Below are 67,590 nucleotides of genomic sequence, written 5' to 3'. Positions count from 1 at the left end.
CCCCATCATATATGGACCCGAAACGACGCTATTCCTTATTCGTTAGGGCCTCTTTCTTCCTATCTCATTTCAAGTAACCTAATCATCTAAATCCAATCCTATTAGCTAAAAATGACGCCATCCTCCCCCACATTAAAAATTTTTTCGCAAAACTAATTCCTATTCGATCCCCGCTCCAAAAACCTAAGATTTTCCAAAGGGATCTACCCCAAAGAAAAAGTATAAAAACCCGTGTTCTGGTGGCTCCGGACACAATCACACACAGTTTTTCAAGCAGTTTGCGCAGTTATTCCGTTTAGCTCAAACAGTTTTTCGAGTAGTTTGGGGACGCGAATCAAAGAGTAAAACCAGTTGATACTTTGTCGCGACCATCTCGTGGTGCATCTCAAGTAGAGGGCCCATCACCCTGACGACACCATCCCGCAGCAGGGTGCCCCCGCGTTTACAAAAAAAAGGGTCTGACGCTCATATAACACCTTCCTTCAACGGGGCGCCTGCTCAGAATCACCGAACATAGTCAACCCGACCTGAAACTATCCTACAACAAGTAAGTTAGTTCATTTGTTTTTTTTTTCTCCTCTCTTTAGTATTCTCTTATTTCTTTTTATGTAATCCGTCCCTATTTCGGTTAAAAATTTTTTTTTGTGTTATTTGTCAGTGAGAACTAAACATTCGCCGCGACCCAACAATCGTCGGAACCTCTCGGCATTTGCTCTCTGTTTAGCTATATTTCTCCCGCCATACGTTAGATACGCTGCGAGGGTCACCGTAAGACCCATTAGAATTAGGCGACACACCCCATTTAATAACGCCCGTACAAGCACTCACACGCAAACAGACCAACCTCCTGCATTACCACCGATTCCTCAGGAATTTCCTCAACCACCTCCTCAACCCTTTCCCGTGTTCGACTTTCCTCTACTTCCTTCTCTTAAGTCTATCTCTCCGTCTCTTGAAGAGTTCCTGGAGTACAGACCCCCTTCGCCTGTCCGCTTCTATCCTCCTCCAGTAGAGGCTCAACTGGAGGAATTCCCACGAAACGATCCGGAGTTCGACAACATATCCGTCAACTCCGAAGCCACTACCATCGAATACGTCGCGGCTCCTCCCCATCTTCCAAACCCTGAATTCACAGGGTTTGATTTCCTAAACTTAGTCCTCTCCCCTGAGGAATAACACACACACACACACATACACTTGTAAAGAATACACTAATAGAAATATAAAACACGTGTGAATAAGAGTTAAGTTTTGTATCGTAATTATAAATTTAATCGAATTAAAATGTTGTCTTTAGTAAATTGAACTTTGTTCTTTTTTTTATTTAATTACACCCTCCTCGTTTGTCACCCCCTCACACCTTCCCTCTCAAATTGCGCACAAAGGTTCCGCCCCGGGTAATAGGGATTCAATTCCTTGACCCAAAAAGGGAACCACGAGCGGTTGACTTGTTGACGGAGTAAAAACGACTCTTCCAGTCGCTGACCTGTCGCAAGTCCTAAACGTGCCGCTCGGCTCGTGCGGTCAGGCCCGTTTACGTCGATCGCCGAGCCCAACGAAAAAATTCTACATCTATCAGGACGTAACAATTTAATATTGATTTATTTATTAAATCCCATTTATAATTTTTATCTTTATAATACTTTAAGTACAAAAAGAATCAATCCAACTTAGTGGAATGCTTCAATATTAACCGATTTAGCAAAACACACATATTTTATCGATTTAGTATGTAAGCTAATATATAAATTTTATAGTTAATATTTAAAAGTAACAATTACAATTATAATACATTTATTAAAGTCTATTTTACATATATACGTTCATATACATACATTTTGTATTTTATGTTTCAGCTGTCAGCTCAGCCTTTCAACACGAAGCAGTATTATCGAATGTCCGTCATAATGATGATAATGAAAATACAATGCAATATACTGTTGTACAATAAACATGTATACTATGAAATATTTAAACTTACATATGTAATAACTAATTTTGCACCTTATATCGCAATATAATTATTATTACGTATCACATATCAAATTACAACGCAATATAAAACAAAACGCAACGTGTTTTAATAAGGAAAACTATTGAAAAACTAATAAAACTTAAAAAAATAACATCCAGCAAATTAATATTCCTCTTAAAAATCGTGAAAATAACTAAAAATACTGTTGTACTATAAATATGTTATAAAGTATTTGATTGAAACCAACATACGTAATAACTAATTTTGCACTTTATATCGCAGTATGATTAGAACTATTGTGTGTATCGCATTACATATTACTACGCAATATGAAACAAAACAACGTGTAATAATAAGAAAAAGCTAAAGAAAAACTTATAAAAATAAAATGTAGCTAATTAACATTTTTTTAAACAAATCTATCATGTTAAAAGTTTCAACAAATAATTAAATCTTTTAGCTTAAAGAACAGGCTTCATAACACTAATACAACTTTATTTTGGAAAGTTTTTGGCTCATGTTGCTTTGATATTAATCCATTTCAGATATTTTCTTATTCCTCTTGTTTTTTTTTTTTTTATTTTCTTGTACATTTTTGATAATTATTTTCAATATTTAATTGATTTAGTTGGAATATTTGAGTTATTAGAACTGAAAAAAAAAATTTTAGCAATTAAAAAAATTATAGCAATTTTTTTAAATTATAAAAATGGTTCTAATTGTGACTTACTTAATAGTAAATAATGGTTTTCGTTTCTGTTTGCGTTTTGTCTCGGCTTGTATGTCTACTTTTTGAATAATAACTTGGCATTGTTGATATTCCTTTTTAGTATCTAAAAAATCAAAATTCTATAATATAAAATATATACAATGTACAATAAAAATATTAATAAAATATTATATATACAGGTTGTTCAAAATGTGTCAAGACAGCTGGATATTTCTAAAAATATACATTTTATAGAAAAATATTTTAAGCAAAAGTTACAGGATAGAAAGTAATATATTTAGTTTTAAACCCTGATAAATATTTAACAGTGTGAAACTTAAATCAAAAATTTAATTGTTAACATCATTAATTACATTACTTTATATTTTGTAACTTTTGTCTAAAACATTTTTGTATAAAATGCTTTTCGAAATATCCAGCTATCCTCATACATTTCGGATATCTTGTATATTAGATTATATACAATTAATGAATCTAAATTTGATTATTGACATTGGATAAATAATTTTCTTGTATATACAGTATCGAGTTTTTTTATCGATATTATCTATAATAAAATAAATTTACATAAAAAATTATTACAACTTGTAATGTTAATCACAATTATATTATAATTGAAAATAATTGATGTTAGTTTATAAGTTACTTATTATAGTAATTTTACCTTCCAGTTTGTTTGAATGGTCAAGATTAGTGTTTTGTTCGGAAAAATGAGTCATTTTTGTAAATATATCTTGATTACCTAAAAATCAGCTATTATTTTTTAAATACATATTTTATTATTACCTATTTTTTATGATTTTTTTATTTATTTATATTTCTATATAAATAAGATAAAAATTATATATATTACCTTCAGATTCATTCAGATTAATGTAATATTATGTAAATAATCCACAGTTTGATCCATATTTTCAACATCAGTATTTGAAACTATAAATTATATATTACTATATATAATAATTTTACCTTTAAGTTTGTTTGAATTATCAAGACTGATATTTTGTTCGGAAAAATGAATGATTTTTGTAAATATATTTCGATTATATATATGTAATTTAAAAAAATAGACGATAAATTTTTATTAAGTACTAGCTTAAATACTATCAATAATTCTTTAACGTATATTTTATTATTATCTATTTTTAAACAGTTCAAACGATTAACGGATTCAACTATGCACAATTACTATCATCAAAAGCATTTCATAAATTATATTTTATTTGTAAATAAGAAAATAATTGAACATTTAAATTTTATTAGAATCACGTATGTAATATTAAGTGCTTTTAATGTATGTAAATTTAAATGTCTAATTTTATTTCTTTATCTATAAAAAGTATATAATTTATTATAATTTATAAACTAAAAATTAATGACAATTTATTAATATATTTTGTCATTTAGAACTTAACAAATAAAATAGAAAATTGAAAATAATAGCACACTACTTTTATAATTATCTGAATTATTATTACATCCCGTATTCTTTATACATGGATAAGTATTTTGATCTTGAATAGTAATCATAACTAAAAAATAAAATTATAAATATGTTATAAAAAACTTTTTATTTAACAACTTTTATTTAAAATATGAATAAGATAAAAACTTTATATATTACCTTCAGGTTCATTTGAATTATTTTCAAAAGTAGTATTATGTAAATAATCAATAGTTTGATCCATATTTTCAACATCAGCATTTGAAACTAAAAATAAATATATATATTACTTCCTCTGTGCATGCGCGCGCGTGTGTGTGTGTTCTTTACGAAATTAAGTAGCAAAATTTCTTTTTGCCACAGTTTTAAAAATATATATAGACCGTATGGTTTCTATAGTATGTTAAAATTGAAACTTCAAGCAAATTTAGAAATAACAAAGCTCTAAGGTAAAAGCCACACACATATATATATATATATATATAAATTTAACCAAGGCAAATAAAATCCGAAATACAATATTTTATAAGATCTTCCGTACCCTCTTAAAGACTTGTAGACTAGATAAAAAGTTATCGAAGTGAAATTGTTTTAAAAACTTGATGTATCAAGAAAATTTGTGTCTTGTGCACAGCATTCAGTTTCATACAAAAATTAATTTTCTACGAAGCTCAACGCACTATCATCCGTGTTCGGCCCTCATTTGCCCCGGTTTAATTTGAACCTTTAAGCTATAAAGTGTTTTTTAAATTTTTTACCAAGATATCAAGATTATTTTTTAAAAATCTTAATATCAGGTTTAGTTTCAAAGTCGTGTATTCAGCCAAAAAACAGAAAATTTATAAAAAAAGCGTTTTGTAATATGTTGTTATGGTATTTGTGTTAAACTTTTACTTAAAAAAAATTTTTATTGAGCTGCAGAATTGCACTCAAAAGTGCAGAAAATAGACGACAAAATAAAAACACTGATAAAATATATAGTTTTCTTTATTAATATATTTTCTTTATTGAATAAATTCTAAGAAAGATACAGGCTGCATTGCAGGCAAAGAGTAACCCAACTCCATATTAATATAGAAAAGTATATTTTTCCTAGGTATTTCTATTTTTTTTGTCTATTTTCAACACTCTGCAGTTACATAAAAAAAATTTGTTTTCTCGAATAATTTAACAAGTATCATAAACTACAATATTTTTCCTACAAAACGCGCGTTTTTTTCAATATTCCTACGATTTTTTGCAACCGTGTCACACAACTTTGAAACTAAACCTGCATTTTAAAAAAAATAATGTTAATATTCGCCAAAAAATTATCACAGAAAAAAAATTTTTTTTAAATTTGAAACTTCAAGTTTTAACTGTAACGTATTATTAGTGGTTTTTAAAAATATATTATATTTCCAGTTCTAAACAAGAAAATTGTATTTGTTACAAGTGTTTCCATTTTTTTGTTTACCCCCTGTATATAGTTAAAGCTGAAAGCAAATGGTATTAAAAAAAACTTGTATATAATAAATTATTTAACAGAACTATTTTGAAATAAACTTTCTATTTTTAAATATGTTATCGGCCAATGTTTGAAAAATTATTACAAAATTAGCTGATGTTAACTCACCTGCATCGACATCTCCTTCTTTATATAAGTCAGCACAAATCTCTATTTCATTATCATTATCTAAAAAATTCAACATAATTAATATATATAAATTATTGTAGAACAAACAAACAATGAAATAGTACAAAGAAATAATAGTACAACCAAGAAGGTAATAATTCTATAAAAATAATTAAAAACAATTGTTTTTATCCAGAACTTTGTTCTTGAAGAAATTAATTTTGAAAAAAAATTGGAAAATTTGGGGATGATATACTTTTTTCAAATTAGAAAAACCTAATGTAATTTAATATAATTTTCTTACAATCTTATACCATATATTATCAAATTTATCTCGATGGAATTTACTTTGTGGATATAAAATAATTTTTTACATACTAAAAATTTAAGTTTATATAATATATTAAAGTTTGTTTTATGTACAATTTCTTTAGTGAATTATTTTAAATTTTACAAAATTAAACGTTATACTTTTTCATATTTATGTATTAACCATCACTGTGTGAAGACGAATTATATAGGTGACACATTACATTAATTAAAGATCATTTTCAGCAAGAACTCGAATAATTGATGTCGAGTCAACATAAAAAACATATAATGTCGATAAGTTCGACATCAATAAAACATCGATTTAATGGGTTATTTTTTTAAGTTGAGAGAGAGAGAGAGAGAGAGAGAGAGAGAGAGAGAGATATGCAATAATTAAAATTTGAATTAATTTAAAAAAAGTCAGTCACTTTTCTTAAAAGCAAAGCCTTACATAAAAAAAGAATTATTTATACATTTTTATATATCTTTTTCTTTATGAAGAATTACCTTTTCAAATTTTTTGTATTATCAGTTATGAAATATCTTGTAAATAATGACATAAGAATATTTTAAATTTAAAATCTACATTTTGCATTCAATTTGTATGTATAACATTTTTAAAGAAATTGTACATAAAAAATAACAAAATGTGTATTTTAACAATAACGTCATAATATATAATAAAATATACAAAAAAAATAATAATTAATTTGTAAACACTTACCTATCAATAATGCTATTTTATGTTGTTTACGTAAATTTTCCTCACTAAATAACTGCAAAAATTCTTCCAATGAATAGATACCACGGGATAAATAATATTGCGCTTTTTCAATTTTTTTGTTTTTATACTCGTTAAATGGATTACGATCCCTTGTTAATTGTAGACCATTTACTAAACGATTATAATTAATTTCTTGATCCATAATTAATTTAGAAAGATTATCTGCAAAAATAAATTATTTTGTTAATACACATAAAAATTATTTCAATGCATATGACGTTACATAAAGAAATTTTTATTTTATTGTTTAAAAAATTAATTTAAAATTTTTTTTTACATTTTTATAATTAATTTCTAAATCATTAACTAAACAAAAATAAAGTTCTCCAGTTTTATATTGTATAGCAATAAGCTTAAAGAAAGAATATCAAATTTTATAAAAGATTTTTATAAATATAATTTTTCGTATATGTTTTAAAATACTACATAAAATTATACCTAAAAATGTCCAAAAATTTGGATGAACCGTATGCATTTTTTTCAACATAATACTATAGAACGATTCCACAAGATTATTATTATTATTAGTCCTAATTGGGCATCCATATACACTTGTTTTTTTCGATATTGGAAGCCATGTATTTCTCATATATTTCATAAAGAGCAATATATTAGGGTAATTATCAGATTCTTCATCCGCAATTGTCTGCATGAGGTTTAAGCCTTCTGCAAACATTTCTGATGGTGCTAATGCTAATGTCATTGCCATGGATACTATTTTACGTGGTGCTTTTAAAAGTCCTAATCGTTTCCACTTTTTTAGAACAGCCTACCAAAGTAAACATAAAATATATAATTAATAAAATGTAAATAATAAAATATATAATAATATATTTTATAAGTGTTTAAATGTTTTTTAAATAATTTATTAATATATATAACTATTTTTTGCAATTTTTTTACATATATAAATGACTATATTTATAAAATACTACATAAATATTAGAAATAAATAATATAAGTAATCTCAACTGATAGTTTTGTTAATAATAAATATTTGACATACTTGACAGTAATGAAACCAACAGCCTCGTAGAGATACATGGGGAAATTGTTCATGGACAGCGTTCATCGATGCTTTTTCATAATCCATCATTATGAAACGCAAATTACATTGTAGACCAGGTGCCAGTTTTATAATTTCTTTCCATATGGATTTGTAAACTAATTGTGTTCTGGCTTCACACAAAATAAATACTACTGCAATACCCTAAAAAGAAAATGAGAAAACATTTTTAAAAGAGTATATATAAAATAAAAGTATATGGAATTAATAATCATTTGTCATCAAAATCAAAATACCTTATCCATGTACCGCACATGTATTGAAAATAATTGTGCAAAGTTTGGTGCTCTAGGTACAACCTAAAATAATATATATTTATATATGATTATAACAATATTTCAATTATAATTATCTACAAATAATATTCCAAAAAAGTAATACTCTTTAATCACAAATATAAAATGCTAGTGATTAATACTTACAGAAAATGTACCATCAATAAAAACTTCAGAACATTTCTCTAATATTTTTAGAAGCTTATCAGTGGTAAATATGTAGAAATATTTGTTATCTTCAGATATAACACAGCCTTTATAAATATTTTTTGTAGGTTCATAACCTTGAAGCAAATTGTCAAGCTCATACACATTCGAAGGTAATGAAGGACGCATTTTGATTTTTTCTTTTGATAACTGATTTCTCATAGCATTATATGAAATAAAAGCTGCAGCTTTTGGATTTTTTCGAGAAACAGTATCAAATATTTCTTTGTTTGTTATAGTGGTTTCTTTGCACATTTGAATCATTTCTTTTTTTAAATTTAAAATATCAGCTATATAAGGCTCACTTGAATGATTATGTTTACAATCTAAAATAAACTTTTTATTTTCTTTAATTAGCACACCTTTGCATGCTGTAGTACGTCTTTTCGCACAACGATATATGTAATTGTACTATATCTTTTATCAATATTATATGTATATCCTTCATATATATACAAATAACTGCCCTTTCTTTTCCCAAATATTATTTCCATTTTTGTATTGCAAGTATAAAAAATGTACTGTAAATAAAAAAATATAAATGTATAAAATATAATATGTATAAAAATGTTTCTTGTTTATTTGTTAATTGTTTCTTAAAATATACATTTTTAGTTATATAATAATGTTCAAGATTTTTACATCTTTTTGTTCTATTAAATTTTTTTTGTTCTATTATTAGGTCCTTGAATAAGTTCTCGCTGTTTCTTAAAAGATGGCGTAGCGGCACTCTGTGCATGGAATTTCGTACGGAAACGCATCAGCTAAGTAGTACTATATGTAACCTCAAATTCTAGTAGATACAGTTTACCACAGTGTCAACCACGTGTTTAATTACCTATTGCGAAAATGTCTACTTTTGTGCCAAATAAAGTGTTTTTGCGGGGAATTTTATTGCACTGCTTTATTCAAAAGAAATCTGCAGCTGAAGCACACAGAATTCTTGTTGAAACATATGGTGACAATGCTCTGTCGAATACGACATGCAGAGACTGGTTTAGGCGCTTTAAAAATAATGACTTTGACTTTGAAGATAAAGAACGTTCTGGAGCACCGACAAAGTTTGAAGACGAAGAATTGGAGGCATTGCTTGATCTAGATCCATGTCAGACGCTAGTAGAGCTCGGGAAAACATTGCAAGTAGATGCGTCAACAGTTTCAAAACGTTTAAAAGCGTTAGGAATGATCCAAAAGCAAGGACATTGGGTGCCGTATGAGTTGAAGCCGAGAGACGTTGAACGACGTTTTCTCATGTGTGAATTGCTGCTTCAACGGCATAAAAGAAAAGGTTTTCTGCACCGTATCATCACTGGAGATGAAAAGTGGATACACTACGATAATCCTAAGCGTAGAAAATCGTGGGGTAAGCCCGGCCATGCATCAACATCGTCGGCAAAGCCGAATATCCATGGTTCGAAACTTCTGCTCTGCATTTGGTGGGATCAGCAGGGCGTAATTTATTATGAGCTGCTTAAACCTAATGAAACTATCACGGGAGCTCGCTATCGACTTCAGATGATGCGTTTGAGTCGAGCTCTAAAAGAAAAGCGGCCACTATACGGGCAGAGACACGACAAAGTCATTTTGTTACATGACAATGCTCGGCCACATGTGGCAAAACCAGTCAAAACTTACCTGGAAACGCTTCAATGGGAAGTTCTACCTCACCCGCTGTATTCACCGGACATAGCCCCCTCGGATTACCACTTGTTTCGGTCGATGGCGCATGGTTTGAGCGAGCAGCGCTTCCATTCTTTCGAAGAAACCGAAAAATGGGTCGATTCATGGATTGCGTCAAAAGATAAATCGTTTTTTCGACGGGGGATTCAATTACTGCCAGAAAGATGGGAGAAAGTGGTCTCTAATGATGGACAATACTTTGAGTAAAGTTATTGTAAGCCTTATATTTTAAATTAATGTTTTTTTTAACAAAAAAAACAGCGAGAACTTATTCAAGGTCCTAATATGTTTACAATGTTTTTATTAAATTAGTTAAAAGGTTATATATAGGCTGCATTCTGTAATCCACTACCAGTATTTTGAAGATTTATAGTTCACGTTATATATTATAGATTTTCAATACTGGCAGCAAATTACGGAACATAACCATATAATGTATATACAATAACCTTTAATTGATTTAACAAAATTACTTGTGAACAAAAACAGAATAGAAAAGCTCAAGAAAACAAAAAGATCTTGACGCTATTGTATAACTGGAATATTTATATAATAGAAATTTAAGACGTACCGTAAGAAATTTAAGCACTTGGAAAACGATTTCTGTTCTTTTCTTCTTCTTCAATAATTACATTTTACATTGTGATCTCTGCAATCTAGGGATCTATTCAAACAAACTTGCATAGTCGCATAAACATATGCATAAGGAAATTGATTGGTCCATAGGCAAATGCATAAAGAAATGGACAAATACTACTAACAATAATTCAATAATTTTTAATAATTTGGAAAACGCTATTCAACTGCTAGTCATTTGCTGATTTTTGTATGTTTTTTTATTTTGTTTGCATATTTATTATTTTTGGCAAAAAATTGAAATTAAAATCAAGTTTAACCACCAAGTATAATCGCCATTGTTTGGATTTTTATTTTGTGATTTCATGAATATTGCGGTTAAAATGTTTGCTGGTTGTTTGCTAAATCCGTGTACACAAATATTATATTTTTATTTTATCGATAAATTGTACAATATTTTATTTATTAATAACTTATAAATTTATCTAGTAACTTTAGTTCTAGTTACTTTTAGGCGGCTTAATGCATCGTTCTTGTTTGTGCAAGCAAAATCATGTAAAAGCAGGTAAAAACATGATGAATTTCTGTCTCCTGAGTACAAATTAGTAAAAATTCACAAAAATCAGTAAAGTTGGGTATCGGAAGTTTACGATGCAAATTTTTTGTGCCCATTATATTAAATACAGTCATTATTAGGGCGCGGATGTACGTGCACGATTCCGTGTCGCGCGCAGAGAACCGCTGCGTGCGAGTGAGTCGAAGCGTTGCTGCGTCGCTGCGTGCGAGTGAGTCGAAGTAAAATCGAGTAAATACTCGACTCACTCGCACGCAGCGGTTCTCTACGCGCGACACGGGATCGTGCACGAACATCCGCACCCTAGTCATTATGAACAGTTTTATGATAGTACAAATACTAAGAAAGTGATTGTGTGGCTTAGTTTACACCGATTATTTAGGTAGTTTTCCACCAAGAGACACAAGCGACACAAAAGTATTATTCTCTCTATTGCTCATTGAATATCGAACAAAGACAGAGTGATACTTGTGTCGATTTGTGTCAACTTGTGTCCTTTGCTGGAAAACATACTTAGTACGCGGACCATGTACTAAATCAGCTTCTTTGATTGGTGTAAATTTTACACTAAACGATTTATACCTATCGGAGAAGCAGATTTAGTATTTGGTACGCGTACTAAACAATCAGTGTAAACTAGGCCATTATTAACATAACATCTCTATTCTCTCAAAATTAAAGTGGGAACTGATTACTACGATCAATATTGACCATAATATTGAATGTATTATCAATGTTAGCAATATTGTTCGGTAAGCACAAGAAATGTATTCTCTCTCTCTTTAAGGTGTTATATAGATATAGATTAAATATGTATTTTGTATATATACTTATGTGTCAAACATATTCATAATGACTGTATTTAATATGATGGGACAAAAAAATTTAATCGTAAACTTCTTAGAATACCCAACTTCACTGATTTCTGTAAATTTTTACTAATTTGTACTCAGGAAACGGAAATTCATCATGTTTTTACCTGCTTTTACATGATTTTGCTTGCACAAACAAGAACGATGCATTAAGCCGCCGAAAAGTAACTAAGACTAAAGCTACTAGATAAATTTACAAATTATTAATAAATAAAATATATTGTACAATTTATCGGTAAAATAAAAATATAATACTTGTATACACGGATTTAGCAAACAACTAGCAAACATTTTAACCGCAATATTCATGAAATCACGAAATAAAAGTCCAAACAATGGCGATTATGTTTGTCAAAATTTTAATTTCAATTTTTTACCAAAAAAAAAAAAAAAAATATGCTAACAAAATAAAGAAACATACAAAAATTAGCAAACGACTAACAGTCAAATAGCGTTTTCCAAATTATTGAAATTGTTAGTACATACGATAGCTGACTTCATGGAAATATCTTAGGTTGCGTTCTGAAAGTCATTAAAAATCTACAATATATATAAAATATAGATTTCCAGTGACAGTGAATTTCGGAAGCCCTAAAACAGAAGTCGTTGGTGTTCGCCTGCAGTTGTCGGGAACGGACGTCTTCGTACTTCGTATACGTTCATATACTAACCCTTAGATTGCAGAGGCTAATATAATTTTTGAAGAAGAAAGAGAAAAACAGAAATATCGTTTCCTAAGTGCTTAGATTTCTAGATTACGGTATTATATGTCTTAATTTTAATATTATACAAATGTTTTAATTATACAATAGCATCAAGATTTTTACATTTTTTTGTTCTCTGAGTTTTTTTTCTTCTGTTTTTGTCTACAAGTACTTTTATTAAATCAATTAAAGGTTATTGTATATACATTATATGGCTGTGTTCCGTAATTTAGTGCCAGTACTGAAAATCTATAATACATAACGTGAACTGTAGATCTTCGAAGTACTGGCAGTGGATTACGGAATGCAACTTATATATAAACATTTCATTGATTAAATAAAATTGTAAACAGAAATGGGCCAGAAAAATTCAATAGAATAAAAACATGTAAAAATCTTGAACGTCATTGTTATAACTAAAAAAATATATATTTTGAAAAAATAAATGTAGCAGGAAACATTTTATATATATTTATATTTTTTTTTATTTACAGTACATTTTTTATATTTACAATACAAAAATGGAAATAATATCTGGAAAAAGAAAAGGCAGTTATTTGTATATATATGAAGGATATACGTACAATATTGATAAAAGATGTAATAACATATACCGTTGCGCAAAAAGACGTACTGCGCTATGTAGTGGCTTATTAATAAAAGCAGAAGAAAAATATGTTATTAAAAATGAACATAATCATCCAAAGGAGTCTTACATAGTTGATATCTTAAATCTAAAACAAGAAATGATTCAAATGTGTAAAGAAATCACTATAACAAACAAAGAAATATTTGATACTGTTTCTCAAAAAAATCCAAAAGCTGCAGCTTTTATTTCATATAATGCTATGAGAAATCAGTTATCAAAAGAAAAAATCAAAATGCGTCCTTCATTACCTTCGAATGTGTATGAGCTTGACAATTTGCTTCAAGGTTATGAACCTACAAAAAATATTTATAAAGGCTGTGTTATATCTGAAGATAACAAATATTCCTACATATTTACCACTGATAAGCTTCTAAAAATATTAGAGAAATGTTCTGAAGTTTTTATTGATGGTACATTTTCTGTAAGTATTAATCACTAGCATTTTATATTTGTGATTAAAGAGTATTACTTTTTTGGAATATTATTTGTAGATAATTATAATTGAAATATTGTTATAATCATATATAAATATATATTATTTTAGGTTGTACCTAGAGCACCAAACTTTGCACAATTATTTTCAATACATGTGCGGTACATGGATAAGGTATTTTGATTTTGATGACAAATGATTATTAATTCCATATACTTTTATTTTATATATACTCTTTTAAAAATGTTTTCTCATTTTCTTTTTAGGGTATTGCAGTAGTATTTATTTTGTGTGAAGCCAGAACACAATTAGTTTACAAATCCATATGGAAAGAAATTATAAAACTGGCACCTGGTCTACAATGTAATTTGCGTTTCATAATGATGGATTATGAAAAAGCATCGATGAACGCTGTCCATGAACAATTTCCCCATGTATCTCTACGAGGCTGTTGGTTTCATTACTGTCAAGTATGTCAAATATTTATTATTAACAAAACTATCAGTTGAGATTACTTATATTATTTATTTCTAATATTTATGTAGTATTTTATAAATATAGTCATTTATATATGTAAAAAAATTGCAAAAAATAGTTATATATATTAATAAATTATTTAAAAAACATTTAAACACTTATAAAATATATTATTATATATTTTATTATTTACATTTTATTAATTATATATTTTATGTTTACTTTGGTAGGCTGTTCTAAAAAAGTGGAAACGATTAGGACTTTTAAAAGCACCACGTAAAATAGTATCCATGGCAATGACATTAGCATTAGCACCATCAGAAATGTTTGCAGAAGGCTTAAACCTCATGCAGACAATTGCGGATGAAGAATCTGATAATTACCCTAATATATTGCTCTTTATGAAATATATGAGAAATACATGGCTTCCAATATCGAAAAAAACAAGTGTATATGGATGCCCAATTAGGACTAATAATAATAATAATCTTGTGGAATCGTTCTATAGTATTATGTTGAAAAAAATGCATACGGTTCATCCAAATTTTTGGACATTTTTAGGTATAATTTTATGTAGTATTTTAAAACATATACGAAAAATTATATTTATAAAAATCTTTTATAAAATTTGATATTCTTTCTTTAAGCTTATTGCTATACAATATAAAACTGGAGAACTTTATTTTTGTTTAGTTAATGATTTAGAAATTAATTATAAAAATGTAAAAAAAAATTTTAAATTAATTTTTTAAACAATAAAATAAAAATTTCTTTATGTAACGTCATATGCATTGAAATAATTTTTATGTGTATTAACAAAATAATTTATTTTTGCAGATAATCTTTCTAAATTAATTATGGATCAAGAAATTAATTATAATCGTTTAGTAAATGGTCTACAATTAACAAGGGATCGTAATCCATTTAACGAGTATAAAAACAAAAAAATTGAAAAAGCGCAATATTATTTATCCCGTGGTATCTATTCATTGGAAGAATTTTTGCAGTTATTTAGTGAGGAAAATTTACGTAAACAACATAAAATAGCATTATTGATAGGTAAGTGTTTACAAATTAATTATTATTTTTTTTGTATATTTTATTATATATTATGACGTTATTGTTAAAATACACATTTTGTTATTTTTTATGTACAATTTCTTTAAAAATGTTATACATACAAATTGAATGCAAAATGTAGATTTTAAATTTAAAATATTCTTATGTCATTATTTACAAGATATTTCATAACTGATAATACAAAAAATTTGAAAAGGTAATTCTTCATAAAGAAAAAGATATATAAAAATGTATAAATAATTCTTTTTTTATGTAAGGCTTTGCTTTTAAGAAAAGTGACTGACTTTTTTTAAATTAATTCAAATTTTAATTATTGCATATCTCTCTCTCTCTCTCTCTCTCTCTCTCTCTCTCTCTCAACTTAAAAAAATAACCCATTAAATCGATGTTTTATTGATGTCGAACTTATCGACATTATATGTTTTTTATGTTGACTCGACATCAATTATTCGAGTTCTTGCTGAAAATGATCTTTAATTAATGTAATGTGTCACCTATATAATTCGTCTTCACACAGTGATGGTTAATACATAAATATGAAAAAGTATAACGTTTAATTTTGTAAAATTTAAAATAATTCACTAAAGAAATTGTACATAAAACAAACTTTAATATATTATATAAACTTAAATTTTTAGTATGTAAAAAATTATTTTATATCCACAAAGTAAATTCCATCGAGATAAATTTGATAATATATGGTATAAGATTGTAAGAAAATTATATTAAATTACATTAGGTTTTTCTAATTTGAAAAAAGTATATCATCCCCAAATTTTCCAATTTTTTTTCAAAATTAATTTCTTCAAGAACAAAGTTCTGGATAAAAACAATTGTTTTTAATTATTTTTATAGAATTATTACCTTCTTGGTTGTACTATTATTTCTTTGTACTATTTCATTGTTTGTTTGTTCTACAATAATTTATATATATTAATTATGTTGAATTTTTTAGATAATGATAATGAAATAGAGATTTGTGCTGACTTATATAAAGAAGGAGATGTCGATGCAGGTGAGTTAACATCAGCTAATTTTGTAATAATTTTTCAAACATTGGCCGATAACATATTTAAAAATAGAAAGTTTATTTCAAAATAGTTCTGTTAAATAATTTATTATATACAAGTTTTTTTTAATACCATTTGCTTTCAGCTTTAACTATATACAGGGGGTAAACAAAAAAATGGAAACACTTGTAACAAATACAATTTTCTTGTTTAGAACTGGAAATATAATATATTTTTAAAAACCACTAATAATACGTTACAGTTAAAACTTGAAGTTTCAAATTTAAAAAAAATTTTTTTTCTGTGATAATTTTTTGGCGAATATTAACATTATTTTTTTTAAAATGCAGGTTTAGTTTCAAAGTTGTGTGACACGGTTGCAAAAAATCGTAGGAATATTGAAAAAAACGCGCGTTTTGTAGGAAAAATATTGTAGTTTATGATACTTGTTAAATTATTCGAGAAAACAAATTTTTTTTATGTAACTGCAGAGTGTTGAAAATAGACAAAAAAAAATAGAAATACCTAGGAAAAATATACTTTTCTATATTAATATGGAGTTGGGTTACTCTTTGCCTGCAATGCAGCCTGTATCTTTCTTAGAATTTATTCAATAAAGAAAATATATTAATAAAGAAAACTATATATTTTATCAGTGTTTTTATTTTGTCGTCTATTTTCTGCACTTTTGAGTGCAATTCTGCAGCTCAATAAAAATTTTTTTTAAGTAAAAGTTTAACACAAATACCATAACAACATATTACAAAACGCTTTTTTTATAAATTTTCTGTTTTTTGGCTGAATACACGACTTTGAAACTAAACCTGATATTAAGATTTTTAAAAAATAATCTTGATATCTTGGTAAAAAATTTAAAAAACACTTTATAGCTTAAAGGTTCAAATTAAACCGGGGCAAATGAGGGCCGAACACGGATGATAGTGCGTTGAGCTTCGTAGAAAATTAATTTTTGTATGAAACTGAATGCTGTGCACAAGACACAAATTTTCTTGATACATCAAGTTTTTAAAACAATTTCACTTCGATAACTTTTTATCTAGTCTACAAGTCTTTAAGAGGGTACGGAAGATCTTATAAAATATTGTATTTCGGATTTTATTTGCCTTGGTTAAATTTATATATATATATATATATATATATATATATGTGTGGCTTTTACCTTAGAGCTTTGTTATTTCTAAATTTGCTTGAAGTTTCAATTTTAACATACTATAGAAACCATACGGTCTATATATATTTTTAAAACTGTGGCAAAAAGAAATTTTGCTACTTAATTTCGTAAAGAACACACACACACGCGCGCGCATGCACAGAGGAAGTAATATATATATTTATTTTTAGTTTCAAATACTGATGTTGAAAATATGGATCAAACTATTGATTATTTACATAATACTACTTTTGAAAATAATTCAAATGAACCTGAAGGTAATATATAAAGTTTTTATCTTATTCATATTTTAAATAAAAGTTGCTAAATAAAAAGTTTTTTATAACATATTTATAATTTTATTTTTTAGTTATGATTACTATTCAAGATCAAAATACTTATCCATGTATAAAGAATACGGGATGTAATAATAATTCAGATAATTATAAAAGTAGTGTGCTATTATTTTCAATTTTCTATTTTATTTGTTAAGTTCTAAATGACAAAATATATTAATAAATTGTCATTAATTTTTAGTTTATAAATTATAATAAATTATATACTTTTTATAGATAAAGAAATAAAATTAGACATTTAAATTTACATACATTAAAAGCACTTAATATTACATACGTGATTCTAATAAAATTTAAATGTTCAATTATTTTCTTATTTACAAATAAAATATAATTTATGAAATGCTTTTGATGATAGTAATTGTGCATAGTCGAATCCGTTAATCGTTTGAACTGTTTAAAAATAGATAATAATAAAATATACGTTAAAGAATTATTGATAGTATTTAAGCTAGTACTTAATAAAAATTTATCGTCTATTTTTTTAAATTACATATATATAATCGAAATATGTTTACAAAAATCATTCATTTTTCCGAACAAAATATCAGTCTTGATAATTCAAACAAACTTAAAGGTAAAATTATTATATATAGTAATATATAATTTATAGTTTCAAATACTGATGTTGAAAATATGGATCAAACTGTGGATTATTTACATAATATTACATTTGAAAATAATCTGAATGAATCTGAAGGTAATATATATAATTTTTATCTTATTTATATAGAAATATAAATAAATAAAAAAATCATAAAAAATAGGTAATAATAAAATATGTATTTAAAAAATATTGATAGCATTTTAGAAACAAAAATTTATCACCTATTTATTTTTAGTTATATATAATCAAGATATATTTACAAAAATGACTCATTTTTCCGAACAAAACACTAATCTTGACCATTCAAACAAACTGGAAGGTAAAATTACTATAATAAGTAACTTATAAACTAACATCAATTATTTTCAATTATAATATAATTGTGATTAACATTACAAGTTGTAATAATTTTTTATGTAAATTTATTTTATTATAGATAATATCGATAAAAAAACTCGATACTGTATATACAAGAAAATTATTTATCCAATGTCAATAATCAAATTTAGATTCATTAATTGTATATAATCTAATATACAAGATATCCGAAATGTATGAGGATAGCTGGATATTTCGAAAAGCATTTTATACAAAAATGTTTTAGACAAAAGTTACAAAATATAAAGTAATGTAATTAATGATGTTAACAATTAAATTTTTGATTTAAGTTTCACACTGTTAAATATTTATCAGGGTTTAAAACTAAATATATTACTTTCTATCCTGTAACTTTTGCTTAAAATATTTTTCTATAAAATGTATATTTTTAGAAATATCCAGCTGTCTTGACACATTTTGAACAACCTGTATATATAATATTTTATTAATATTTTTATTGTACATTGTATATATTTTATATTATAGAATTTTGATTTTTTAGATACTAAAAAGGAATATCAACAATGCCAAGTTATTATTCAAAAAGTAGACATACAAGCCGAGACAAAACGCAAACAGAAACGAAAACCATTATTTACTATTAAGTAAGTCACAATTAGAACCATTTTTATAATTTAAAAAAATTGCTATAATTTTTTTAATTGCTAAAATTTTTTTTTTCAGTTCTAATAACTCAAATATTCCAACTAAATCAATTAAATATTGAAAATAATTATCAAAAATGTACAAGAAAATAAAAAAAAAAAAAAACAAGAGGAATAAGAAAATATCTGAAATGGATTAATATCAAAGCAACATGAGCCAAAAACTTTCCAAAATAAAGTTGTATTAGTGTTATGAAGCCTGTTCTTTAAGCTAAAAGATTTAATTATTTGTTGAAACTTTTAACATGATAGATTTGTTTAAAAAAATGTTAATTAGCTACATTTTATTTTTATAAGTTTTTCTTTAGCTTTTTCTTATTATTACACGTTGTTTTGTTTCATATTGCGTAGTAATATGTAATGCGATACACACAATAGTTCTAATCATACTGCGATATAAAGTGCAAAATTAGTTATTACGTATGTTGGTTTCAATCAAATACTTTATAACATATTTATAGTACAACAGTATTTTTAGTTATTTTCACGATTTTTAAGAGGAATATTAATTTGCTGGATGTTATTTTTTTAAGTTTTATTAGTTTTTCAATAGTTTTCCTTATTAAAACACGTTGCGTTTTGTTTTATATTGCGTTGTAATTTGATATGTGATACGTAATAATAATTATATTGCGATATAAGGTGCAAAATTAGTTATTACATATGTAAGTTTAAATATTTCATAGTATACATGTTTATTGTACAACAGTATATTGCATTGTATTTTCATTATCATCATTATGACGGACATTCGATAATACTGCTTCGTGTTGAAAGGCTGAGCTGACAGCTGAAACATAAAATACAAAATGTATGTATATGAACGTATATATGTAAAATAGACTTTAATAAATGTATTATAATTGTAATTGTTACTTTTAAATATTAACTATAAAATTTATATATTAGCTTACATACTAAATCGATAAAATATGTGTGTTTTGCTAAATCGGTTAATATTGAAGCATTCCACTAAGTTGGATTGATTCTTTTTGTACTTAAAGTATTATAAAGATAAAAATTATAAATGGGATTTAATAAATAAATCAATATTAAATTGTTACGTCCTGATAGATGTAGAATTTTTTCGTTGGGCTCGGCGATCGACGTAAACGGGCCTGACCGCACGAGCCGAGCGGCACGTTTAGGACTTGCGACAGGTCAGCGACTGGAAGAGTCGTTTTTACTCCGTCAACAAGTCAACCGCTCGTGGTTCCCTTTTTGGGTCAAGGAATTGAATCCCTATTACCCGGGGCGGAACCTTTGTGCGCAATTTGAGAGGGAAGGTGTGAGGGGGTGACAAACGAGGAGGGTGTAATTAAATAAAAAAAAGAACAAAGTTCAATTTACTAAAGACAACATTTTAATTCGATTAAATTTATAATTACGATACAAAACTTAACTCTTATTCACACGTGTTTTATATTTCTATTAGTGTATTCTTTACAAGTGTATGTGTGTGTGTGTGTGTTATTCCTCAGGGGAGAGGACTAAGTTTAGGAAATCAAACCCTGTGAATTCAGGGTTTGGAAGATGGGGAGGAGCCGCGACGTATTCGATGGTAGTGGCTTCGGAGTTGACGGATATGTTGTCGAACTCCGGATCGTTTCGTGGGAATTCCTCCAGTTGAGCCTCTACTGGAGGAGGATAGAAGCGGACAGGCGAAGGGGGTCTGTACTCCAGGAACTCTTCAAGAGACGGAGAGATAGACTTAGGAGAAGGAAGTAGAGGAAAGTCGAACACGGGAAAGGGTTGAGGAGGTGGTTGAGGAAATTCCTGAGGAATCGGTGGTAATGCAGGAGGTTGGTCTGTTTGCGTGTGAGTGCTTGTACGGGCGTTATTAAATGGGGTGTGTCGCCTAATTCTAATGGGTCTTACGGTGACCCTCGCAGCGTATCTAACGTATGGCGGGAGAAATATAGCTAAACAGAGAGCAAATGCCGAGAGGTTCCGACGATTGTTGGGTCGCGGCGAATGTTTAGTTCTCACTGACAAATAACACAAAAAAAATTTTTAACCGAAATAGGGACGGATTACATAAAAAGAAATAAGAGAATACTAAAGAGAGGAGAAAAAAAAAACAAATGAACTAACTTACTTGTTGTAGGATAGTTTCAGGTCGGGTTGACTATGTTCGGTGATTCTGAGCAGGCGCCCCGTTGAAGGAAGGTGTTATATGAGCGTCGGACCCTTTTTTTTGTAAACGCGGGGGCACCCTGCTGCGGGATGGTGTCGTCAGGGTGATGGGCCCTCTACTTGAGATGCACCACGAGATGGTCGCGACAAAGTATCAACTGGTTTTACTCTTTGATTCGCGTCCCCAAACTACTCGAAAAACTGTTTGAGCTAAACGGAATAACTGCGCAAACTGCTTGAAAAACTGTGTGTGATTGTGTCCGGAGCCACCAGAACACGGGTTTTTATACTTTTTCTTTGGGGTAGATCCCTTTGGAAAATCTTAGGTTTTTGGAGCGGGGATCGAATAGGAATTAGTTTTGCGAGAAAATTTTTAATGTGGGGGAGGATGGCGTCATTTTTAGCTAATAGGATTGGGTTTAGATGATTAGGTTACTTGAAATGAGATAGGAAGAAAGAGGCCCTAACGAATAAGGAATAGCGTCGTTTCGGGTCCATATATGATGGGGGTAGGTTTTTGAGGTGGCGTAACCCGGTTGGTGTTAATTAGTATAGGTGGGGTGCATCTCAGCGTCTTAAGATCTGGGTGGGCGTAGTCTTTAGACCATACGATGGAACGATGGGTGGTCTATAGAAGTGCTTACCCCGATTCTCGGCTTTCGGATTGGATGGTTAAGAATTGGTATATAAGTTCGCAAAGCCTTGGGTCACTGATCTAATAAATTTGACAGTTTACGACTGTCGCGTGCCCTTGGTGTCGCGTGGAGAGTGCGACTAATGCATCTCGGTTTCCCAGACCTACTAAACACGTGCGCCGTATCAGGTGTCGCGCCTTCTCGGCATGCGACTGCGGTCATTCCCCGATCGTTACTCGGTAAAACCCTATCTACTAGCTAGAGTTCCCGTAGGTGGAATCCAAGAATATGACTAGTTGGTGCCAGTTTTTCTTTTTATCTCTTACTCTAACCGTCTGGAGTCGGTTAAGGACTCCAGCTACCGCGAAGTTTTGACTTTTACGGTTTTTCTGGCGACGATAGGCACGCTGAGCGGCCAAGGTATTTTGAAATATCCATGCTATTTTTCTCTGTGAGAAGATTCGAGCTTCTGGTGTCTCATGAGAAAAACAGCTCTGACGTTATAATATTTCTTAAGAGTTTTTGTTGGTTCCGCGTTTATTAGGTCTGGTATTTAATGAAAAGAAAAGAATCGTGTAGTCTGATCAGGACGTAACAAAATTTAAACGTTAATTACTTGATTTGGCGAACAGTTTCCTCAACACATAATCGTCATCCGCGATCGAAACCGATTCTTCTCTCTCACGAGAACGTAATATGCAATATAATTTATGTGATACATAATAGTCATAATCATTACGGAGCTCGCAGTGACAATTTGAAGTGTTGTAACTTTAAAGAATATGTGCAAACAATTTTCTCAGCAAGCATATTTCTACTTTTTACATAGTGTGTGTATGTTATGTTCAAATAATTAAAAATTATACTATTCCTTGCATAACGTGTTATATTTTGTTATATTTTTTAACCTTTCTTATTGTATTGCCCTGTAATAAGTTATATTATTGTTTTCAGAGCGTCTCAGTGTAAATTCTCTCCATATCCTCATTTCTGCAAAATAACATTGCGCTTGTATGCCTTTGTAAAAAGAGGAAATAAAATAATCAGGAAGACATGTATCAGAAGTTAAAATAATTATATTTAATATTTGTAACAAATTCTTTGATTTTTAATTAGTTATATCACTATTTTAAGCAAGTGTTGTATGTTTATCTAAATACTTTTTAATAAGAAAAGTTTAGTGATAGATAGATAGATAGATAGATAGATATATTTATTTGTTCCCCTCAGGGTTACAATCTCCCTCTCCTTCTCCTCTTCCATTTACATCCAACTTACTTCTAACTTATTCTAACTTACTCTAACTTACTCTAACTTATTCTATTTATACTCTATCCTTAACCCTAAATCTACATCATGAGTATTCACGATCGTCTCGTGCCTACCCCTTGTACACACACACACACGCTTTGTGGACTTCCGTTTCCTATTGCATCTTTTAAATCATTATATACTCTCTCCCCGCCTTCCCCTCGCTCCCCCCTCTCTCTCTCTCCCTCCCCCTCTCTCTCTCTCTCTCTCTCTCCCTCCTTCTCCCCCTCTCTCTCTCCTTCTCTTCTCCTCTCCTCCCTCCTCTCCTCCCTTTTCCCTTCCATCTCTCCCTCTCTCCCTTTCCATCTCTCTCATCCACCATTCCCCTTCCCCTTCCTCTCCCAGTATTCTTTCCACTACTTCCTGCCAACTTTTCCCTCCTTCCTCCCATTCTCTACATTCCTCCCAAATGTGCTCCCACGATTCTATCCCTCCTTCACACAGCCTACACCTCCTTTTTTCCTCCTCCTCCCAATACCTCCCCTCTCTCACCTCACTTCCTAATCTAAACCTCGCCACTCTCTTCCACCTACTTTCTCCCCACCCTTTTTTTAAATACCCCGGTATCCCCTCCCTTTTCACCATTCCATACCACTTATTATACCTCGATTTTTCTATTCTTTCCCATCTTTCCTGTCTGTCCCTCCTTTTCCCTTCCTCTACTATCTCCTTCTCCCATTCCTCTCCCATCTCTCTCTTCCTCTCCACCTCTTTCATTTCTATCCCTCTTTTCTCAAAATATTCCTTTCTTTCCCCCTCCCAATTCGATCCTATTTTTCCTTCCTTACTTCTCTGCCTTATTTCCTCCCAACATCTTCTCACCAACTCCCCTCCCTTACCCTCCCTCAATCTTTTCTCATACCTCCACGCTCTTATCCCTGCTCTTTCCCTCAATTTCTCCCTTTGCATCTCCTCCCTCACCATATACCCCGGCGTCCTACTCTCCACTCCTAATATCCATCTCAAATATCTTTCCCCTACTTTCTCCACTTCCTCTCTCTCCTTCCATCCCCAGATCTCCACCCCATATCCCATCACCGTCCACACTAACTTATCAAAAAGCCATATCCTTCTTCCCCAGTCCCTTCCAAATCTTCTTTTCCCTATCCCCCACACCTGTCTCATAACCACCGCTGCTCTTCTCACCCTTTCTCTTATTTGCGCTTCCTGCCCCCCATTTCTCTGTATCATATATCCCAAGTATCTATATTCTTTTACCTCTCCTAGCTTTTTCCCTTTCCACCTCCAATCCTTTTTCCCTATCCTCCCTCCCCTCCTCCTAAACCTTAGGATTTTCGTCTTTTCCGTGTTCAGCACCAAATTTTTTCCATCCAGATAACTTTCCAACCTCCCTATCATGCTTCTCATTTCATCTTCACTCTCCGCCAATAACACCATATCGTCCGCGTACGACATTGTATATACCCTACCATCTCCTAACTTTACCCCACCCCATTTCACCTTTCTCATCTCCTCCTCTAAATCCGCCATCAATATATTAAATAACAAGGGACTTAGCGGGCACCCCTGCCTCACCCCTCTCGTCGTCCAAAAACATTCCCCTGTCCTCTCTCCTACTCTTACTCTGCTTTTAGTTTCTTCCATACTTTCCATACTTCTCTCTATAATCCCCTTTTCAATCCTTCTTTTTTCCATATCTCCTCTCAATACTTCCCTATCTACCATATCAAATGCCGCTTTCAAATCCACAAACAATGCTACCATTTTCCCTCCTTTCCTTTCCAGCTGCCTATTTATCAAATAATTCAGTACATATATATTATCTATCGTTCCCATTCCCTTCCTAAAACCCGCTTGATTCGGTGATAAACTTTCCTTTTCTCTCATTTCCTCCTTTAACCTTTCCGCCAATATCATCATATATACTTTATATGCTGTCGGCATTAACGTTACTCCCCTATAATCCTCTACCTTCCCTCCCTCCCCTTTCTTAATTATCGGAATTACTTCTCCTTCTCTCCACACCTCCGGCCATCCTTCCCCTTTCCATACTCTCCTGCATACACCCCATAGCCACTCCTCCACCTCCACACCTCCATATTTCCACACCTCTCCTGGTATTCCGTCTTTTCCTACTGCCTTTTTCTCCTTCAGATTTCTTATCGCCCTTTTCACCTCCCCTCTACTCAACTCTTCTCCTCCTCCCTCCTCTGTTTCTTCCCTCTTCCTACCTCTTCCTTTCACCCTGTTTTCCACTCCTCCCAACATATCTTTGAAATATTCTTCCCATTCCTCCATTTCTATCTCCTCATTCACTCCCTTCCTTCTCTTTCTCTCTCTATTTATTATCTCCCATACATCCCCCTCTTTTTTTGCCTCCATCGCTCTTCTCTCCCACCTCTTATTCTCCTCTCTCTTTTTCTCCTCACACAATTCTTTGTAGTTCCTTTTCTTTTCTCTATATCTCTTCCCCTCCCCTCCCTCTCTCCTCCACCTCCTCATCTCCCTTCTTAACTCTCTTTTCACTTCCTTACATTCTTCATCCCACCACCCTCTTCTCTCCTCATTCCCCCTTTCTCTATCTTCCCTCCCCATTTCTCCCAATACCCCTCTTATCCTCTCCTCTCCTTTTCTCCATACCTCCTCAATTTCTCCATCTCCTACCTCCAAACTTGCTAATCTCTCTTTGAATCTCTTTCTCCCTTCCTCATCCCATTTCCCTCTCCATGCCTTCTCCCCTCTTTTGCCTACCTTTCTCCACTTTACCTTCCCTTTTATCTTTATCTCAATCGGCTGATGATCCGACTCTACCCTGCTCCCTATTCTCATTTCTCTCACCCTTTCCTTAGTCCTACTACTGCCCAATATGTAATCAATTACCGTATTTCCCTTCCCTCCCGTGAATGTATATTCTCCTCCTTCATCCCCCTTTACCCCTCCATTAAAAATTTCCCACCCTTTCTCCCTTATACATCTTAACAATTTTTTTCCCTCTTTATCCACCTTCTTATCTCTCGACATCCTCCATCCATCCTCCTCTCCCCTCTCCACACTTCCCTCTATTCCCCCACCTTCTCTCCCCGTTCTCGCATTAAAATCCCCTCCCATCAATATTCCCTCCTCCTCCTCTTCCCTCTCCATCCATCCCTCCAACTCCTCCAATGTCCTATCTATCCCTTCCCTCCTAACGTATACTCCTATTATCTTCCATCTCTTCTCCCCTATTTTTATATTCCCCACCATTATCCCCTCTTTCTCCTTCTCAATTCCCGTCCCATTCTCCAATATATCCTTCCTTATCCCCATAATCATTCCCCCCATATCTCTTCCTTTCTTATTTACTTTCTTTGCTTCCTGCATCCCCCATATAAATCCTCTCGGTAACCACCTCTTTATCTTCTCCCATCCCTTTTCCCCCACCCACGTTTCTGATAATACCATCACATCCCAGCTCTTCAGATAATTCCAAAATTCTTTATCCTTGTTTCCCATTCCCGCCACATTCCAAAATAATATCCTCCATTCTCTCTCCTTCTCTCTACCTTCCCCTCCCTCTCTTTCCCTTCCTCCACTTTCTTGTCAATCTCTCCCTTCTCCAATTCTCCCCTCCTCTTTTTTCCTTCCCTCCTCCCTCGCCGTTCCTTTCCCATTTCTCAATACTTCATTCTCCTCATCCCATATCCACCATTCCTCTTCTATTCTTACCTTCCCGTACACTCTCCATACTCTTTTTCCCTTTCTTCTTTCCTCTTTCGCTATTTCTTCCAATTTCCACTCCATTCTCCTCTCCCTCCATGTCAAGTCTTCCCTAATTATTTCTTTTCTCCCCCTTAACTCCCTCTTCCTTCTCATCACCTCCCTCTTCTGCTCTTCTTTTTTTAACTTCACCCACAGCGTCTCCGTTCCCCTTTCTATATTCCTTCCTAACCCCCTCATTTCCTCTATCTCCACCTTTGCTCCAATCTCCGCCATTAATCTCTCCACCGCCTCTCTCCTCCCCCCTTCTCCCACTTTTAACTCCTTAATTATTACATTCTTCTTCCTCTCTTCCCTTTCCCTCCTCTCCAACTTTCTCTCCAATTCCCTTACTCTACTTTCCACCTTCCCTTCCTCCCCCACCTTTCCCTTCTTTTCTCCTTCTTTCTCCTCCCATCTCTTTTCCATGTTTCCTACCCTTCCTTCCACCTTTTTAAGTCCTTCTTCCCACCTCTCTCCTTCCTTCCTCCAACTTTCCTCCCTCTCCCTCATTTCCCTCAACTCTCTCTTTAAATCCTCCACCTCCTTCCTCAACGCCTGCTCTTGCCTCCTTCCTTCTTCTATTATTTTCTCCGTTATCTTTTCCTTCAACTCTTTGTTCGCCTTTTCTCCATTTATTTTCATCTCTTTTACCTCCTCCATTAATCCTCTTATCAAATTTTCAATCCCCTCCCCTTCTCCTTTCCCTCTCTCCGGCGACCTCATTGTTTTTTTACATGTCCTGAACACTTCCTCCTCCCCCTCCCCTCCTTCTTCTCTCCTCCTTTTCCACATCTCATCTACACTCACACTCCTATCCCTCATCATTATTTTCCCCCTTGCTCCTCTCACACTCATCTTCTCCCTGTCACGCTTGCGCACTCTCTCTACCTGCCTCTCCCTAGTTACTCTCCCGCACTCTCGCTTTCCAATCTATCTCCTACCTTCTCCCTGACCGACTCGAGCCACTCGCTTACCTCTCTACCTTCCCTATGTTCCGCGCCTTTCACCTTCTTATATCACCTGTCTATTTTCCTTCCTCTCTCCTTGCCCTTATTCTTTCTATCCCTGCCTCTCCACTTTCTCTCCCCTTCACATGCACCTCCACTCACACCCCCTCCACTCTCACCTTCCCTCCTTATCTCTATACCCTTTTCTCACTTAATTTTCTCTCACTACCGAACCACGTATCTTTCTCACTACGCACCGGAAACGGAAGTCACCAAGAAAAGTTTAGTGATTTATTACATTATATTAATTTATTTATAACAATATCTTTCAATAAATAATTAATTTTTGTTTTCGATAATATAACAGGTGTCAATATGATGGTAAACATATCATTGTGCAATATCCATTAGTGCTGTGAGAGAAGTCATTTACAATGCAAGTTGCTGTTTCAGAAGTTTTAAGATTTCCTACATACTAAATCTTAATAGAGTATGTATAGTGATATGTGCTAATAAAGTTCTATTAAAATTATTGTGCTTATATGAAATTTAAATATATTGTGCTATTTAAAATCATTAAATGCCTATTTCAGATTTAAAAGAGCTTCAAGTCATATATTCTGTGCATCCAAAATAATTTACAAGGCAGCTCTCTAGCTGTTATCAAGTATTAGAAGAGAATCCATTAACAAGACATGAGATTCTTTTAAGCGAAAGTTTTTTTTAATATTTTATCCGCTATTAGAATCTTTGTGACATGTTGTGCAAATATCAGCGTTCATCCATATAATTTAAAGATTTCCTTGAAATATTAAAGTCTCTTTTATTGTTACAATATTTTAGGATGGCATACATTTATTTTCTATAGAGATAATATACATATATGAATTAAAATGTAAAGCATGTATTTTAAAGTGTTGCATTCAAAAACAAATACTATGTATTACATGGTGTATTCGTTGTTAAGTACGACAGATGTCAAATACTTGTGAGTTTCTGAACAAGAATTTCTTTTACCATTTTATAAATAAACAAATTTTTGAGTTATTAATTGACTACAAAAATAATTCAACCTACATGAAGAACATTTTAAGAAAAATAAAGATAAAAATTTAATACATGATTTAAAAATAACATTGAAGTTTCTTTTACTATTATTTCTTGGATCAAGCATGATAATTTTTTTCTTTTCTTGGCTAATTATTTATAAATTTAATTCTTAAAAAATAGATAAAAACTGACCCAAGTAAAAAATGATATAATTAATAGAAAATAAAAACTTCTCTTATTAATTTCTTTTCATGGAGAAATCCTCTCCACATGAGATTTTGATAATTTTCAATGTAGGAAAATTGGATATGGATTACTTGTTAGTAATCCATATCCAAAAGCTTTAAATTTATAATTTTATGGATCATTCTTACATTATGACTAATTAAAGAAAATGCCATGCACATAAAAGCTTCTTTAACTAATGACTTAATCCAAGTAGATTTAATAAAGTATGACAGTTGTCATATTTTATGTAGATATGCTATATATATCACATAATTCAAGGCTTAAATTGATTACATTTTCACTTACATACATGTATTTGTAAAAATACATAGATATAGCAGATACGACACATATTGTTTGAGTTTTAAGTACTGTGATGTAGATAATATATTACTCTGCATTCTATGGATAACCTACAGACTATTTTAAAGTATACACATACATGCATTTACTGGATAGGAACATTAATACTTTACATACGAACATACGTTAACTGTAGAAGCACGTTGATTCTTTAATAAACACAACTTAATTTGTTAAATGGCCTTAGGGAGCTCCGCAGGGAGGGGGATATCCCTCCCGGCGCGGTCGACCGTATGAGACGGCGGGCCCGGGCTCGGGCCGTCCGCTCTTGGGAGCAATTCCTGGAGCGGGTGGTCCGGGTGGAATACCATATTGTTAAAAACAGCAGATAATTCCATAACATTCCATAAAATTCTTAAAAACAGAGACAATAATGAAGAACTCTCACTTAATAGAATTTCATACCTTGTCAATAGATTCTCTCTTGATATTTGATCAGTTAAAAATTTCATTTGTAATTACTACAGATGCAAGGATATGTCGCTCTTAACTTTTTTAAATGTGATTAATTTTAGATGTGATAAATGAATTTGATATTTAATGATCTAAATTAAAAGCATTATGTTCAAAAGCAGAATTTCATGTACAGGTTATAATTTGATTAAAAATGTTGTATTAGCATGTATATTTTATTAAAGTTTATTAATCAACTAATGTAGAGATTAAAAATAATTATTTTAGACTATAAATACATATTTCTTACAGCACTGTTATTACGTTGACACAGTGATATATAATTTGTAGCAGTAATGTGGTAATTAGTTGTACTATTGAAAGTAAAAGAGAGTAATTAACAATTGGAACACAAAATATCGCTAATTTGTAATCTTGGATCATTATTTAATTTTAGTAAATAACACTTATAAATAACAGTGATATACTTTATGTGTAAAAAAAAAAAAAAAATTATTTGAAATTACTCAAATAAGCAACTTATCACGGTTAAAAGTATACTTATGCAAAATGACCCATAAAGATCAATGTATGTAAAAAATTTTAGTCGTAGTTATTAGGACGTTAAGGCCTGTTTTACAATGCATCGTATATCACAGTCGAATATCCCATGCAAACGAATCAATTATTATCAAATATTCTTATGAAAATGTTGTGAAAATGTTTAATTTTGATTAGTAGTTAATTTGCCTACAGACTTACGAATACAACTAAAACTTTTTCATGTATAATGGTCCTTAGCATTAGCCACAAGCAATCGTGCGGTCTCCAATCGTGCGGTGTCCAATCGTGCGGTGTCCAATCGTGCGGTTTCAAATCGTGCGGTTTCCAATCGTGCGGTTTCCAATCGTGCAGTATGCGTTTCCAATCGTGCGGTGTCCAATCGTGCAGTATGCGTTTCCAATTGTACGGTGTCTAATCATGCGGTGTCCAATCATGCAGTGTCCAATCATGCAGTGTGCGCTTCCAATCGTGCGGTGTCCAATCGTGCGGTGTCCAATCTTACAATATGCGTTTCCAATCGTGCGGTGTGCAAACGTGCGGTGTCCAAACGTGCGGTGTCTAATCGTGCGGTTTCCAATCGTGCGGTTTCCAATCGTGCGGTTTCCAATCGTGCGGTGTCCAATCGTTCCGTGTCCAATATTACGTGTCCAATCGTGCGGTGTCCAATCATTACGTGTCTAAACGGGTGTCACCCCATTCCCTCCTAGACGTAATAACTGAATTACAATTAAAAATAATTTCAATTTGCCGGAGTAATATTGCAGAAATCGCCTGGCTGGAGGTTTTTAGCTACATGCGTAAATTGTTCACCAACGAAAATCTTACTATATTAATTTGTACTAATCAGATTAAAATTCCCGACGAAAGTAAGCGAAAAGAAATTATCAAAAAAAATCATGCCTCGGCAATAGGTGGTCATAAGGGGATCACAAAAACTTATTATCGAATAAAACATAGATACTTTTGGCCGCACATGAAGCGAGAAATAGAAGCATATATCCAGAATTGTCGCGATTGCCAATTAAAAAAATTAACCAGAATTAAAACTAAACAACCCATGATTCTCATAGATACCCCGAATGCTAGTTTTGATAAAGTATCAATAGACATTATGGGGCCTCACCCAATGGATACAATTATATATTAGCAATTCAGGATTTACTCACTAAGTACTCGTTAGCGATCTCCCTGCGATCAGCCTCAGCGCTCGAAGTTGCCGACGCATTCGTACAAGAATTCATTTGCATTTACGGTGCGCCTAAAGCCCTTCTAACCGATCAGGGTTCTCACTTTTTAAACAGCCTAATGCGTGCAATTGCGCGCAAGTTTCGTATAACCCATTTCAAAGCTACCGCTTATCGACCACAGACAAGCGGTTCAATAGAAAGATCTCACCATGTGTTATGGGAATATCTTAAACAGTTTACAATAAAAAATGATTGGGATACCCATCTAAGACTCGCATCTTTCTCATATAATACCAGCTTTCATGAAAGTCTAACACATATAAAGGAATGGCTCAAATGATAACAATCAATTAATATAATAGAAAGGCATAGAGAGCCGTCGCGGGATGTTAGTGCAAAATTATAATTTTTCTTAAAGAAATTAATTTGTTAGTCTACGTGAGACAGTTAAATTTGTACACCGATCTCTGGTTCGAGATACTTAAGGCGGGAGCACAGACTTTTGCATAATGCATAAGGCATAACGCATAAGAAAATCAACTAATCAGAGTCTTCTATTTCTATCCCCACTCCTCGTTCTGCAGATCTTGCATAATGCATAAAGCATGATGCATAAGGAGTCGAAAAATCCGTAAGGATGAATTTTTATGCGTTATGCAAACGGATACGCGTCTAGATTTGTCCACCATTAATTGTGTTCGCTAATTTCAACCAGTTTCTAACCTCTTCTCTTGTTGACAATACGTGGTAAGTACACTTATCGATTCTACTATATATTCTTAATATAATAATATAATTATATATATATATATATATATATATAAATGTACATACATTTCTTGTTACAGATCCTGATTTTGCATCACGATACGTACATCGTAATGTTTTTGATTTGAAATCCTCACAATCTGTCATGGAAACTGATAATGGTAAGTAAAACAAAAGTATGTATGTAAGTTTGTATGTTAATTATGTATATATAATATTTATTTTATAATTATAATTTTTTTATTTAGAAAATTTGGATGACTATAGTTATACCGATGAGACATTACAGGATATTTCTAATAATGATATGGAAGTACAGGAGACACGGGATATTTCAAGTGAAGAAATTGGAGGTATTTTTAATAACTTTTTCTATATTAACTTTATAATTTTTTATAATAGATTTATTTTTAGTTTTTAAATGGCCACATGAAGCTATTCTTCTATTGCTAGAGGAATATAATTTGAGACAAAATGATTTTGTAACGGGAAAAACATCTCAAAAAAAAGTATGGTCTTTAATTGCGGACGAAATGGTGAAGCATGGACATAAAGTTACAGGAGCACAATGTTTATCTAAATTTTCTAGACTAAAACGAACTTATAAAGCTGTTAAAGATCACAATAATAAATCCGGCAATGGAACGCGATCATGGCCATATTTTTCTGTAAGTTATTATTTCTAAAAACAATTAATATTCTATTTGTATAATAATTTACTAATTAAAATCTTTTTCCAGCATATGGATATTTTACTAGGTTCAAAACCGTTTATGTCTCCCGTGACTACTATCTCGTCTACTGGTAAACGAACCCAATCTGATTCTAGTATATCCAGTGGAGATAGCTGCTTGGACACAGCAAATGAAAAGCCAAGTAAGTATAATAAATTGTTCATTAGTAAGGCCCTAAGCAGAATGGCTGTTTTGTAAGATTCTAGACACAAAACAGTATTATGTGTTACTTTAAGATACATAATGTATAATATTGTCTTGTGCCTGGAGCCTGGAGTTATCTTACAGCCATTTTGTTTAGTGCCTAACTTTGTGTAGTTTAATGTTTTAATTAATGATTCTAATTAACTTTTTTCCAGTTATAAACAATTAAATTTGTAATGATTATAATTTATTAAATTCTAATTTATTTTACACAAATGTTGTATAAATTTAATGGCAAATATTTGTTTATTTAGAGAAACTTCAGAAAACGTCTTACGCAGAAACATTAATGGAAAACTTAAAAGAAGAAAGAAAGATAGCCGAAGAAGCTACTGAAAAAAGACACAAAGAAAACATGGAAATACGTTTGAGATTTCTTGCTTCGTTGGAAAAAATGGTTAGCATTATGGAAAAAAAGTAATATCGATATTCATTATCAATGTGCTTAGTTTATATGGATTATTTAATAGCATATCAAACATTAAGTCTGTTTCTTTGATTGGTGAAGAGTTTATAAATTTATACTTGGAGAAGCAGATTTAGTATTTAATACGTGTATTGAATCAGTATAAACTAAGCCAATGTCATTAATATTGACTTTTTTTTACATATGCGAAATTGTTAATCCATCCACTGAAGTTGTTTGCAGTTGAAAAGTGAGATATAGTTCAGAATAAGATATTCTGTGATACTTAAAATTTATTTTTATTTATTATTCTGTGATTTACAATGTGAAAGGCAAAATAACATTACAAGTACCTATAAATCGATATAATCGATGCTGATATTTAGAGTAACACATGATATTAGAGAAAAACATAAAAATATCAGTTGATAAGCTGTATTACATGTTAATCTCCTTGTTCTAAGAAATTAATAACATTCGTGAAAAATTTTATTTTGTTATTAGTTTCCAAAATACTTTTTATTTTCTATTAATAAGCGAGTTGAGTAAAATATGTTTTATTTTGATGTTTATATTGTTCTCTTAATAATTAATATTGTTTCACACATGGATTTTATGTAAACACTAGATTTTTCTTTTACATTATGCGTTTTATTTAAACAGATGCAATACAAGTTAATATAAATATTATTATTTTTATTTTATATAAATATATGTATATGTATATATATTCTTAATAAAATAATAATAGTACATAATAGTAGATAATTGTTTAATTTTTTTTTATATAATAATTCATAAATTCATACATGTCGTAAAATTAAGTTATTACTAATTATATCACGTTTTAGTTTAGCTGCATTATTACATGTTTCATTCGTTAATTGTTCATTACTTTCAGAAACAATTTCGAAAACATTTTGTTCTGTAATTTGAAAGTCATCATTTTTCAATGAACAAATGTTATGCAAAACGCAACACGCCATAATAAAGTCTGGAATTAAATCAACGCGCTCCATATCAAGAACTGTTAATAAGCTTCGAAATCTTCCTTTTAACATTCCAAACGCTCGTTCAATCGCCATTCTAGCAGACGAATGGCAAAAATTATAATTTTTTTGTCTATTAGTTAAATGTCCATTATCACGAAATGGCACCATTAAGTGTTCGTGAATATTATAAGCTGCATCGCCCAATAAATGACTGTCATCAGGAAATTTAACTGGATCTTGTAAATAGTCATTTACTTCAGACAAGCGAAAAACACGTTGATCGTGGACAGAACCAACATGTCCAGTAGTACAGTGAGCGAATCGTCCTTCATGGTCACAAACAGCCTAATAATGTATAAGGAATTACAATGCTTAGAACACACACACATTTAAAAATTTGATTATGATAACTACTTACTTGCAAATGTATACTATAATGTTTCTTCCTATTTACATACGAATCAGGATTAACGCGTGGCGCTTTTATATTGATGTGTGTTCCGTCAATTGCTCCTATTGCTTTAGGAAAAGCACTAACTGCAGCAAATCCTCTCATTACTTCTTTTGCTCTATCTCCTTTTGGCCACACAATAAAAATTGGAGCTAATTTGACAATTGCCTTTGTTACTCTTCTTACGGCTTTTAGTGCAGTAGCTTTACCTACATGAAACTTCTCACTAATAGCCCAGATAGCACAAGTAATCGTATTGAATTCCAAAAGAATTCGCATTTTCGACTTCTTAAAGACCTCAGTATTTCTGTTTAAAAAGAACTGAAATAGAATTTATTTTTGCATGATCAAAATGATAGAATTATAATGTACTCTTTAAGACTTCAAAAACGATTTTGATCTAGACTTCTTTAAGAATTATTTTTTTTTACTTGTAAAGAGTTCCGAAAGAGTTCCTTTGCGAAAGGTCCAAATGGACGAAAAATAAGTACTCATTAAGAATTTATTAACAGTATCATTTTTTAGAGGTCTGCGCATGAGCAGTGTGATATGTTTGTTGTTATCATGGCAACGAGTTTCACGGCAGCGCTGAGTGTCATTGTTGACATTAGAATTCCGCACTTTGAGCGATCGAGATCGAGCTGCGTGTATTCTGTTTCTATAATTTCAAGTGCCGTGAAAATCGCGTTTTTCTTCGTCTCTTTTGTTCTACTTTTTCTACCTCTGTATTTCTATTGCATTTTCTTTCTTTTTTTTTTTTTTTTTTCTTTTTTTTTGTTTCTCTGTGTGTCTCTTAATTCTCTCTCTTTCTGTCTCTTTCTTCTACTATCTCCATCAGTTAATCAGACACTGACGTGCTGTAACCTACTAAACGGTAAGGACATTGTCAAATTTTTTTTAATCCTATTCTTTAATTCAATCTTCTCGTCTGTTTTTTAATGCACATGCACGAAAGAGATGATATATTTTCCCAGAATTTTTCGGAATCCGTGATCCGTGTCTCGCTATAATTCTTTTGTAGAATGAGTCTAAAACTTTCCTTGTATTCCTTTATCGATATTCGCCGTCGCGACACACATATCACAGCTACGCCTATCGCACAATCTCTTATCGCATCTCGCACGTGTGCCTCATCTTTTGTGACGGCGATGGTCGCGATACTCTTTGTGAAAATGGCCCGCTCGGTACCGATATTTACTTTATCGATGATACAAGACACAGAAATTAGATTGAGGTTGCAAGAATGATATTTATCTCTCGATATCAATAATTCTCGATGACACACGGTCTCGTCGATGAATTTATCGTGCTCGGTGTAAACACTTCGGCCCAAGAAAGGTCGTATGTATTTACATAAATTAGTGACCGATATCGAGTTACACTCGCTACTCATCACTTTTGCTTGCATCATAGAAAACAGCTCGAGATAATAATAAAATAATTTTATAGATTATTAGCAACATGCCAAAACGGAAACGCTACAATAACTTGTCGGAACGTCAAGTCTATCGTCGGCTCGCTGAACAATGGCAAGAAGATGTAATGCTTGTAGACAGTTCATCTGTCGATGACGAGTTTCTCAATAATGTACCTCGGCTTCCGATGGGCATTGAACACAAGCGAAATAAAGAGAACCTTAATCCTGCAACTGATGCAAATAACGCAGAATATGGCGTGGCTAAAAATGACCCTCAATTTATGATTAATAACTTTGCAGATGACTTTGCAGAAAATGTTATTAATATTCAGAACATTGACAAGGCTGTTGAAAACATTGCACAAGATTTCGTGTCAGAAGATTGTGACAGTGATTCAGAGGAGGATCTCGAAAAGGACTGTCCTGCAATTATTTTGGAAACTTTTGATTTCGTAGAGGAATTAGCATCCTTCGCATTGGATACTGCAATGAAACATGTTCATTTAAATCGCCTTTTAAAACTTCTGAGAAAAGCGGGTCACAAGAACTTGCCTGAAGACTCTCGTACACTGTTGCAAACACTACGTACTTCTAATATGGAAATTACCGACTGCCCGCCTGGAACATACCTCCACTACGGATTGCAAAAAGCTCTAGAAGAACGCTTGCAAAATAATACATTTTTCATCTCTGGAACAGAAATTATGTTGGATTTAAATATCGATGGGCTACCCATTGCAAAATCTTCTGGAACAAGTTTGTGGCCTATTTTAGGAAAAATTATTAATGGCCCTTTTAATACCCCGTCATTGGAATATATCACGGGGATAAAAAACCATATTCAGTTCACGACTATCTAATACCTTTTATAAACGAATATAAAAGACTGAACAGTGAAGGATTTGTTGTGGATTCAAAACAATTTATTGTCACAATAAGATGCATAATTTGTGATAGTCCCGCACGATCCTATGTGAAATGTACGAAACAATTCAATGGATATTTCAGTTGCGGAATGTGTACTGAAGAGGGAGATTTTATGAATCGGATGGTCTTTCTTTCTGAATCAGCACCACTACGGACAAATGAAACCTTTAGGCGCAGAACGAATAAAGAGCATCATACAGGTACTTCACCATTTGAGGCATTACCTATAGATATGGTTATTCAATTTCCGCTGGACTATATGCATTTAGTATGCTTAGGAGTTATGAAAATTTTGTTGACGATATGGTTCGATCGTCGTCGAATTCTAACATTACGCGCAGAGGCTGTACAACAATTATCTGACGCATTAGTGATCTCAGGACAATGGATACCCAAAGATTTCAACAGGAAACCTCGAGGATTGCAAGAATTGCATCGCTGGAAAGCCACTGAATTCCGGACTTTCTTGTTATATCTAGGACCGATTTTGCTACAACCAATTCTTTCGAAAAAATATTTGGCTCATTTCAATGCTCTAAGTTGCGCTATTCGGATATTATGCGACCCACACGATTGTTATGTCAACAATGCCTATGCTAAAGAATTGTTGGTTTATTTTGTGCAACAATTCAAAACCCTTTATGGAAAAGAGTATGTTACGAGTAACGTACATAATTTGATTCATCTGAACGAAAGTGTAAAGGCATTTGGCACGTTGGACGGATTTAGTGCTTTCGATTTTGAAAATCACATGCAAACTTTGAAACGTTTGCTCCGAAAACACGCGAAACCATTGCAGCAAATTCATCGACGATTATCGGAGATTGGTCAGGCCAAATCTTCGCAAATAACAGCAAATATAAGTGGTATGAATCTCAACTATCCTCTGGTAAAGAAACCAGTTAGGTCCAACCTTCCTATGGGTTGTCACAGAGAGCATCGAGTTTTACAATTCAAAAATTTGGAAATATCAAATAAAAGACCAGATAATTGTTGCTTCATGGCTGATGGAAGTATCGTCATGATCAATCATATCGCATTCAGAGGAAATGTTATTGTCGTTATTGGTTGTGCATTTTTAAACAGGAACGATATTCAGAATTATCCATGTGCCTCGAGCAACTTGCACATATATGAAGTAAAAAATCTGTCACCTCCACAAATATGGCCTGCAGACCAAATATGCCGCAAAGCTGTTTTACTAACGTTTCAAAACAATCAATATGTAATGCCACTTTTACATCAGTAATTATTGTCGACGTGAAATCGTTAACTTGCAGATGGTGCGATATTATGTTGTATTGTGCGAAGACTTTTGCTCTCTCGTTCCTGAGCATTGGGTGCATCTGGATCATAAGTTCATTCTTTGGCCTCCAAAAAACATGAAATTCATAAGAAAAAATATGCATGTACTTCAACCAGATGACCGATGGATCAAGTACGAATATCGTAAACTCCTGGGACCTTTCGGTTAATATTTTTTTGTAAAACAATTTATAAACATAATATTTTAAAAATGAATTATCACAATAAAATGTCTTTATAAACTTAACAGAGACCATTGAAGTTGCCAATCAAGTAGAGGAGCATTGCACGAACGCTTCCACAAATGATGATACGGATGATCTGTGTACGAAAGCGTTAATAAAACCGGCCAAGAAACGTGTCACCAAAAAACCCGCACGTCTTGAGGATACCTCGGAAGAGGAAGCAGGTACTGTTAAAGATTAAATTGATTAATAGATTATATTACAATTTACAAGTAGCCACAATAATAATCATTCTAATGATGACATCAATAATTAATTAAATATGAATTTTTCAGCTACTGACGATGATATTGGCATAGGTGCATTCGTACCACCACCTTCAAATTACCAGGCCCAACAGAAATGTGATCATTCTGCGAAAAGTGTTAGTCCTACGGTCACAGTTTCGGTATCAGAACTTTCACTAGTCGACGTATTGCAGCATAACTCTATTTTAGGTACAATTATATTTATATATAGTAATATATTTTATACTATATATGTAATTTAATTTCTAATATAATTAATTTATATGTTAAATATAACTAATATATTTAATTTCTAATATAATTAATACTAATATAATTTATAATTTATAATTTATACTAATATATTGCACAATTGATAATAATATATTTCATAACTTCTCATATTGCCATGTCATAATACACACGTATTTCATGTCGATATTTTTATAGAGAACAAAAAGTTGTTATCGCATGATGTATCCGAGGAGCTTGAAAACTTCGATGCAGTTTTTGAAAGAGAAATTGCATTCGCATCTCTTCAGGTAGAGAATTCTCCATCACGACACTGGCAAAATGTATTGGCAACCAACAAGGATGAGAAGCAATCTCAAAGTGAGTTTTTATTTTATTTGTTTGAATCTACGGAAACGTAGATAGATACTGATGTAATAATATAACACATTACACGAAACAGGTTTTTCAACAGATACATGTCAAAGAAATAAAAGTATTGTCACGACGAAGTCATTAACCAACCCTTGCAAAAAGAAACTTTTGCCTACTTCCATACGAAATGAATGTCACAAGGGAGTGTCATTACCGTTGAAGAAACAGCGAACAGGTAATATTATGTTCATAATTTGTATACATAAAAAATGATATGTACAAATAAAGGCTATGCTTTTATATTCGAAGAACAATCGATATATTTTCTTCTAAAAATTCAATTTTTTAAATGTTTTGACAATTTATCAAATTATCAAAATATAAAAAAAAAACAGGGAAATTAAAATTCTTCAATTGCCTAGTTATTTCAATGATTTACACCTTTGATGTTGCAATAATAAGACTATAGATTCATGTTATTTTCCTTTAGTTGAAGATGAGTCGTCGAACATGCAGGAGAGCGATGATGACTCCAAAGAAATGGACGAAGAGCAACTCGATGACACTGATCAGAGGCGCTTGTTTCAACAACGAGGAAATGCTCGTTCATGTGGTAATGTATAATTCGATAATATTCACGTATAAACTGACATAGGCATTGCTAATTACATTTTTAATCAGAGCACCAGGTTATAATTATAAAATGTTCCGTTTTAAATTGTAACTGAACAAATATTGTAATGAAATTGTTAACGAGGAACTATAATGAGTTTTCCCATTCTCATTTCCATTGTAATCTCATTATTCTCCACAAAAGAGTTACAAATTGGTATTTTATTTTATCGAGTAGTTTCATAGTCATGAATAATTTTCGGACTATTACTGCAGTAATTGGTAAATAAACATGTCTATCAGTCAACAATTTCATTGCAAGATTTATTTAGTTTCAATTAAAAAATGAAAGTTTACTTCAAGACTAATTGATATTTCTATTAGAAAATATAATATGTATATAACAAATGTATATATATATAAAAATTAAAAAAACACATTTCATTTGTTGATAAACAAAAATGTGCATTTGTTTCAGAACCGTTGACTGAGGAGCGGTTTTTAAAATATTATAAAACAATCATGACGAAACTCAACCACGTCATAAATCAACTCCAAGATCATGGTAGACCTGTGCTGAATGAGGAGGTTGACAACCTCCTGCCAGATTTTCCACTGGAGACAAGTGAAGATCTGGAGATTTTTAATGGCAATCTGCAATCTGCGGATGTATGCAAGCAATTTGTAAGTTTATGTACATGTACTAAATACAATAGTTACATGATGCACATTTTTTGATTACATGTACTTTGCAGATTCGCCACATACTGCTCATTGGTGGAACGGATGCAGCAAAATTGACACGCGGCATATTGAGAAACATAATGACAGACCAGCTAGCAAAAATATACTCCTGGTCGGGACAGCGAAACACTAAAAAATTCCGGGCTATGAAGGTTTGCCAAGTGATAATCGGTGAGTTGATGAAAACAATTCAAAGGTTATATTATATTACAGAAAGCTCTTATAAAACCGTTAATAATACACATTTTTATTTTAAATTTTGACTTAATATTTGAAAAAGTATATATATATAATATATATATATATATATATATATATATATATATATATATACACACACACACAACTATGTCTTATAATGCATTATTATATAATTATTTAATAAAACACTTTTCTATTGCAGAAGGGGTTTCAAGTTCCCGGCAAGTGCCAAGAACAAATGTTGAAGCCACAATCCGAATGTGGCTACAGCATGCCACTGACCGCATAAAATAATTTCAACTAAATTAATATTTTTATTTTTCTTCCTTTTTTTATAAATTTTTATTTTTAACTTTTCATATATGTTAATTAATATGCGTAAATATTATAGTAATAAAATAATATAATAAAAATAAAAAAGCTAAATTAATAATAAAAAAAACATTACCAATATTTATGTATATTTTGTGTGTCTGATGATGAAATAAATATAATTCCGTAATATAATAGTATAGTTGCGTTCAACAGGCGTCAACAGTTGCAAAGCTGCTTATAGTGTTTCTAGTGGTTCAATTTTCCAATTGAATAAGACAGTTTTTGTAATAACCCAATTGAAAAATTGAACCACTAAAAATGCTTGGCAGTTTTGCAACTATTGGCGTTTGCTGAATGCTCAATGAGATTCTTCTGAGGAGCAGAATTCTTATAGAACGTTTTTGGATTAGTACAAGAATTCTTTTTGAATCTATTTTAGTTCTTTTGTAACTCTTTTCGAACTTCTTTGGAATCTTTTTGAAACTCTTTATGAATTCTTTACGAACTCTTTCTTCCTTATTTGGAATTCATTTAGTGTCTATAAAAGAATTCACAAATATTGACATAACCCTGAATTCTTATAAAATTAATTATGAATTCTTTTGGGATGGAAATGAGACACATTAAAGAATTCATTTTGGAATCTGCGAATTCTTGAGGAATTCTTTTTGAATTCTGTTTGCTATCTGGGAGATCTATAAGTAACCAAAATATTAAGCATAAAAATATATAATGTAATTTACAAGTTACAAAAGATAATGTACTAAAAGTTTTAATGACATACTGTTTAAGATCAATATAAATGCAAGATCTTCGTAAATAAACGCAAATAGTTTAAATGAAGAAAACCGCTGCGACATAAAGCTCCGCTACACAAGCTAAGCGATCACTCGAAATTCGGCGTCTCGACAACCGCCGCAAACTCTAATGCGCAAGTCGCGACGCCGAATTTCGTCGCTCGATGAGATCGATCGCCGTCGATCGCGAGAGATCGTTTTGAAAGCTTCACTTGTTCTTAAACAGTCGAAACGTTCAGATTATTAATTCCTTCTAAAACGCATCGGAAAATCTTGAGACTAAATTGTCGAACCGCTCTCCGCGATTTCACGAATCCGAGTGCGAATTAACGTCAATTACTTTCGTTGGAATTTGTTCATTTAATTGTTAAAATTTGTGTTAATTAAATGTTATTGCCTGGTTTACTAAAAAATAGACAGTTGCTTTATTTCTCCGTAAGTTCGAACACCAGACATTTTATCTTCAACTCGCTCGTGTTTATAAGCTTTGTTTTTCGACTGTGCTTTGATCGGCTGAATAATATTTTCTGGCCTTGCTGCTACGTATGAGAAACGGTCGCACGAGTTGAACGATTTGTCGAGATAATAATTCGCATAAAGACTTTCAGCTTCAATTCAAAAAGGGATTCCACCCGCGACTCCGTTTGCTGCGCGTTTTTCGTGAAAAACGGTTCCGGTAATCCGTGTCTGCATCGCCGCTAGCATACGCGCGAATTCGACACGAACATTTTGGTCCTTCGAGCCGGATCGTAGCGACGGATCGCGATTTGGAAAATTCAAAAGTAGCACCCTTTCTGGTGCAGTTTCATCTTGATAAATTCTCGTTCAGCATGGCCGAAATCTTAACAAAACAGAGGCAGGTGTTACGCTCGCTTGATCGCTCATTAGACAATTTTAAAAAAATCGGCAAAGGCAATCTAAGTGCAGCGCGAGTACGGAATCGAATAAGCGCGTTGAAAGACTGTTGGGCCGAAATTCAAGCCGGTCATCTCGAGCTAGTGACTCGGCTTACGAAGCAGGAGCAAGCCGCTTGCAGTTACTTCTCGGAGAATCTATACGACCACGCTGAGGACACATATCACGCAACCTCCGACTTTATGGCCGAATGTCTGGAAGAATTGGAACCTCCGGTGAGCCCGAACCAATCTATTATAAATAGTAGTGTGCACCATGGCTACACGTCGTCGGTTGCTCTTCAACATTTGCCTCCCATCAAATTGCCGCCCTTTGACGGAAAATTCGAGGAGTGGGAGAGCTTTCGCGATCGTTTCACCGCGTTAATCATTGACAATCACGATCTCACGAATTTTACGCGGATGCATTATTTAACATCAAGTCTCAGAGGCCACGCCCTCGATTGCGTGAAGTGTTTAGCTGTGACCGAAAACAATTTCACAGTAGCGTGGAATTTACTAAAATCACGTTACGAGAGCGCGCGCCGTTTATTGAATGTGCATCTGAGCACGCTGTTGAATTTGAGCAGCGTAACTCGCGAGTCCGTGTCGGATCTCCAGTCCCTACGCGACAGGGTCGGGGTCGCTGTAGCAGCATTGAAAAATTTAAAACGGTCTCCGGAACAATTGTGGAACGACATGCTTGTGTGTATCGTTTCGCAAAGGCTCGATCCTGTTACACGAAAGGCGTGGAATCTAAAGTTCTGTACTGAAGACCTTCCGTCCTTCGAAGATCTTAAAACGTTCCTTGACACACGCATCCGCGCGTTAGAAGATCTCAAGCTTCCAGCCGTCAACGCGGATAAGGCAACCAAAGCATCATCTGCAAAAATTAATAGCGCCAACGCAACTACAGCTCTGCATGCTCCATGTTCCTTGTGTAACGCGAATCACAATTTACAATCCTGTTCAACATTTATAAATAAGAATCCGAGCGAACGTCGCGAAATAGTCAAAGCCGAAAATCGTTGCACGAACTGCTTAAGCAAGCGACATAATTACTACGCATGTACAAGTAAATTCACGTGCCGACATTGCAAACGTAAGCATCATTCCATGCTGCACGAAAGCTCGGATTCTTCATCAAAAAGTGCTGAAAGCGCGGCGCAGCAACAGCCAGCAAGCTCTGCCGAGACAGCTGTCTCAGAAGTAAAATCTTTGTTTGTTTCCACTAAAAAACAGACCCGATCAACGATCTTGTTGGCAACTGCTTGGCTTAACGTTGCCGCGCCGTCCGGTCGCACGATTTGCGTTCGAGCATTGCTCGATCAAGGGTCCGAAATGACCTTCATTACTGAGCGTCTCGCTCAGCAATTAAAGTTGAAGCGAATTCGTATGCCGATTTCAATATCCGCGATCGGAGGTGTAAGTGCCGGAACGCATCGCCACACCGCACTAATACTTATTTCGCCGCGAAATGCATTGACTCCGGTTTTCTCCACGACCGCACTCATTCTAAAAACATTAACGGCATACTCGCCACCTCGCGCAGCACAAGATTCAGTCTCAATTCCTTTCAAAAATCTTACGTTGGCGGATGACAATCCTTTCAGCTCTCATCCCATCGACATCCTCATCGGTGCAGATCTCTATGGGGAAACTCTGCTCGATGGAATCCAAAAATCCACGTCCGGAGAGCCGGTCGCTCAAAATACCGCGTTCGGTTGGATTATCTCCGGGCCGATCGTTCTTTCGAACTCTCCCATGAACACGTCCTCAGTTAACACGACATGTCAGAAAGCACTAAAGGTTAACGCAAATCATTGCTGCAATTCCGACTCTCTCGAGTACGAATTGCGCAAATTCTGGGAGATCGAAGAGATGCCTCACAAAAAAATATTAAGTCCCGAAGACGAACGTTGCGAGACTCATTTCCGGAATACGCACTCGCGAGATTCCACCGGAAGATACGTAGTGCGTCTTCCATTCAAACACGGTCCTCCAATTGACATTGGAGACTCTCGCGCTATAGCTGAGAAATCACTGCGTAATTTAATTCGAAGACTCGACGCTCATCCCGCGCAGGCACGCGAATATTCAGATTTTCTCTCAGAGTACGAACTCCTCGGGCACATGCAGGTCGCTCCGAAATCGTTCTCGCACAAAGGGCAATGCATTTATATTCCACACCATTCCGTCATCCGGGATAGTAGCACAACGACACGCTTACGCGTTGTCTTCGACGCTTCGAGAGCAACTTCAAACGGATCGTCTCTAAACGATCATCTCTTAGCAGGCCCGAAGCTCCAATCAGAACTTCCGGCCGTTATAATGCAATGGCGACAGTTCAAATACGTCTTCACTGCCGATATCACAAAAATGTATCGGCAAATCCGCGTTGATCCTCGCGACATGGACTATCAGAGAATTCTATGGCAGTCCGCCTCAGCACACGTCACAGAATTTCAATTACTCACGGTCACATACGGAACAGCCTGTGCACCATTCTTAGCTCTTCGTGTTCTCAAACAACTGGTGCAGGACGAAGGTCAGAAGTTTCCTCTCGCAGTTCCCGTGTTGACGAATCAGACTTATGTCGACGACGTACTCTTCGGCGAACACGACGTAACACGCATTCGTCAAGTACGCGAACAGTTGATTCGACTCTTGCGATGCGGCGGTTTCGAATTACGAAAATGGGCAAGCAACTCGCAGGATCTTCTAGCCGAGATCAACCCGGAGGATCACGGTCTCGCTTGCACAAAACCTCTCGACGAGAGCGAAACGCTCAAAGTGCTCGGCGTCGGTTGGAATCCCGTGCTCGACGTGTTCCAATTCCAATCGACATTAAAAGACCATCCGCCAGATACCAAACGCTCGATACTTGCGATCATTGCAAAAATTTTCGATCCCCTTGGTTGGGTGACACCTGCAACTATCATCGCAAAGGTTTTCATGCAAACTCTATGGCGCCTTAAATTGGAGTGGGACCAAAAGATTCCACCATCACAATTAACTACATGGCACCAAATTCATTCAAATCTTAGGTTGCTCAACGAATTCCGAGTGCCCCGTTGGACAGGGTGCGGTCCACACGTCGTCAAGCAAGAATTGCACGGCTTTGCCGATGCTTCGCTCGTTGCATACGCCGCAGTTGTTTACCTCAAGGTCACTTCATCTGACGGAAACTCAACAATATCGCTCATAGCCGGAAAATCTAGAGTAGCTCCATTAAAGCCCTTAAGCATTCCGCGTTTAGAACTGTCTGCCGCCGTTCTTCTATCACGGCTAATGAAATTCGTACAAGAATCAATCTCAGCAAATACTACTCAATGCTACTGTTGGACGGACTCCACAATCGTATTAGCGTGGATTCGTCAACATCCATCTCGGTGGAAAACATTTGTTGCAAACCGCGTCACCGAAATTCTTGCAAATCTCCCTCATCTCACTTGGCGTCATGTATCAACCGACGATAATCCAGCTGATTGCGCGTCTCGCGGATTGCTCGCACAAGATTTAATCAATCATCACTTATGGTGGTCAGGCCCACCATGGCTAAAACGCTCTTCCGAATTTTGGCCGATGGAGAATAGCACAGTGTCTCACGAAACGGAGCTCGAAGTGCGAACTACATGCGCAACGGTCGCAATGAACGATCGCGAATGGGATCTAGCGAAAAAATATTCATCCTGGCCTAAATTGATCCGCGTTACAGCTTATATATATAAATTTTTAAATAAATGTAAACGCAGGAAGCACGATCAACCGCAAGGGTCTGAAGTTCCTGCCGCAGTATCCGCTGACGAGTATCGCAGCGCTAAACTTTATTGGATCCGCTATATCCAACAAGCCTTATTTTCCACGGAAATCCAAGCGCTCACTCATAAAAGATCGCTCAACCATAAAAGTCCAATCCTTTCCTTTAATCCATTCATTGATCAGGACAATGTGTTACGAGTGGGAGGCCGATTGCAAAATTCGCCTCTCCCATTCAACAGGAAGCATCCGATTCTACTCGCGTCACATCCGCTTGTCCATCTCATTATTAAAAATGCGCACGTGCGATCCTTGCATGCTGGATTACAACTAACCTTAAATGTATTAAGACAGGAATTTTGGATCCTACGCAGTCGAAGTATGACCAAAGCCATCATTCATCGATGCGTTCCGTGCGCTCGCGAAAAGGCAGCTGTTCCGTCACAGTTAATGGGAAATCTTCCCGCGATCCGAGTCACAAAACCAGAGCGCAGCTTCCTGCATTGTGGCGTTGATTATGCCGGTCCGATCCAAATTCGCACAAGTAGCGGTCGCGGAATCAAGACTCAAAAGGCATATATCGCCTTATTCATTTGCCTTAATTCACGAGCGATTCATCTTGAGCTCGTTAGTAATTACTCGACCGACGCATTTCTCGATGCGTATTTACGATTCTGCTCTCGTAGAGGATTACCGGAGTCAATGTATTCCGATAACGGAACTACATTCTTAGGCGCTGACAGAGAGCTCGCGTCCGCATATCGGGCCGCTCTCACCGAGAGCAATTTTCAAAATAAAATCGCGACTGACAGTGTAAGCTGGAATTTTATTCCCCCATCTGCGCCGCATTTCGGCGGACTGTGGGAGGCTGGTGTAAAAAGTGTGAAACATCATCTCCGCCGCCTAGTCAAAAACGAGACGCTCACATTCGAGGAATTCACGACGCTTCTTTGTCGAATAGAGGCGTGCTTGAATTCGCGACCTATTGCGCCGCAAAGCGACCATCTCGACGATTACGAACCCTTGACTCCGGGCCATTTCCTAATCGGTTCTGCTATCACAACGACTCCTGAACCATCGTTGCTCAATCTGAAGGAAAGTCGGTTGTCACGATGGCAACGCGTGCGATTAATGACCGAAAAATTCTGGAAACTCTGGCAAAACGAATATGTCAACACACTCCAGCAACGAGTCAAATGGAAGCGCAAACAAGAAATAATAAAGGTCGGTCAGATGGTTCTCTTGCGCAAGCCAGATTTGCCTCCCTGCAAATGGGAGCTCGGGCGCATTACGCAATTACACTCTGGTTCAGATGCATTACCTCGCGTCGTGTCAATAAAAACAGCGTCGTCCGAATTCAAGCGCCCAATCACAAAATTATGTTTATTACCTCTCGATAGCGAGCCAACGAACACTCCATCGGTGTAAAAAAAAAAAAAAAAACCCCACGCCAAGAAACTCACAAGAATTTATCATCGAATTTGATTCTGTGTTTACTCGAATTTCACCAGTCATCAATTTCGCATTCGCGACGGTATTACGGCTGGAGCTTCGTTGTCGAGCGTTTTCACTAGTTCGAGAGTTCGATCATATTTCGGAATTGCCATTCCAAGGCGGGCGGTATGTTTAAGATCAATATAAATGCAAGATCTTCGTAAATAAACGCAAATAGTTTAAATGAAGAAAACCGCTGCGACATAAAGCTCCGCTACACAAGCTAAGCGATCACTCGAAATTCGGCGTCTCGACAACCGCCGCAAACTCTAATGCGCAAGTCGCGACGCCGAATTTCGTCGCTCGATGAGATCGATCGCCGTCGATCGCGAGAGATCGTTTTGAAAGCTTCACTTGTTCTTAAACAGTCGAAACGTTCAGATTATTAATTCCTTCTAAAACGCATCTGAAAATCTTGAGACTAAATTGTCGAACCGCTCTCCGCGATTTCACGAATCCGAGTGCGAATTAACGTCAATTACTTTCGTTGGAATTTGTTCATTTAATTGTTAAAATTTGTGTTAATTAAATGTTATTGCCTGGTTTACTAAAAAATAGACAGTTGCTTTATTTCTCCGTAAGTTCGAACACCAGACATTTTATCTTCAACTCGCTCGTGTTTATAAGCTTTGTTTTTCGACTGTGCTTTGATCGGCTGAATAATATTTTCTGGCCTTGCTGCTACGTATGAGAAACGGTCGCACGAGTTGAACGATTTGTCGAGATAATAATTCGCATAAAGACTTTCAGCTTCAATTCAAAAAAGGGATTCCACCCGCGACTCCGTTTGCTGCGCGTTTTTCGTGAAAAACGGTTCCGGTAATCTGTGTCTGCATCGCCGCTAGCATACGCGCGAATTCGACACGAACACATACCGATATGAATCTGGTGTGGCCATTTTCCATATTGCTATAAGAAACTGTTTTTCTGCTGATATTGTCTTATGTCCAGGCATTGATCTTAATAATGAAGGTTTTATCAAATTTAAGATAAAATAAAATGTAGCTTGTTTTATTCTAATTAAAAATAACAAATTAGATTAAAAATGAAATTGATACAATAAATAAATAAATCTCTATACCTTTTAACAAAACTTTTTGCACCTATCTTTCATCTAGCCTTTTTTCTCTTTAATTTCGGTTGTATTTCAAAATTTATGGCTAGCACTGAAAATCTATATATATTGCATGTAATGTAAACTATAGATTTTTAGCACTGGCAGTGAATTTTGAAACACTATAACAGAGAAAAAAAAGAGGAAAAATATTGTGCTGAAGTTTAGTTAAAAAGAACAGAGAGTCGATTCTGTATGATGCAATGTGGTAAAAATTACAAAAGTAAACAAATTTACTAAAGTATCTATATAATCTTATAGCACAAAAATTCATAAATGATAAGGTCTGGCCAAGTTCCAAAAAAGACATTCCAATATGTTTATATTTTAATAATTATCTAAATTTTTAATATATCACCAACATGAAAAGTAACTGATATGTTATTCAAGGTGCAAATTCAAAATAAACATACATAAAATATTCATAAAATGTATAAATAAAACTGATCAAAATTTGATTAAAAAAAATTTAATTAAAATAACAAAATATTTATTAAAAAATACAAAAACACTTGGCGCTGCCACACCGAACAACATGTTAACTTACCTAATGTCAATTAATTACATGATGTCAATTAATCATGCTATTATTACATTATTACTCATTTTCGTTGTTTCATAATACTATGGCTGCGTTCCGTAAAGCGCATATGCGCGCATCTATCTATACGTATCTATATGTATACTATAGATAGATGCGCGCATATGCGCTTTACGGAACGCAGCCAAAATGTGTAAAGAGGTAAAGGGGTGGAGGAGTGGTGGAGCCTCTTGACGGGGGGGGGGGAGGAAAGGGGTAAATGGCGTGAAGGGGTTGCGCTAAGGGGGGGGGGATGGGTGAAACCCGTTGGCAGCGCCAAGTTTTTTTGTATTTTTTAATAAATATTTTGTTATTTTAATTAAATTTTTTTTTAATCAAATTTTGATCAGTTTTATTTATACATTTTATGAATATTTTATGTATGTTTATTTTGAATTTGCACCTTGAATAACATATCAGTTACTTTTCATGTTGGTGATATATTAAAAATTTAGATAATTATTAAAATATAAACATATTGGAATGTCTTTTTTGGAACTTGGCCAGACCTTATCATTTATGAATTTTTGTGCTATATCACCTACTTTTTTATAAATGTACAAAATTAATTATGTGACAGAATTGAAATTATTTTTTAATTATTTTTGTACATTTTGAATGTAACATTTATATTAAGTTAGTTGTACATTAACTAAATTATCTTACATTTTAACACAAGTGTTTTGTATCACACTTACATTCTGTGAAACAAATGTTTTATTTCGAATATTCAAACTAAACTATTTTTCGTTGTAACATGTCTTCGGTTTGACTGCCCCATTGATATAAAGCCATGGATAGCTGATATAAAATATCTTTGGCTTCATATCACGGTTTTGTTAAAATTTTTACAAAATATGCGAAAAAAAACAATGATATCAAATTAAAGACATGTTAAACATAAAATAATATAGTTAAAATATTCGAAATGACACTTATTATGTTTCACATAACGTAACTGTGATATCAAACGCGAGACTTATGTAATTAGTTATTTTCTAATATTGCTAATAAAACATCTGTTTCATATGACTTAAATGCTATATAAAACACAAGACGTGTTATAATGTAAAATAGTTTAGTTAATATGTAATTAAGTTAACATAAAAATGTACAGAAATGTACAAAATTAATTATGTGACAAAATTTAAATTATTTTTAAATTATTTTTCTACATTTCGAATGTAACATTTATATTAACTTAATAACATATTAACTAAATGATTTTACATTATAAGTTTTGCGACTGAATCGATATCGACGTCGATGAGATGTTCTTCGTTCATTAATACTAATAAAATTCTATTACATGGCAGTTTATTTGTTAATAAAATATTAACAAGATTAAAGGATATAATAATTTTCTTTTTCATATTTTGCAGAAGTTCTTTTTAATACTCTTCGAGTTATTTTATATCTTAATCTGACATATTTCAATATAAAATTTAAATTAAAATATCTCTGAAAATATTAAGTTATGGATAATCTTACCGTAATACTTTTATGATTAGAATAATGAGAAGTAGTAAAGAAAACGCATAATTGTTAAAAAAAGTACATTGTAAATTACATATTTTTTCTTCAAAATAACAATGGGTTTTTTTACACGTATTGATTCGTTTTATTATTCTGCGCATAAAAATATTACGGTAAGATTATCGATAACTAAATATTTTAAGAAATTTTAGATTTTACATCAAAATATGTCATATCTCTCTCTCTCTCTTTCATGTTTGCGAAATTTTCGTAGTGCAACTTGGGGAAGTCGAATTCATTGACTCCTGGCACCTGGTGCAAGAAATGCACGTAGCGCAACTCGGGGTACTCGAGTTCGTCAACTCTTGGGACCTGATGCGAGGAATTCCCGTAGCGCAACTCCCGAAAATCGAATTCGTCGACCCTTGGCACCTGGTGCAAAAAATTCTCGTAGCGCAACTCGTGAAAGTTGAATTCGTCGACTCTTGACACCTGGTGCGAGGAATTCCCGTAGCGCAACTCGGGGAAGTCGAATTCGTCGACCCTTTGCACCTAGTGCGAAAAATTTCTGTAGCGCAACTCGCAAAAGTCGAATTCGTCGACCCTTGACATCTGGTGCGAGGAATTCCCGTAGCGCAACTCGGGGAAGTCGAAATCGTCGACTCTTGGCACCTGCTGCGAGAAATTCCCGTAAATTTTAATGATAATGATAATACTCTGGGCCCCGTAAATTCTTCATCCGCCCCTGCAGACAGAGGAGAAGAATAAGGAGACGACGTTTCTTAATTTTTGCATTACCAACATCACTTTTTGAACGCTTGTATCTCTGAAACGGCTGGACCAAATTAAATTTTTTTTGGCTCAAATTAGTCGTAGCGATGCCGCCTTTAAGGATATACTATGTGTTTTTATAAAATTTTTTATATTTTAGTTGCTACAAACCCCCGAAAAGTCGACTTTGTGCGCGCAGAATAAGAGACTTAGTAGTGTCATTTTCTGAACTTTGCCAGAGATTCTTTTCCTGACTTAGTAGTGTCGTTTTTTGAACTTGGCCGGAGACACTACCGCGTCTCCTGATATTATCAACAACTTATAAATTTATTCACTTTTATAATTTTCCTTACATTACATGGTACAGAATCGAAATCTATTTATAGAAAAATCATTATACATACCTAAAATGTGATTTGAATAATTTATCATCATACAATGGTATGATTTTTTCAACATAGTTTTTCAGTTTTATTATTGAACGCTTATTAGTAGAATATTTATAAAGATAAGTAATATTTTCTAGTTCTTTAGTATGATTATAATCTTCTTCGTCGAAACATACTTCAAACGCAATTAACATTTGCGACCACATAGGAATTAATCTTTCAATCTCCATCTTGGTTATTTGTCTTGACACGCTTATAATGCTTACTAATACCAAAGAGAACGCCTTTGTTAGCATTCGTGTAAGCGCATAAGCGTAAAAAAAAACGGTGAAAAATAGCGCTTATAAGCGTGAGCGCTTACAGCGCATGAGCGCCCAAAACGAACGCACCCATAGTGGGCTATCCCACTCTTTTGACTTGCGCAGTGGACATCGTATGATCGATCGCGTGATGTGTACATTCCTTTCTTATGAGATCATTGAGTCACACCTGTGTTTACATGCGTACAGTCTGAAGCAAAAGTTAGGTTGGGTGACAGGTACTGCTAAAAGTATTTCGGTCTAGTTACATTTCGTTGGTACTAGTGGCCGACCATAGACTATTCCAAAAGTGAGTTCGCACTACATGTCATTTTAAGGCTGCGGATTACCATTGTTTAAATTTATGGTTAAGACATAATAGATCGTTGTTTTAACGTTGTAGCTTACTTGTTAATAACATTAGTGGCATTTTGTATAAACAATTAACGATTAGAAACGCAATTAGTGTAATATTATAATTATTTTACGACAGAGATACTTATTTATTTTTATATTATCCATATTGTTAAACCAAGTGAATAATTGTCAATAATTATTATTAATAATAAGGTTTTAAAATTTCCCATGTATACGAGAGCGAGAAAAGAGAAAGAGTAAAGTATGGGGACCTTAGGTGGAGTCGCCATAACAGCACCCGAATATGGCATGGATTCATCACATTTGGTTCTGCCAGCGCCGGAATATTGGCCATATTCCTGATTATACGAACTGTTAAATTCATGGTTGACTCGCTTATTCGAGGATATACACTCCACTCAGTGTATGGATGGAGCATACATCTCATCGGGGCAGTTTGGAGCTCCATTACACATTTGTTGTTACAATTGGGAAGCAGACAGCAATCTACCCCTAGGAATGAAGCAGCCAGGGACGACGAGTTCAAGGAATCAGCCCCTCCGGCACCTTACGAAGACGATAGTGTCAGTGTTGCAAATAAAGACTTGAAAGAAATTCAAATGAGAAACTATGGCGAATTAAATAAGTACTTACAACCTCTGTTAGAAGATCAGTAACTCACGAGAAAAGTTCGGAACAATCACGTCCAAACTTTTTATCCCAAGGGGAGAGGTGTAACGTCCGACATCCCTTTTCTTTTAATTTTCTTTGTTAATGTAAAAACAATTTATAATAATGCGTAGAATATAAGTATAATCTGTAACGAAGCGTATTAATAAGTATAATGATGCATAGAATATAGTATAGTAATACGGAGATATAACATATAACGGTGCATAGAATATAGTGTAGCAATATGAGTCCTGTAACGCCCTTCAGCCGTCATATCTAAAAACTTCCACTTCCCAAACGTTCTCGCACTTTCCAGCATATTCCATCTCAGATTGTTCTCGAACCATCCAGAACTTTCCACCTCTAGAATGTTCTCGAACCTTCTAGAAGGATCCGTCTCAAACGCACGTACGGGACCTGTCATAACACCTTTTTTTTTTCTCGAGACCTAACAGTAAAACCCTTCGACTTTCCCCAACCCTTTTTTTTTCTTGAGACCTAACAGTAAAACCCTTCGACCTTCTCCAACCCTTTTTTTCTCGAGACCTAACAGTAAAACCCTTCGACTTTCTCCAACCCTTTTTTCTTGAGACCTAACGGTAAGACCCTTCGATCCCTAAATTCCATAACCCTGTTTTTGCTAAGGAGTAGTGGGGCTTTTTGGGTATAAAAGCACCCACGCTAGCCGTGTTCAAGCAGTTCTACTCCGGCTTCGACACAAAGCAGTTCTACTCCGGCTTCGACACGAAGCAGTTCTATCTCCGACTTAGGCGCGAACGTTACTCTAAAACTCGCACCGACTCTTGCTAAATCGTAACCTTGCTATATCACAATTCTTGCTAAATCGTAACTTGTAAGTTTACTGTAAACCAAGTGTAAGCCTTGAATGTATACTTATAGTTTGTGTTAGTATAATTTTACCATTTATAATTAAGTGTAATAATTATTGAATATACTTTTTATTTGTTAATTGAAATACTAGTGTTCGTTCATCAACCTTCATATAACCATCTCCTCATTTTACTAGAAGTGCATGCCTAGATAAATAGTGGTGCGGACCGCCGCACACTGTTAATCAAAGCATACATCCGTAATATTTGGTGCGGACCGCCGCACACTTATTACAGATCACATCGACTAGTATTTTCCTTTTTTGATAACTAATTCCCATGCCTAAATCCAAAACACGCAGGGGCGGATATAAGTATCACGCGCGTAAGTTACTTGCTAATTATCGGTTTGGACCCGCGGATACGAATTGCACTAAGCACCTTGGAGTTGACGATCACGAGGACTTTAAATACGAATTATTGTTCGCGACGCACGATCCTAGTATTTGTAATTTCGATCGACGCGAAGGATATAACCGCACGAAACCCTGGCCTTATACACTGATCCCGCTGACGCTGAATCCACTATAAAAGGTCACCGGAATTAACCCTGCAGATCCGAGGTGGACTACTTATTCTAATCGGCCGCAGGAATCAAGCAGTAAATAACAACATCTATATCCAGCACCGGTGAGTACATGTTCAATATTGTCATACTTAGTATTAAACATCCGTACTGATTTCAAATCATCTTGCTCGGGTTCTATATGGAGCATCAAACCACTGCTTGGTGCACTCTAGATTTCTTACATGTAGATAATAATAACGCTAGTCATACACCAGATGCTCTCTGTAGACGCTGTGTAGTGTTTGATCCTTTAATTTCTACTGAGTCTCGGTGCCTCTTAAGGCGACATAGTCTAGTTATTCATCCGCATCCCGAAATACAACGTTGTTGTATTTGTCGCCAGGAATTAACCATTGTCCGCGCTTCAAATAACTGTTTCACCTGTCGGATCGTACTAGTAGACTTCCTCCGTACTTGTCCTGCTTCGGAATCAGACGAATCAGGGTCAGAAGCTACTACTATAGCGTTGAGCCAAACGCGTAGTTGTATCATTCCTTAATTTCATATATAGTTACCTGTGCACATTAATCGCGCGTGTCCCCGGGTAGAGTCGCATAGGCTTAGTAACCCGAAAATTTCGCGATTGATTTCGGCTATCCGACCAATTCTTCGTGGGTATTTGTGATTTGCCGAGACGTGACACCTTTATTCGAGATATTACGTGAGACCATGGCAAGTCATCGAAGTAATCTGTTTTACTAATACTGAAGGAGTTGAGTTCTAATTCCTTGATTACATCTATGAGGGATTGTATGCAGCTATCTAATGTTTGAGATTCTATAAGAGTTCTATCATTGAACTTTATAGGCAGAAAAATTAAGGTAAATTTTTTCTTAAAAATTTTTACGTTTGCTCTTTCAAAATTAAGATTTTGATATTGTAACGTCCGACACCCCTTTTCTTTTATTTTTTTTCGTTAATGTAAGAACGATTTATAATAATGCGTAGAATATAAGTATAATCTGTAACGAAGCGTATTGATAATAATGATGCATAGAATATAGTATAGTAATACGGAGATATAACATATAACGGTGCATAGAATATAGTGTAGCAATATGAGTCCTGTAACGCCCTCCAGCCGTCATATCTAAAAATTTCCACTTCCCGAACGTTCTCGCACCTTCCAGCATATACCATCTCAGAACGTTCTCGAACCATCCAAAACCTTCCACCTCTAGAATGTTCTCGAACCTTCTAGAAGGATCCGTCTCAAACGCACGTACGGACCGTCCTTCCAAACCTTTGAACGTGCTCGGCACCCGAGGCACGTATGGGATCTGTCATAAAACCCCTTTTTTTTCTCAAGACCTAACAGTAAAACCCTTCGACTTTCTCCAACCCTTTTTTTTCTTGAGACCTAACGGTAAGACCCTTCGATCCCTAAATTCCAGAACTCTGTTTTTGCTACAAGAGTAGTGGGGCTTTTTGAGTATAAAAGCACCCACGCTAGCCACGCTGTTCAAAGCAGTTCTACTCCGGCTTCGACACGAGGCAGTTCTATCTCCGACTTAGACACGAACGTTACTCTAAACCTCGTACCGACTCTTGTTAAATCATAATCTTGCTATATCACAATTCTTGCTAAATCGTAACTTGTAAGTTTACTGTAAACCAAGTGTAAGCCTTGAATGTATACTTATAGTTTGTGTTAGTATAATTTTACCATTTATAATTAAGTGTAATAATTATTGAATATACTTTTTAATTGAAATACTAGTGTTCGTTCATCAACCTTCATATAACCATCTCCTCATTTTACTAGAAGTGAGCACATGCCTAGATAAGTAGTGGTGCGGATCGCCGCACACTGTTAATCAAAGCATACATCCGTAATATTTGGTGCGGACCGCCGCACACTTATTACAGATCACATCGACTAGTATTTTCCTTTCTCAATAACTAATTCCCATGCCTAAATCCAAAACACGCAGGGGCGGACATAAGTATCACGCGCGTAAATTACTTGCTAATTATCGGTTCGAACCCGCGGATACGAATTGCACTAAGCACCTTGGAGTCGACGATCACGAGGACTTTGTATACGAATTATTGTTCGCGACGCACAATCCTAGTATTTGTGATTTTGATCGACGCGAAGGATATAACCGCACGAAACCCTGGCCTTATACACTGATCCCGCTGACGCTGAATCCGCTACCAAAGGTCACCGGAATTAATTCTGCAGATCCGAGGTGGACTACCTACTCCAATCGACCGCAGGAATCAAGCAGTAAATAACAACATCTATATCCAGCACCGGTGAGTACATGTTCAATATTGTCATTCTTAAATACGGAATAATCCGGTAAGCGTTAGGATCAAACCTGTTAAAGTGACGTCTTCCTCTTTGCATCGATAGTTTGATATATCAGTTACAATATTACCGATTGCTTGAAAACTACTTTATTGCCAACAGTTCGATATATCAGTTACTATATTACTAGTTGTTTGTTGTACCTAGTATTAAACGTCCGCACTGATTTCAAATTATTTCGCTCGGGTTTTATATCGAGCATCAAACCACTGCTTGGTGCACTCTAGATTTCTTACACGTAGATCAAGAGACACGGTAGTGTCTCGCGCCAAGTTCACGCGTAGCGCAAAACCGACCGTGTATCTTTACGCGAGACGGAAGGTTCAGATGAGCCGAGATTATCGGATCTCGATAATGGCTGGGCCGATTGAGTTGGCAATAGGCTCAATCGATAGCGCATACCCAAATTACATAAGAAAAGTCTGCTTGTTTCTGCTCTGTGTGCTTTATAAAAATAAATATATGCATTCAAAGTCGAGAAATCTAGAAAATCATCTTGCTAGGATGTATGTCGCGTTGAGATGTATGTCGCGTTGAGATGTATGTCGCTCGTGTTTTATTGGTCAGCGTCATTAACATTTTCTAACATGGCGGCGCTCAGACCTGTCAGCTCGCAGTTTTGATGTAATATATTAATCACAACCAAAACAAAACAGTATTGTTTTACATTTAAAAAAAATTGCCGTATATATTAAACCTATCAAAAAACCAGTCGTATATATTACCCTTTCAAAAAAAGCTGTCGTACATATTAAAACCTTTCAACAAGTAATGCTGTTGTGTATATTAAAACTATAAAAAAATATAATATCAGGAAATGACGCCAAGTGGGATTAAAGAACTATGAAAAAAGTTGTACACTATTTCTATAAAACTCTTCTATAAAACTTTTGTACATAAAGCTGTCGTATATATTAAAAAAAAAATCTAAAAAAATGCTGTCGTACATATATTATTATATTGCATACTATATTTCACCATATTTTACATATACTATACTATATATATTATATATATTATTACATATACTATACGATATATATTATTTATAATATTACATATACTATATATATTATAACAAATTAAACTCATAATTAAAAAAAATAAAAAAAATATTAAAAAAATAAAAATATTTTAGCAAAAAAAAATTTTAAATATTAAAAAAATTTAATTAAAATAAAAAAATATTTATTAAAAAACGCAAAAAAACTTGGCGTTGCTACACCTCAAAATATTATAAAGCAAAAAAATTCGTAATAATATAACAATTGACGATTAATTGACATAATGTAATAAGTTGACATCATGTAAGTTAACATGTAGTTTACTGTAGCAACGCCAAGTTTTTTTGCGTTTTTTAATAAATATTTTTTTATTTTAATTAAATTTTTTTAATATTTAAAATTTTTTTTTGCTAAAATATTTTTATTTTTTTAATATTTTTTTTATTTTTTTAATTATGAGTTTAATTTGTTATAATATATATAGTATATGTAATATTATAAATAATATATATCGTATAGTATATGTAATAATATATATAATATATATAGTATAGTATATGTAAAATATGGTGAAATATAGTATGCAATATAATAATATATGTACGACAGCATTTTTTAGATTTTTTTTTAATATATACGACAGCTTTATGTACAAAAGTTTTATAGAAGAGTTTTATAGAAATAGTGTACAACTTTTTCATAGTTCTTTAATCCCACTTGGCGTCATTTCCTGATATTATATTTTTTTATAGTTTTAATATACACAACAGCATTACTTGTTGAAAGGTTTTAATATGTACGACAGCTTTTTTTGAAAGGGTAATATATACGACTGGTTTTTTGATAGGTTTAATATATACGGCAATTTTTTTTAAATGTAAAACAATACTACTGTTTTGTTTTGGTTGTGACAAGAGCGTGTACTTGGCGCCTTTTTTTTTACCTTTTTTTTTTGAAAAGGTTATTTTTTGAGATATTATTTCTTTTTTTTAGTAATTTGTTTTGATTGTGACAAGAGCGTGTACTTGGCACCTTTATTTTACCTTTTTTTTTAAAAAAGGTAATTGATAGATATTTTTTTTTAATGATATATATACGACAGTGTTTTTTAAAGCTAAAATAATGAAATATCAGTTAGATTTTGCTAAAGACGGCCCATTATCACCCCAGTCGTACTTTCAGTATACAGCATACGACGGTCCTCTTTAATTAATTAAGTTACAAAAATACAAAATTCTGTAAGTATCATATTGTTTCTAGGCCATTGTGTTTTTCTAATTGAAGCATCATCAGCTTCAATCCAATCATTTTCTTCTCTATGCAGGGTGTCCCATTTAACTTGAGACAACTAAATATTTCGAAAAATAAGCATTGTACGAAAAAATGTCCCAAATAAATTTTTAATATTATCAAGGGGGACGTCTGGCTGTATAAAAATTAACCCGCCCCCACCGCCCCTTGGGGGTGGGGCGGGTGGCAACTTTGAAATTTCAAATAAGAACCTCCATTTTTTTATTACAGATTCGGATTCCTCGGAAAAAAATACGTAAGTTTTGTCCGAGACATTTTTTCGAATCGTGATAGATGGCGCTGTAATCAGTGAAAATTAGTTTTTGCCATTTTCTCTCACCATCGGGGTGCTTTATTTCGGTGAGTCCCCTCGCCTCTCACTATTCAATTACAATAAATGCTCGAAATAATGACTTTCCATTTCAATGCATTTATTAACTCGAGCTTGGAATGCTTGTACACATGTAGAAAGTGTATCTGGCGTTATTTGTGCGCAAGCATATCTAATACGTTCCACCATGTTTTCTCGAGTATTTGGTATTTTTGTATACTCTTTTTCTTTAAGGTAAAATTATTTCAACTTTCAAAATTATTTCAACTTTCTTCTCTAAAGATAAATAATCCATTATTTATTTAATAATGGCTGAAATAAAGAACGCGTCCGTAAAAAAACAAGTAGCTAGCGTACCAAAACTATGAGGCATCTACAAATGTAGTAAATTTCTGAAATACTGAAAATACTGAAAAGGAGAAACAAAATAAATGAAAGAAATTAAGTCAGAACAATTCTTCAATAACTGGATTCTTTAAATTTCAAGTCAAGTAAATTTCAGTAATACGTACGCTAGCTACTTGTTTTTTTACGGACGCGTTCTTTATGTCAGTAAATAAATAATGGATTATTTATCTTTAGAGAAGAAAGTTAAAATAATTTTATGTTACCTTAAAGAGAAAGTGTATACAAAAGTACCAAATACTCGAGAAAACATGGTGGAACGTATTAGATATGCTTGCGCACAAATAACGCCAGATACACTTTCTACATGTGTACAAGCATTCCAAGCTCGAGTTAATAAATGCATTGAAATGGAAAGTCATTATTTCGAGCATTTATTGTAATTAAATAGTGAGAGGCGAGGGGACTCACCGAAATAAAGCACCCCGATGGTGAGAGAAAATGGCAAAAACTAATTTTCACTGATTACAGCGCCATCTATCACGATTCGAAAAAATGTCTCGGACAAAACTTACGTATTTTTTTCCAAGAAATTCGAATCTGCAATAAAAAATAGGGGTTCCTATTTAAAATTTCAAAGTTGCCACTTGCCCCACCCCCAAGGAGCGGTGGCGGCAGGTTAATTTTTACACAGGCAGACGTTCCCCTTAATAATATTAAAAGTTTATTTGGGACATTTTTTCGTACAATGCTTATTTTTCGAAATATTTAGTTGTCTCAAGTTAAATGGGACACCCTGTATATATTACAACGTTTATAATTATCTATTTCATTTAGTCTCTATTAGGCCCTGACCTATTATCATCTCTTTCAGTTTAATAAATAATTTAATTATAGTTGGTATAAATAGAATTACAAACTCGTATTACATAGTTAAATTCAATTTGCAATTTATAAGTGGCTTTCAAAAACGATATTCAAATACATTGAGTACATGAGTTAGATAATTAATTAAATATGTTAGTACGTATTATTCATTTGATTAGTTATTTAAAAACAATATACTACATATATATAATTATTTTTAACATGTTCACAATTTATACTGACAATGAAAAATAGAAACTAGCAGATATTACATTATATTACCACGATTTGGCCGTTCTGCACGTGCGCGACGTCTGTAGCCTGCGTACGGGATATATGTATAGGTACAACGCTTGCGCACAACGCACAGAGTCTGCTCTAAAGTGAGAAACAAATATCATCCGCACCGTAATATTTTTCAAAATTCTCAAGCACAATCAGCAATGTAGGAGTATTACACATATTTTATTTCACACACGTATACCGCTGTGTGGCCAGATTTGAGACACAAACAGCAGCAGCAGCAGCAGGAATGAAAGGATTACCGCATATATGCGCAAGTCACATTGTACATGTGAGCTCCGCGCTTCGCATGTACATGGCTTGCGCATGCGTTGCCGGCGATACATGCCGATATGTGTACATCTGAGATACTAGCCATCTATCGGCAAGAATTTATAAAGTACATCCCAGACGACTGAAATAATTTTCATAGTTTTCATGACATTTCGACTTTAGACTTTAATATCTTTATTTATACAGCATATAGAGCAAAAACAAGCATACTTTTATTATATATTTTGGGTAAGCGCTATCGATTGAGCCTATTTTTAAATCGATCGGCTCAGGCATTACTGAGATCCGATAATCTCGGCTCGTCTCAACTTTCGGTCTCGCGTAAAGAGACACGGTCGGTCTTGCGCTACGCGTGAACTTGGCGCGAGACACTACCGTGTCTCTTGATTACATTTATATATTAGTATTGGTCGTAAAATGTATAATAACGTGTTGTGGAGACGAATAAAGATAGTGTATATCAAAAATAATAGTATTCTTCATAAAAAAAATTTTTTTCGATCTTAAAGTGCAGAAGTGTACACTCTCAGTATTCTGTAGTTAATAATTAGTGGACAGAAAGTGTACTTTGTGCAGATGGTGGAATCTGCAAGTTTCTGACGTTAGGTGCGCTGATGGCGCTGAGAAGCCGCGCGGCGCGCGCTTACGTTTGTTTGGCATTTACATAACCTTTCAGTTCAGAAAGTGTTAAAATAAAAGAAAAGTAATTATAGTGAATTCGGTCTAACAAATTTGGCCATTTGCACTATGCATACTTAAGAGTACTTATCCAGAGCAGTGTAGTGCGAGTGACTAAATTTGTTAGAAATTTGTATTAAGTGAAATAAGTGTATAAGTGTATATATATATTTCATTGATCAACGAGATTTTCCTTTTATGGTAAGAAGCAAAAAATTATAATTTTTATTTTGCTTTATATGTTATATAATACTTTTATATACTGTTTAGCGGCGCTCAAACAGAAGCGGTAATTTTCTTGGGCAATTGGGCAACCATGAGAGCAGTCGCAGTTTGTACGCTATTCCAGAATTAGATTATGTTGCTCATGAAGATGTATTGTTGCCATATACTACAAATAAGAAAGCAGCATTGCAACACGAATTGTTCGATAAATTTTTGACCTATCATCCAGACAAGGAACCATGTTTTGTAGCACAAAAGATCTTCCGAGCATGGCAGAAATAAAATCATTCATGGCTTGAATTATCAGAAGTACATAAAGAAACAAAGAATGTCTGCGTTATATTACTGTTATATATATATAATTTTTACCATTTACATAGGTTTTCAATATAGTAGTCATGTGAGTTTGCAAGCTCTTAGTGGTTATACCAGGTGTGTAAATATGAAACCGGAATTTTTTTTTAGAAAATACACATTTATTGTATGAAAATGATAAAGAATATTTTATTCAAAGTATTGCCCATTGCTAGTTGTACATTTTTCCCACCTGTTTGGCAATTTGTGGATACCACGCCAAAAAAATTGTTGCTCTTTTTAGCTAAACCAGCCATTTAGCCATTTTCGCACATCTTCGTAAGAAGTGAAGCGCTGCTAAGCAAGTGCGTGTCCCATCGATGTAAACAGGTGGTAATCGGACGGAGCCAAGTCTGGTGAGTAAGCCGCATGCAAAAGTATTTCCCAACCAAACGTCTCAATCGTTTCCTTGACCGGTTTTGCTGTGTGTGATGGTGCATTATCATGAAGCAAAATCACTTTGCGTTGCCTGCTTTGATATTCCGGTCGTTTTTTACACAAAGCTCGATTCAAATTGATCATTTGTTGACGGTAGCGTTCAGTGTTAACGGTTTCGCCAGGTTTTAGCAGCTCATAATAGATCACACCTTTCTGATCCCACCAAACACAGAGCATTGTCTTCCGTCCATGAGTTACCCATGATCTTTTACGCTTGGGATTCTCAAAATATATCCACTTCTCATCGCCAGTCACAATTCGATGGAGAAATGACTTTCTTCTGTACCTGGCGAGCAGCATTTTGCAAGTGGTTTTCCGGTTTTCCTGCTGTCTTTCATTCAGTTCATGTGGAACCCATTTTCCTATCTTCTGGATCTTTCCCATGGCTTTTAAACGTATGGAGACGGCTTCTTGTGTCACATTCAATTGATCCGCGAGTTGTTGAGTATGAGCGTCATCCTCGTCCAACAATGCTTGCAATTCGCTGTCTTCAAATTTTTTCGGTGGTCTTCCACGTTCTTCGTTTCTCATGTCAAAATTGCCACTTTTGAATTTTTTAAACCACTCAAAGCACTGTGATTTACCAAGAGCATGCTCGCCGTAAGCTTCGACAAGCATTTGATGCGATTCTGCAGCAGTTTTCTTCAAATGGTAACAGAAAATCAATGCTGTCCGCAAATCGCAGTTTCCAGGCACAAAATTCGACATTTTCAACGCTATTACAAACTGTACTGTTGTATGAAACTTGTATTGTGGAGAGTGTAAAATCTTTGCCAAATGTGAGAACAAGGAAATGGCGTAATGGCGCCGTCTGACGGCAACTACATTGACTGCTATGGCCATCTATTGATAAATTCCGGTTTCATATTTACACACCCGGTATATGGTATGATTATCTAATTCTTATCAATATATAAGCGTTGTTTTTTTAATTTATATTTTTTAACTCTAGAGAAACATTTAGGATGGAAAGAGAAGACGGATATTCATTTGATTTTGTAGAATATCACCTTTTTCTTTGGAATCAAAGGAAGAAGAGTCTACACCTAAAGTAGAAATCTGATTTCAAAGGATGGAATGATAATTATAAGCAATGTTTTACTGTTTCAAAAAAATTTGAAATTTATCAATTTAGAGGAAGCACGTCAATTCTGGAGTAATTATTGATGATTGACTGCAAATGTCGGAAGTACATAAAGAAACAACAGAGAATGTTCGCGTTACTGTTATATATATATATATATATATATATATATATATATATATATATATTTACCATTTATATGGGTTAGAGTCTACACCTAAAGTAGAAATCTGATTTCAAAGGATGGAATGATAATTATAAGTAAGCAATGATTAGCCAGTTAAATATATATAACATTTTTTTAGATGACTATGTAATGTCAAGTGCGATTGATGAACTTGACCTGAACGTAATTTCTTGTGATTTTATTCTAAAAGCAAATTAGATAACTAATTAAACAAAAAAAGTTAAAAAATTATTAATTTTAAGATGTTAATAAGAGTAATATATTATTTTATTATGTAATTTTACTGTTTCAAAAGAATTTAAAATTTATTAATTTAGAGGATTAGATAACTAATTAAACAAAAAAAGTAAAAAAATTATTAATTTTAAGATGTTAATAAGAGTAACAAAACAACGTTATTATTTTATTATGTAATTTTACTGTTTTAAAAGAATTTGAAATTTATCAATTTAGAGGAAGCACGTCAATCCTGGAGTAATTATTGATGATTGACTGCAAATGTCGGAAGTACATAAAGAAACAACAGAGAATGTTTGCGTTACTGTTATATATATATATAAATTGACTTTTTTTTTGGATGCTTCACCGGAATATATATATAATTAAATATTCATTATAATATAGCTTGTACTTACACTATAAATATATATTAAAAATTATAGATGTATCAGGCTCTGATGATTGTTAAAATCAATAAATTTGATAGGAGCGTAAAGAGCCAACAGCCAGATATTCGTGCGAAGGTTATCGTGTATTAATTTATAACCATTGAACAATACATTAAAAAACAAACGTTTCAGCCTGTCATCAGGCCTTTATCAATGTTATTACAAAATTCAATAAATACGCAACGCAAAAATTGAATACAAAAACCGAAGTAAAATTGACATAATAAACTGAAGAGTAGTTAAAACCACGTTAAACTGTAATAAAAAAGAGCCAAATGAGAAAATTCCCGTTACAAAATGAGCGCAAACCAAATAAACAGAAAAAAGAAACAATTTTTACATACTTGTGTTAAACATAGTAGAAAGCTCGTCCACACAAGATGGAACGAGGTAGGAGAAAAAACTTAGTACCATATAATGTGATGGTTGAAACCTCAATGTACGTGATAGAATAACGATAAATTCAAGCGATAAAAGATTAGTGAGAGGGCGGTGGAAAAGGGGGGGAGACGGAAAGAACAAGGAGTATGGAGGGGAGGGTATAAGTACCTAGGAGGGGAAGACAGGAATTAATATATGAAAAGAAAAACGATACAATTATAAAGGGGGAAACAAATTAATAATGGGAGATAGGAGTCAGGTAACCGTTCTGTGTCATTTTGATTGTTCAAGCCTGCACGTTGTCTTTTTATGAACACCATTTCGGATATCAATCTCTTTCCATAAGAAGGTTCTCCGTCAAGAATTCTCACATTGTCCCAGTCAAAATCGTGAGAAAAATCCAATTTATGTTTGGATATAACAGAGGGGGAACAGCTCTTTTTTATATCATTCTTGTGTTCTTTGATTCTAGTATTAAG

General features: G+C 33.7%; 5 protein-coding genes and 1 pseudogene across 5 annotated transcripts; 5 read left to right on the top strand and 1 right to left on the bottom strand.

Annotated features, from left to right (window-relative positions):
• Positions 1-6,447: 6,447 nt before the first annotated feature.
• LOC137000225 (uncharacterized) lies at positions 6,448-9,045 on the bottom strand (annotated as a pseudogene).
• A 3,847-nt stretch (positions 9,046-12,892) lies between these two features.
• LOC137000226 (uncharacterized) lies at positions 12,893-15,824 on the top strand. Its single transcript, XM_067356262.1, has 4 exons — positions 12,893-13,884; positions 14,008-14,070; positions 14,163-14,366; positions 14,604-15,824. Exons 1-4 carry the CDS (start codon positions 13,336-13,338, stop codon positions 15,003-15,005), a joined length of 1,218 nt encoding a protein of 405 aa, XP_067212363.1. The 5' UTR covers positions 12,893-13,335; the 3' UTR covers positions 15,006-15,824.
• Positions 15,825-33,002: 17,178 nt separating this feature from the next.
• Positions 33,003-35,292, top strand: LOC136999851 (uncharacterized). The gene is made up of 5 exons (XM_067354646.1): positions 33,003-33,082; positions 33,170-33,274; positions 33,324-33,589; positions 33,662-33,797; positions 34,114-35,292. Exons 1-5 carry the CDS (start codon positions 33,067-33,069, stop codon positions 34,278-34,280), a joined length of 690 nt encoding a protein of 229 aa, XP_067210747.1. The 5' UTR covers positions 33,003-33,066; the 3' UTR covers positions 34,281-35,292.
• Positions 35,293-36,477: 1,185 nt separating this feature from the next.
• LOC136999849 (uncharacterized) lies at positions 36,478-39,439 on the top strand. Its single transcript, XM_067354644.1, has 2 exons — positions 36,478-36,582; positions 37,158-39,439. The coding sequence occupies exon 2, from the start codon at positions 38,141-38,143 to the stop codon at positions 39,299-39,301; it is 1,161 nt and encodes a 386-aa protein (XP_067210745.1). The 5' UTR covers positions 36,478-36,582; positions 37,158-38,140; the 3' UTR covers positions 39,302-39,439.
• An 18-nt stretch (positions 39,440-39,457) lies between these two features.
• Positions 39,458-42,445, top strand: LOC136999850 (uncharacterized). The gene is made up of 8 exons (XM_067354645.1): positions 39,458-39,522; positions 39,608-39,766; positions 39,878-40,441; positions 40,536-40,670; positions 40,926-41,048; positions 41,526-41,731; positions 41,803-41,962; positions 42,195-42,445. The coding sequence occupies exons 5-8, from the start codon at positions 40,946-40,948 to the stop codon at positions 42,284-42,286; spliced, it is 561 nt and encodes a 186-aa protein (XP_067210746.1). The 5' UTR covers positions 39,458-39,522; positions 39,608-39,766; positions 39,878-40,441; positions 40,536-40,670; positions 40,926-40,945; the 3' UTR covers positions 42,287-42,445.
• Positions 42,446-43,934: 1,489 nt separating this feature from the next.
• On the top strand, positions 43,935-49,184 carry LOC137000174 (uncharacterized). Its single transcript, XM_067356128.1, has one exon. It carries the CDS (start codon positions 43,935-43,937, stop codon positions 49,182-49,184), a length of 5,250 nt encoding a protein of 1,749 aa, XP_067212229.1.
• The last annotated feature ends 18,406 nt before the right edge of the window (positions 49,185-67,590 follow it).

Source organism: Linepithema humile, chromosome 5 (genome assembly GCF_040581485.1).
Source record: "Linepithema humile isolate Giens D197 chromosome 5, Lhum_UNIL_v1.0, whole genome shotgun sequence".
Taxonomy (NCBI): Eukaryota; Metazoa; Arthropoda; class Insecta; order Hymenoptera; family Formicidae; genus Linepithema; species Linepithema humile.
Note: the sequence above shows the minus strand (reverse complement) of the source record. Positions and strands in the feature narration are given on the sequence as shown.

What these genes read in the sequence shown, in the direction of transcription:
- LOC136999849 (XM_067354644.1), top strand. Translation starts at nt 38,141, where the DNA reads ATGTGTACTGAAGAGGGAGATTTTATGAATCGGATGGTCTTTCTTTCT.
- LOC137000226 (XM_067356262.1), top strand. Translation starts at nt 13,336, where the DNA reads ATGGAAATAATATCTGGAAAAAGAAAAGGCAGTTATTTGTATATATAT. An exon ending in TTATTGATGGTACATTTTCT is followed by an intron (nt 13,885 to 14,007) that starts GTAAGTATTAAT and finishes ATATTATTTTAG; the next exon opens with GTTGTACCTAGAGCACCAAA. An exon ending in ATGTGCGGTACATGGATAAG is followed by an intron (nt 14,071 to 14,162) that starts GTATTTTGATTT and finishes TTTTCTTTTTAG; the next exon opens with GGTATTGCAGTAGTATTTAT.
- LOC137000174 (XM_067356128.1), top strand. Translation starts at nt 43,935, where the DNA reads ATGGCCGAAATCTTAACAAAACAGAGGCAGGTGTTACGCTCGCTTGAT.
- LOC136999850 (XM_067354645.1), top strand. Translation starts at nt 40,946, where the DNA reads ATGCAGGAGAGCGATGATGACTCCAAAGAAATGGACGAAGAGCAACTC. An exon ending in AGGAAATGCTCGTTCATGTG is followed by an intron (nt 41,049 to 41,525) that starts GTAATGTATAAT and finishes CATTTGTTTCAG; the next exon opens with AACCGTTGACTGAGGAGCGG. An exon ending in CGGATGTATGCAAGCAATTT is followed by an intron (nt 41,732 to 41,802) that starts GTAAGTTTATGT and finishes TGTACTTTGCAG; the next exon opens with ATTCGCCACATACTGCTCAT.
- LOC136999851 (XM_067354646.1), top strand. An exon ending in GATCATGGCCATATTTTTCT is followed by an intron (nt 33,590 to 33,661) that starts GTAAGTTATTAT and finishes ATCTTTTTCCAG; the next exon opens with CATATGGATATTTTACTAGG. An exon ending in CACAGCAAATGAAAAGCCAA is followed by an intron (nt 33,798 to 34,113) that starts GTAAGTATAATA and finishes TTGTTTATTTAG; the next exon opens with AGAAACTTCAGAAAACGTCT.